Source organism: Cornus florida, unplaced genomic scaffold (assembly GCF_030987335.1).
Source record: "Cornus florida cultivar Cherokee Brave unplaced genomic scaffold, ASM3098733v1 CherokeeBrave_3.0.0_Hap2_Chr02, whole genome shotgun sequence".
NCBI classification, from domain to species: domain Eukaryota; kingdom Viridiplantae; phylum Streptophyta; class Magnoliopsida; order Cornales; family Cornaceae; genus Cornus; species Cornus florida.
The window spans coordinates 4,695,190-4,751,927 of NW_026775572.1; the positions used below are offsets into that span (position 1 = coordinate 4,695,190).

Below are 56,738 nucleotides of genomic sequence, written 5' to 3' on the forward strand. Positions count from 1 at the left end.
AAGGGAGAAGGAGACAAAGATTACGTGCTAAAAGAAGGATTTTAAAATTTTAAATATGTGTCTAAATTATATTGGACCTGTATTGTGTTATTGACCTCGTCCCAATTTAATATGAATATACAACCAGTTACACCGACCATGACCATTAATAAACATCAACTAATGACCTTAATTATGGATCGACACTGGTTGACCTGGACTAGTCAAGCTAATGATTCTAGTCTTTAGGTACTAACTAATCCCACTACTTCAGAAGACTTTTCCCTCCCCAAAGTGTGAAACTATTTCATCGACGGTAGAAAATAATGTTCCAATGTTATATGTATATATTGTATGGGATAAGTACGGAAAAATTTCGCATAATATTTTTATCTTTTATTTTAAAAAGTATGCAAAAAAATATTCATAATCCTTTCACATTATACAAAAATATCTTATCTGACATAAATCAGTATTATAATATCCATTTTACCTTTTTTACTCTTCCGAAAATAACCAAGAGGACATATATGCTATTAATCTCATATCATAAGAGTGGTGTATGCACATTACCTTTTAAAAAAAAAAATAAAAAATCTCTATATATATCTCTTAACTTTTATTTTTTTAAAAAAACTTTGAGATTTTGTAGAACAAGAATTTGAATTTTTTAATATTTCAGTTTACTCTTTTTTATTAATATATATATATATATATATATATATTGGTACTAACAATGTGAAAAAAAAAAATTCCAATATAAGTGTGCACTGGTTTTTAGAGTTTTGAGCAAATTTGTTTTCTTTAGTTTGCATTTTATTTTCATTTTTTATTTTCTATTTTATCTTTACTTTTCTTTTATACTTTTATTTTATATTTTTATCATTACTTGTCTATTGTTGCCGCTGGTGTCCTCTAATTGCGTTATTTTCTGTCATTTTATAAAATTATTTATATTTTATAAAATATTTTAGTAAAGCTAATTTAATGAACTTAGGATTTAAATTTGCTAAGGGATCTATTTGCACCATATGAAACTTTAGAAGTGTTTTTTGCACGTGAGAGGCATCCTCCAATAGTATCATTTTCGAATCATTTTACAAAATTATTTATTTTTATATATTTTTATAAAATGGTTCAGTAAGGGTAATTTTATCAACTTATGATTTAAATTTGTCAAAGGAACCTATTTGCATCAAATTAAAACTTTATAAATATTTTTTGCACCTAAAGTGATATATGCTCTATAAACATATTTTAAAAGATCTTCTACTCACCCAAAAATAAAAATAAAAAATTGTTAGAAGTCTTCAATGTTAGGTAAGTCTTTGCTCAATTTAGTTATTCATTATCTAATGTATGCATTGCATTTAAGAAATGAATGGCACGAAATGTCCATTGATAACTTACAAGACAAAACCGGGTGACTATATTTTATTTGACAATAAGAGCGTTAGCCGCCTTCAAAGTTTCCTCTGTTCTCTCTCTCTTCCCTTTGTCTCTCTTTCAGCCTGTCCTTCCCTCCCTGCTTCCTTTCATGGGAGTAGGGAGGTGATCTTGCTTACCTCCCACAGGTTAATAATCTCGATGTGTCTCAATAAATTCATCTTGTGAATAGTTTTTCACGTCGTTTTTTGTTTTTGTGTGGCTAGATCTGCTCTTATTTGGTTTGTTTCCGGCTTAACAGAGTGAATTTGTTATTTTCCCTTTGGCTAGATCTCTGATTTAGGTCGATTTTTGTTTTTCCTGATTTGATTTGATCTTATGCGGGGTTGGGTGTGTGGAGGTGCCTTGTGAATGTAGTTTTGGAACTATTGTCTTATGATGGACTAACCTTTAGTCACTCCAATTACTGCTTTTCTCTCTTGTTAGTTTTCCTTTTAGAGTGGTGACTCTTTCTCAACAAATTTGGAACCTGTTCTTCATTTTATTGTTTTACTTTATGATTTATATGTCTTTAGCTGGCTTGGCTTATGCCTATGTACTTCACTTTGACTTTGCCTTTGTGCCTTTTAAATGATAAAAATAATAATAATAATAAATTAAATTATTAGACAATACTATATCATTCGAGTCATGGAAGAAGACACGGGTAATTCCATCACTACCAATACTCCGTATTGTTTAGCCTGTCATTAATTTATTCTCTGAGAATTGGTTAATTGCCATGGCCCATGGTTCTAAACCCTTAAACAAGGGCCTGCAAGTTGTGGAAGAAGAGGTCCGGGTTGGAGCCCAATTAGATTACACACATCACCTTATATATATATAATTAAGGGTAAAGACCGTAAAGTGCAAAAATAAAATTTGAATTATTATTTTTTTTTATAAATAATTCTCCTAAATTAAATATTATCCATATGAATTATTAATTTATTATAATTAAGAATAAATTTACCACAAAAGATTATTAAATTATTTTTTCTTATTCAAAAATTAATTATACCGTTTACCATAATTTTATAATTAGTATCAATTTATCATAAAAATAGAAAATAATAAATAGATGAGTCGCTATCATTTTTTAAGATGATTAACTTATTATACTCACTTAAAAAAAATAATAGTGTAAAAAAAATATCTTCTTTTGTATGCAATAATAATAAATTATGTAAATAAAAAAATATCTTCTTTTTTATGTAATATATTCATAAAAAATTAAGAAATTACTTAAATTATTTTAAAATTTTCTACTTAAGATTTTTATTTAAATAATTAATTTTAAAGACAAAATTATGCAAATTTAATGGAGAATATTTCATCAAATTAGTATGATTTGTTTTCAGAATTTATTTCAACAAAAATAAATAAATAAAATGTAATTCAATAAAAAATGATACTATTATTATTTAATAAAAAAATAGCCAATACGACATTTAGCAACTAAATGTGATAACTGAATTATCGTAGTTAATTCAATAATTTAAATATGTTGACTTTGTTTTGCATCTCCTAGCACTTTTTATTTTTTGGTGTGGGACCTCGTCCCTATTTAATATGATATACATGCAGTACAACAACCATGGCCCATGGGTACGTCAACGTTGATTCCTCCTAATATTAATAATCAATGACTGCTCATGAGTCAATGTTTACTATCCACGCCAATTTCTCTATATACCAATCCCAACAATGTATATATATCACTACCTCTCAGTATAAATATATACATTGCTAGCTAGCTCTCAGATACACCGATAGCAATCCCCTACACACCTTTCTCTCTCTCTTCAAACCATGGCTGATGCTGAACAACCCCTCTTGACCTATCGCCACCCCCGTCAGCGCTCCATAATGGGCGATTGCTTGGTCATCCTTTGCAAATGGTTCTGTAACCTAATCGTCAGCCTCATCTTCGGCGTCATAATCTACTATCTCATAATCGGACCAACCAAGCTCAAGTTCCACGTCACGGACGCTACGCTCACCGACTTCAACTTCTCCACCACCTCCAACACCCTCTACTACGACCTGGCAGTCAACATGACCATCAGTAACCCTAGCAAGCGCGTCGGCATAAAATACAAACGCATCCAAGCTAGAGCTTACTACTTGAACCATAGGTTCGATGCGGTGACCACGAAACCATTTTATCAGGGTCACAAGAAGAACAACACGTTAGAGTCCGGTGTTTAAAGGACAGAAAATGGTAATGCTTGGAAGTTCGGAGCTTTCTCAATATAAATGGTATAAAAGTTGTGGAATATACAACATTGAAGTGACGTTCTATCTTCAGATTAAGTTCAAGATGGGTGTGATCGAGCCTTCGCACACGTTTGAGCCCCAGATTAAGTGTGGCTTGAAGGTTCCATTGCTTTCTAATGCCACAATGTCTGCTAGTAGTTTATATGCTGCCAATTTCTTCTTTCTCAACAAAGACCATAATTTAGTGGTATTTCTAAAATAGAAAATTGAGGGTTTAAGCCTCATTAGGAACATTGTGAGTGTGTATTTTTTATCAATTTAAAAAATAAAATATAATAAAATTTGGAGATATATGTATCATCTTATATATTTCCTATCATGACAGTCCTAGCTAGATTGTATGATTAATTTATACTTATTGGTTGGTATTCATTTTCCCTGTGGTCATTGTATTTAGTTGACTTTAAGATCGTCGCAGAAGCCTGAATAGATAAGAAATCATGCGTATTGTTGGGATAGCAGACTGACCCTAATCGTTTCCAGAGTTCCACCGGCATTGGTGAGGGCCCAATTTTATGGGCAATTTCTTAGGGGTTCCTAATTGGGCCTTTCATGTGGTGGTATTCCTTCTTCTTTGAAATCAAAGTAAAAAATAGAAGCTAGGTTTGAGTCTCACTCGAGAAGATAAATATATATATATATACATATATATAATATTAGTGAAACAAGCCATCTTATAATGAGTTAGTGCTAATGGTTAAATTAATTTTTCAGGTGGAATTTTAAATAAACAACTCGATCTCTCTCCCACTAATTTTGGTAAAATTGAGTACTACTTCGAATTTTTTGACGGTTTTTTTTTTTTTTTATTTTTTTTATTTTTTTTATTTTTATCTACACGTAGCTAAGTTATATATATATACAGTGCCAACTCCGCTTATATATGAAATTAAGGTGTTGATGACAGGGCGGAGCTAGGATTTTAATTCAGAGGGGACGCAGTGTTAAAAATATATATATATATATATATATATATATATATATATATATATAATTTATATAAGAAGAACGAATAAATAAATAAAATTACATACTGTATACATTATTCTTAAATGCAAAAAGAAGAATGTTAAGAAGCAGGGGGCCAAAAAAAAATTAAGAAGAAGAAGAAAAATGAGAAATTTGAAAGGAAAAAAAAAATAGGAGTTGAGTAAAGAAGGAAAATTGAACTTTTTTTTTAAGGAAATCAAAAGAATATTAAGAGCAAAAGAAAAATGAAAGAAAATTTTAGAAATTTAAAATTTTAGGGGAGGGCATTATATAGAAACTTTCTTATAAATGTACAAATTAAAATAAAAATTACTATATTTTATAGTGGGTGGGGTCAGGCCATGAGGGGCACACACTGGCTCCGCCCTGTCTTGATGATATATAAAGAGACTAGAGAGAAAGCAATGTGACATCTACCCTAGAAAAAAAATGCATACTTTCCAACATTTCCTCTAAATTAGTATTTGAAATAGGATGCTTTATGATGGTGTTTGCCCTTGGTGCCAACCTACAATAAAGATCTTGATGTTGAGTCTAAATTACGCACAAACTCCTTTTCTCAGCAGCTATTTACTTCATATGGCAAGAGAGGAACTCGAGGGCATTCAAGAACAAAGCCTCTTCAGCTCACCACATTATCCACCTCATTAAGAACTGTATCCGAGCTACGTTTACTTCTCTCAAACTAAAGAATGGGGCAGACTTAAGGTTGGTGAGATCTGTGCAGGATATGAACCAGCTTTTTATGCAAGGTTGTTCACTTGCAAATGGACAATCCTCTTATTTGATTTAATGGAATATCCTTTGCTTGAAGCAATCTTATTGAGCAAGTATGGCTGATTCTCCTTGGTTGAAGTATGCATAGTGTGCCTTGATACAACAAGTCTGGTCTACAGTGGCGGATCCAAGGAGGGCCTTGGGTGGACTCAAGCCCGCCCACCCCACCCCCCAACCAAAAAAAAAAAAAAAAAAATTTTTTGTATAGTTATATTTAGCCCAATGTTTTGAAAAATAAAAAATTAGTAGTAGTATTAGCCCCCCAATTTTAACCCATCTAAACAAACCTAATATCTAAGTTACAATTTTAAAACAAAGGCCCAACCAAATAGGCCCAAGCCAAACAAGTTCTAAACAATCACTAAGCCAAAGCACAGACAACTCCTAAATTTCTAATTTTGAACAAATTAGAGAGCTCACTTATTCTCTCCCTCTAAAGTCTAACCATATTTCCTCTAAAAAAATTCAACTCTTTAATCTTTCGATCCCCAATTCCCCCTTGTTTAATATTAGCCCCCCATTTACAATTCATGGATTCGCCCTCGCTGGTCTACCTTCTATCATGGTAATAGTTCTTTGTTGTTTTACCTCGCTGCCTCAGCAATATGCTTTGTAGTACTCAGTTGTTTAGTGTTACTCAATGCCTTTGGAGAATGTTCCTTTGGCAATGTGCAACAATTCTAAATCAGATCAGATTTTAGAGAGTTTAAAAAACGTTGCATCAAAGAAGAGTGATGATGAAAAGATGAAGAGAATTTTAGAGATGCCGGTGAAATTTTCATCACTATTAAAATTTGAACATGTCTACCTCTTCTTCCTTATTATTATTATTATTATTTGAATAAAAAATTAAAGTTTTGCGTGTGATTCAATCTTTCATCAAAACTACCATATATCTTTTGTGACTTTTCTGACCTCGTCCCTATTTAATAAGAATATACGACCAGTACACCAACCATTGCCATGGCCCGTGGGGTTGATGTTGATTCCTCCTAATATTAATAAACTACTCATGACCTTAATTATAGTCTTTAGGTAACTAATCCCAGTACCTAGATCTGCATTGACAATAAGCATTGACAATATGCACCGAGGAATCCTTTTAATTTATAAATTATAGTATATACTTTTACTTTAGATCTGCATTACATAAATCACAGTATATAAAAATTAAATTGTTGCACATTGCACATTTCCAATTCTACACCAATTTCACTACTCCCATCCCATCCCAACAATATATATATATATATATATATATATATATCACTAATCCTCTCTCTCTCTATATATAAATATTACTAGCTTGCTCTCATATACACCTATAGCATTCCACACACAAACCTCTATATATCTCTCTCTCTCTCCAAACCATGGCTAAATCCATATGCGGCAACTTCTTGTGTCATCCTTTGCAAATGGTTCTGTACTCTAATCGATCGTCACCCTCGCCTTCACCTTCATAATCTACTTTGCCATTGTCCGACCAACCAAGGTCAAGTTTGATGTCACCGACGCTAAGCTCACCAATTTCAACCTCTCCACCACCACCAACACCCTCAACTACAACCTCGCACTGAATATAACCATCAACAACCCTAACAAGCACGTCTGCAAAAACTACAAGCGCATCGAAGCTAGGGCTTACTACGAGGACAAGAGGTTTGACGTCGTGACCATGACACCATTTTATCAGGGTCACAAGAAGAACAGCACGTTGAGTCCGGTGTTTAAAGGACATAATATGATATTGCTTGGAAGTTCGAAGCTTGCTGAATACAATTCGGATAAAAGTTCTGGAATATATACCATATTGGTGTGAAACTCTATCTTCAGATTAAGTACAAGATGGCGATCGATATTCCAATGATGAAACCCGTGATTAAGTGTCACTTGAAGGTTCCATTGCTTTTCTAATGGCACAATATTGTCTGCTACTTTTGAGACTACAAAGTGCACTCGTTTGTTGTGTGTTTTTGTTAATGACAAAGAAAAATTATTCCCTCTTTTTTGGATCAATACTCTTGCATGGTTGATCTCTATATATGGATTATGTTTTTTATTTTATTTTTTTGCTCAACGGCATTGATGTTGGAGATATTTATGTGTATTATGTTATATTTAGTGCTCTCTCAAGTTCTCAACGTATGTAATGTAATGTCCTGCTTCCAGCTCCCCCAAAAATTATGTGCAGCTCTCACAAAGAAATTGATATTGGAAATATAACCATGACAGTCCTGGATTTTATGGTTCGTTCATTTTATTTTATTTGCGCTATAGTGTTGTATATAAGTAGTGTAATTTTTCCTTTTTGTGATTTGTTAAGTCATAATTCATTGATTAATTGTATCATTAACTATTTATTTATTTATTTTCCTTATTTTTATTTATTTATTTATTTTTTTTTTTCATGCGAGTAACTTCTTATTTGGGCTTTGCTTCTATTGCAACCGCAGTTGGTAGAGCAAATATATATAAATTGTAAACATGTATACACAAAATGGCCCAAAAATAAATTGGGCCCAAAACACTCCCTGCTTGCAAGGCAGCCACCACTAACAAAAACAAAAGCCCAACCCAAATTAGAACGTAACGTTTGCTCTATGTCAGAGACCAAGGGATGGATCATCTGCAATGGAGGACACTGAAGCTGCGTTTATATGGAAAAGAAAAGAAAGAAAAATATTAGTTATGTAGGAAAAGAAAGGAAAGAAAAATAAAGGATAGTTTTAACCTCTGATAGTGTTTGATTAATTAATAAAAACTAACAAAAAGGAAAAATAAAGATAATTTTTACCTCAGAAAGTGTTTGATTAATTAATAAAATATATATATATATATAATAATCATATTTGAAGAAAAAAAGAAAATGAAATTATTTTAATAAATTTATTACTGTACTCTTTTTCATTCTAAGAGACAAATTTATAAGTTAAAGTATGCAATTTTTTTAGCATGACACTAACTGGCAGCTAATCATGCTATATTTGGATAATTGTTCCATGTCTAAGCCAATTGAAGACATCAACATAAAATATTTATTTTTTCATAGCATTTATTAAATATTTCCCAGATTTTGATATCGAAAAGTAGTATTGTAAACTTGCACAGTACACACAGTCACACACCTCTTAATTTTAACACGAAACTTAATAAAACAAAAAACAATCAGAATTTCAGAAACTATAAACTTATAAGATTGGCACATATATATAAAATAAAAAAATAAAATAAAAACCATGTTCAAGAGTGTATTATGCAAGATAACAACATTCTCAAGTCCAATGTTTTCTCTTAAAACATTATAATTTCCCCTTGCTTGTGGCAAGAATTAAAATTTTCATTACTAGGATTGTCTTTGGTCCTCATAAGAATAAATCATTTTTTTAAGCTCCTAATTAATTGGAAAGTAAAGAGTTCGGACCTTGTGATTTTTTTATTACAAAATAAAAGACAGCTGTCAAAATGAATTTTAAAATATATGAATTTCTCATCATATATATACAAGAATGCTTATCCAAATATTTATTTGTGCCAAAGTATTAGAAAAAAAAAAAAATACATATCTACAACAAAAATAGCAACTTTCAAGCATGTAATTGACAAAAAAAAAAAAAAAAGGTTAATTACAGGAGACCATGGAAAAACATAATGGGCACATTCAGTTAGACATATAGCTTTATATATTTTACATTATCAATGAAAGATGTAAATATTATATATATATTTCAACATGCATTGAAGAACCCCCACATACATAGAAAATAAAAAGGAGTACTGTAACTCATGGAGACGTACGCCGAAAAACTTATCTAACAAACCACTAAAAACAGAGAGCACCCCCACTATAGAAGCAATATAGTTTGATTTACAAGAATGATAAGGTCAACCATGGGCAAGAGAAACCAGCGTCATTAGTTTCTTGCCTTCTTCAAAGTGAAGATTCGAATGGGTTGAATTGAAGAAAAAGAATAATCTCATCCATTTGTTTCACGCCTTTAAACCTGTTTGATTTGTAACTTTCGAAACAATTTTTTGTGATAAAAAACAAAAAACAAAAAACTGTATAATAACTCTGCATTATTCAGTTGTCAAAACTGTTTTTAAAAACTCAGTTATAAAAATACATATTTTTATATAACTATAAAAAATTGTTCTTTGAGAACAGTTTTCTGTTAGAACCAATCAGGCCTTTTGCTTCCTGCCATCTTGAAATTGCTGATTGTATGGGTAAAGATGCTGAAGACACATTTGCAATTTTAAGGTTGTGTTCTGTAAATACATGGGCAATATTGAGAGGAACATGTCGCCTTTCCCCTCCGTGTCCTCCCAATTTTGAGAGGATAACAAAATCTGATGTTGCTACCTCATTAATTCATCCGTTTTTCTCTGTTTCTTTCTTTTCTTTTCGTATTTTACACTAAACACAAAATCCTATCTCCCTCCGTTACCTTTCTTTTCTTTTCTTTTCCTTCGAATTCTTTCCAACCAAACTGACCTGAGTGGTGCTACTTCTAACTTCTAAGTTAGTCCTTGATAAGGTCCCAATTTTATTGACATTTCTTCGGGTTCCTAATTGGGTAAAGGTTATATTTTTTCTATGAGCAGTGATAGAAAAAAACCGAAGGTTTCTATGGAAATAAACACCGAATCTTACATGGCTTTGTCCACGTCAAATAATTTTATTACCTAACTCCTTATCAATTTTTTCTCTCCCAATTTTTCATTTTTCTCTCTCCTCCTCTCTGTGTCTGGCTTTCACCAATTCTTCTTATACATCCCCTCTCTTGATATGCACATATCCAAAGTATTGTAGAGACAAGATCCAAAATTCTTTATTCTCGTTCCTTTTTCAACATCACTTACTTTTCACTATTCATAAATCTTCCAAGAATAAATCTTTCCAATCCCAGATGAAAAATATGCAAAAGATTTTTTTTTTTTTGTAAGCAAATATCCACACAAGAGTTGCCATTACAAAACACATTAATCTCTTGCGGAATAAATAAATAAATAAATAAATAAATAAAATAAAAACTAACCCAGAGAAGAGAAATAATGAATCTTCTCAAAGTTTTTGTTTGATTTTTATGATGCAAAATCTGAAGGAAAGAAACAAAAGTTGTAGCCTTTATTTTATTTTATTTTATTTTTTTACTTTTTTGTTCTGTTTTGATTTTGTGCTTCTGTATTTACAAAACATGAAGAAATTTAATTTTTTTTATTTTATCTTCAATTTTGCGAAATCAAAAAGTAAAACAAAACCAAAATCAAAGATAAAATTGAATACAAAAGAAAAATCGAAAATTAGAGGAAGAGAGGAAAGAGAAGGGAAGAGATAGGAGTTTTGTTTTTCAAAAATAATCTGACATGGCTGAGCCACGTTAAGTTTAACTTTTTATTCGATTGTTTAGTTCGATTCTTTTATCATTTTTCTTTTTCTATTTTATTATTTCTTTCGGCTTGCTACCCAAATCCACACTTCATAACCTATATTGAATCACACACTTAATTAAATGTAGGTCACGAATATAGAGACAATGTGATAAGATATTTTTAGTTTAGAAGGGTGTTTCATTTTAATGGAAGTTTTTTACACCAATTTAAAAATAAAAGAGGATTATGTGATTTTATCCATATATCATATTAGTGAAGCAAATAATCTTATAATGAGTTAGTGTCATTGGTTAAATTTATTTTTTTCAAAAAAAAAAAATCTTATTATCCACTCTGTTACGTGGGATGGTAGCAGGTGAAAATAGTAAACAAACTACTCTTTGCACTAATTTTGGTTAAATTTAGTACTTTTATACTCAAACCCTGGTACATGTACTTCGATTTGTTTTTTTTATTTGGGGACACTTTTTTTTGTTCTATAAGTTATATATATATATATATATATATATATAGGGCCAACACCATTTATATACGAAGATTATATATAAAGACCAGAGAGAGCAATGCCATCTGCCATTTGTGAAAGCGTCTAAATCATTTGGCACAGTTTTGTGATACTCAAGAGAGGAACTAGTAATGGGCTAATCTGGGCTATAGCCCAGATCCAATTGAAAAAAAAAATTAGTACTATTGTTCCTATAAGCCCATGTACTATTTTTCCTCTTCCTATCAGCCCAACCCAATCCATAGTATTTCTATAACTGAAAAGAGTTATAAAATTTACAAAGGTCAAATCTTAAATATGATCAAGCCCACAAACCATAGCCATGCCCAATCACAAAATAAATCATAATAAAATATAATAGGACCCAGCCCAGAAAATCAAATACATTGTTAGTCTATCGAAGAAAACCTAAACTCTCCATGTGTAAGGCACTAAGGCATAGATGGATGGATATTATGGATTACTATTGTTAATCCAGTGAAATATTAAATTTTATTTTTGTAAAAAAAATAATAATAATAATAAAAAATGGACTTTGTTGATGACTTGATAATTTCTTATTAAATTGGGTAATTTACTATATAATGGATTAATAACTAGTCAGGGGCGGAGCACACAGGTCTTACTTTCTAATGTGAATTTATTGATAAGGAACATATATATCTTTTATTTTTGTAGTTATTTATTTTAATACTTGTATGAAACAAACTTCAATGGATTTTTTTACTGTGAAAATGTGTAAATGTGTTAGAAGGTTGTAAATTATTAGGTTTAATTAAATAACTGATGCATGATAATTATATATTTAAAATATGGATGACACATTAAACAATCATAGATTTAATTATTTTTAGTCTTCCATACTTTGCAATCCTGACCCTGTCCCTGGTGATACTTAATTTGCAATTGGATGGATAATGATGATTACTGATTAGGCGTGACTCATTATTACTCATGAACAACCTCTCTTTAGGGAGTAAATTAATCAACATTCTTTTCTTTTAGGGGTTATATAATTAATTATAAGGTCCACTCATATGCTTTGAAATTATAAGGGGTTTGAAAATCTGAAAACTTCTCTTTATGTGGCCATTGCCATAATTGTACCAAAAACAGTAAATGTGATCGTACACTATACGTTAGTAATGCCCAACCACTAAGAGCCACTGACATATGGGAAATTAAACGTCAAATCCAACCACATACAACCGTACACCAAGTTTCACCGTCCGGCGGACAATATTTCCGGCCACCACTATAAAACGATGGTGAAAAAGTTAAAAAACGACAGAGTCAGATTTCCGGCGCGGCTTTCAACCTCGCGAGAATGAGAAGCTGCCGGAGTGTAATACAAGGGGGAAGCACAAGGCGTCGAAAACGGCGTCGTGTCTTCACCAACGTCGTCAATCTTCATCACCACCTCCGGCAACTCTTCGCCGACCTCCGCCCGTAAACACTCGTCAAACAGAATACTCTTAGCCTTAATCTTCGCCGTCAAAATCTACCATCTCATAATTGGACCAACAAAGTGCACTGGTTGGTAGTTTAGTGGTAATTTTTAAATAAAAAATTGAGGATTTAAGCCCCTTTAAGTAAAGATTAAAATAAAATAAATAAAGTATAAACTAAATAAAACAAATCTACTACTAACACTACAAATCAGTGCACAATATCAGAATTTTTTTTTTTTCTATATTTGGATTACATACCTATAAAATTTTAATACTACCCCACTGAACTTACAAAAAAATTCCATTATTGCTCCCATTCTATAGTTTGAATTTTTTTTTAGTCTTAATATTATTAAAGATCGTCCCCTCGCACATAATTTTCTGGATCTATCTATATATATATATATATATATATATATATATAACCACACACATCAACAGATATATATGTCTGTGTATGTAATTGAATTGAAAAAATAAAGCTTCGATTCCTAGTATATATCTGTTGATGTGTGTGGTTATATATATATATATATATAACCGTACATACCAACACTGCTCGTAATAGTATATATTGACACACATATGGGAGGAGCAAAGCCGAGCATAGGGCGAAGAAAAGGTACTGTCTCACTCCTCAGCCTAGACGTCAGGATCATCGCCGTCGATTTGATTATCGCCGACGATCAATGGTGGCGGTCGTCGTCAGTGAAATTTGGAGAGGCTTTGTCATGATCCAAGGGTTGGGTGGAGAGAATCTGTTTGGATTCCGCATTTGACAGGGATGTATCACTTAAAATAATAAGCTAACTCTTAAAATGATTGTCAACAGGACAAACCAAAGAAATGTCATTGTAAATTACCCTGATATTAACAAGCAACATTACAAAATAGCATGCCCAACATCCACAACCTATAGAGGCAATGGAGCGTAGCTGAAGACTGAAGTGATAGGAATCATGTAGCAGACTGGGTCTAAGCGCTTACAGATTCCCAATGGCATTGGAACTTTCAACTTTAGTCGTCCCAATTTTGTGGGCAATTTCTCCGGGTTCCTAATTGGGTACAGCCCAATAATGGTTATAAATTTTCTATTTTATTTACTGTATTCTTCGGCCTTGTTGCCCAAATCTACAATAGAAAATTAATTTATAAATGAGTTAGTGCTAACTATTAAATTCTTTTTCTCTACAAAATAAATACATAAATAAATAATTAAAAAATCTTAAACGGGATGTTTGTTTTGCACTAATTTTGGTTAAATTGAGTACTTACTTACGTACTTACTTACATGTACTTTTATTTTGTCTATACATAGCTAAGTTATATGTATAGTGCCAACTCCATTTATATATGAAATTAAGGTGGTGATGATGTACATAAAAACTATAGACAGAAAGCAACGTGACATCTACCACTAGCGAAAGCAACTAAATCATTTGGCACAATTTTGTGAATCATAATGATGATTAGGCGTGACTCCATTAAGCACTAAATTAATCAACATTCTTTACTTAATTTCAGGGTTATATAATTATAAGATCCCACTCATATGCTTTGGAAATAGAAGTAGGGGTTCAAGCGGTCCGATTTGGTCCGGTTTTAAGGATTTTTGGAATCAAACTGTCCCAACAATTCCAAAGAATCTGAAATTGGACCAGACCATTTGAATTATGGAACTGAACCAGCCCAAACTGTGAAAAAATAGTTTCATTCGGTTTGGTTCTAGTTGAATTCTTTTTCCATATCTTTTTGCCCTTAAATTGTATATTCAACAAAAATAAAAAGCATTCATATTTCTGAATCCAAGACTAAAATAGAAAGGGAAAAGTGGATGAAATAGATCTAAAAGTTAAATCTTAAAAATTAAAATATGGTTGAATGTTGCTAAAACTGAAATGATGACAAATTCGTAGTTAAAAACTAAGAAATTTGATTTGTTATCGTTGTTTGTTGTGATTGAAGCGCAATCACGTTATGAGACTCAAAAATTGTAAACTGAAAGTGAGAGAGAAGGGGAGAGAGTGGAAGAAAGGATGTCACCGATGGTAACGATAAAAGATCGTTGACGATGACCGAACTTTGAAAGTTTCGTGAAAGAGATAAATCAATAACTGGATCTCGCGACAATAAGAATTAATAAATGAATGAGACAATGTGAGAAAGAAAAAAAATGAGATAGTAGACAAAAAGCAAATAAATAAAAAAATTAAATAGTGATGAATATTGACTCACCTTTGATCGTTGTGCTAAAATTTCTTGTAAGTGATAGCCCTATTGTTTTCTGTGTCTTTGTACGCGTCTAAATGTAATATACAAGTATAGTTATATATAACATATATATATATATACACACATATGCATATTATAACAGCTCAGTCTGGACTGGTTCAATCCTGTAAGACTCTAATTCGAATTTGAACAAAAAATTCACGGTTTGAAAATATATACGGACTAAAAAATTTCCTGCAACCATCTCTTTATGTGGCCATAATTGTAGCAGTAACACTAAATGTGATCGTACACAGTTACACACTATGCGTTAGTAAATGACCAACCACAAAAAGGCACACTGATAAATGGGAGGGGGTTAAACGTCAAATCCAACACTAATGTCACCCAAAATTAACACATCCCAATATATATAACGTACACCAAGTTCCACCGGCCGACAGTATTTCCGGCCACCATTGTAAAATGATGGTGAAACTTTAAGCTAGCAAACTACAGCGTCCTTTTAGCTTCTATTTCAATTCCCCGGCGAGTGTGTCAGATTTCCGGCGCCGCTTTCAACCTCGCGAGAAGGAGAAGCCGCCGGAGTGTAATACAAGGGCGAAGCACAAGGTGTCGAAAACGGCGTCATCTCTTCACCAACGTCGTCAATCCTCACGGCCACCTCCGGCGATTCTCCGCCGGCGGACCGTAAACACTCCTCAAACAGAATACTCTTAGTCTTATTGTGACCCTTCTCAGTAGAAGACAGAGACTTCTCGGACTCTACATCTTCTCTCTCTTCCTCCTTGATAGTAAACAAAACCCTCGACGGCCCGTACAACCCCTGCAGCTTCAGTATATCAACTATCTCCGCCGGATCATCCGGCGAATACCCATCTGAGCCGCCGCGGGTGGGAGCTCCATCTGGTTCGACCCGAGACTGGCTTTTCCAGCAGAAGAAGTAGAGGAGCTCCTTGGAATTAGAGGGATTAGTTGAGAATGAATCGCTGCCGTGGTCGCCGCCGTGGACGGGAAAGTTGTTGCGGCGGAAGACACGGCGACGCCAGAGGACGTAGAAGAGCTCGGCGACGAGGGCCACGAGCGAGAACGCGAAGACTATGGACAGAGCTATCCCGAGCTTGCTTAGACCACTCATGTCTCAACAATAACAGCAAATACGGTGGTTACCACTATCGGATGATGGTAAACAACAATAATACTATCCTAGAAATTGGACTTGGTCTGAGTGGGGAAGGTTAACCGGTGGTTTGCTGGAAAGTTGGGGAGTGGACGAGAGACTTTGATGCTGATAGGTATGTGGTCTACCCGGTTGCCGGTTGTAAACTAACGGATATATTAATGAGGAAAATTTTCTGGGAAATGTGGGAGGAGGTAAAGTGTGACGTGGACATCAAGGTGTACTGACGTGGAGTGCTTTTTCTTTTTACTCTTTTTTTTTTTTAAATTTGAAATGATTAGCCGGAAAGGAGGGGAGTTTATGATGTATTTATGACAATTTATTTTTTAAAAAAATATAAATGAAATTTAACATAATATTAAAGTCCACGAATTATTTTGATAAATAGAATAAATGCAAGTATGATAGCTGGTGTTAGGAGACCAAATACGACATTGGCTCGATATGATTAATTATCATATATGTGAAAGTAAAATATTTTATGGATGCATATAGATTTCTAAAAACTTCATATATTATACATTTGTTATTTTTATTTTCTTATCTCATTCATTAATATATTATAAACTCCAATGGGACCAAGACCTTGACATATCAATTTTACTGATGCAGTAGTGTATTTATATTTCGTCTTATAGGTTGCTCTTTCTCTTAGGATATCATTTGAATATAGTGATGGATTTCCAATTAGACTGACTTTTTATTAAAATAATAAATTGATAATTACACATTTACACGCATGACACATCATATGATAGTGTAGCATGATTATAAAGTTTTAAATCATGTGATTTAACGGACAAAAAAGAGTTTTAAATCATGTGACGACCTTGACCTACCAAACCGATAAGCAATAGACCTAGAAATAGTTTAACGTCATAATCTTAGAAGATGTCGTTGTGGTGACGTGGATCGATTGGCGATAAGGATGATCAGGCCTGTACATGGGCCTCTATTATCCATCACTTTCTTATTTTAGCACTCAACCATAAGGCCAATTTCCGTGGGTATGGGTCATGCAATTTCAGGCCTAAGAAAGCTACACGAACACCGACGGCCTCAAGAGAGGGCCAGTTCAATCGAGAATATGGGCTTAAGAGGTGAAAGGGCTTGCACAGACGAGCACTTTATGGTGGACTTTAGGGATGTCAATTTCCTTCGACCTGGCAAGTTTTCGCCCCACCCCTAAAACCATCTCCAATGCTAAAAGTCATTTTCACATGTCAAATTTATATTTTGACAGGTGCTATAATGTCAAAATACTATATTTTAACAATTCTACTCCAATAGTGCATTTCATTCAAATGCTATTTTTTGACACAACTATCATTATTTTTCAACTGCTATTCCTACCATTCATATTTGCATCAGTAATATTAATATTAGGCACATTTCAGGTCAAGTTGTAGACATTAGAAGGAAACTAAAATTTAACCTAATTAAAAAGAAGCAAAAATTTAAAATATCTGGTCAAAAAAGGACCGAAAAAAAAAAAAAAAAAAAAAAAAAAAAACAAACTAAATTTTATTATTTTTTTACCACTATTTGTGAATTAATTTTTTTATTTAATATATTTTTTTCTTTTTCAGAAATTTATATATATATATAAATATATTATATATATTTGATTACATTATTATTAAAAATATTTTTAGGGCAAATCATTTCAGCTTCCCCAATCGCCTCCATCTCTATTCTGGTTCTCAACTCTGAGAACTTGCCTTCTTTCTCTCTCTCTGCAACTGCAAACTACAAAATCTACAAGAATCAGAAGTTCAAAACCCATATATTTCAGTTTATCTATCTGTCTGCAAGAATCCAAAGTTTAAAACCTATTACCTATATCAAAACCCATATCGGCATATCATTTCACATTGCTCAAAAAATCAAAACCCATATCTTTCAGTTTCCATCGCCAGTTGTTCCAGATCGGGTTCGCCGTTCGCAAGCTTCAGCCGCTGTCTCAACTCTCAAGCTCCCCCCCCCCTGCAACTGCTAACTTGTATGTATGGATTTCATTTTAATTTTTTTTCTAAATCAACTAATCGAGGTCTGTAATTCTTGATTTTGTGCATATATATATATATATATATATATATATATATATATATATATATATATATATATCAAAGTCTGTAATTCTTGTTTTGTAATTAAAAGTTCAAAACCTATATATTTCTATTAGATTTGGCACAAAATATAGAAATAGCCTATTTGTGTTGCTAAATTTAGCACAAAAAATGGCAAAGGCAAATTTTAACCGCCAATATAGCAGCCCATTGGAGAGCTCAATTTTAACCCACCTGCTATATTTTGAATTGGAAGCTCATATGACAACCCCATTGGAGATGCTCTAATGGGGCGGATTTGGTAACCCCTAAATGAGTTTGGGACGGATATGATAAAATAATTAAAAACCCAAAGCGAATTTGGGGCGGAGGCGAATTTAGTGATAAAACCGCCTTGCCCCGATTATATATGTTCCTTTAAAATTTAGATATATATATATATATATATATATATATATATAATATTTTTAAAACTCTTGTTACTTTGCTGCAAGTATATTAATATTTTTTTTAGTTGGTACTCACACACTCGTGTCTCTACTGAGGCTTGAACCCCTAACCTTCCTTTAAGAAGTAAGAGTTTGGTATCGCTGGGTCATTAGTAAGTATATTAATGTTCACTACTCAGTAGTTTAAAAGCCGAGCCAGCATATTTATCAGCCAAATTTGAGCACATTGGGCTAGGTTTTTTTATTTTTTTTATTTTTTTATTTTTTAAAATAATAAAAGTAGCATAACTCGCCCCACCCCGCAATTAAACGGACTACACAAGGCAAGATCGATACTTTGTCTATTGGAGCAGAGGCGGAGATAATATACCAATTAGAAACTCGTTTCAAAGTAGGAGAGGAATTAGTATGACGAATTCTCTAAGGAGGCAAAATAGGGTTTAGCTAAATCTATTCGTTGCCATCACAACAGGACTTCAGTTCAAGAAAAAAAAAAAAACAAAAAACAACAACATATTAAGCTTGCTATCTAAATTTCACTTATTATTTAAAATAATAAAATAAATTTGTGCTTCACTAGTCGTTGTTCTTAAATGCACAAAATAGACACCTCCTTCCTCACAGTCTTGTCTCACTTTTCATAGAATTCACCTTTAATGCAAGTTACAATGCACTCTAACCGCTGATAAAGATTATACAACTTTAGAAGAAACATCTAGAAAGAAATATGTACTTAGATGTGACAAGAGTGTGGATTGTGGAATGGTCTAGAATATTATATTGATTTAAATATTTAGGATATATTAGGGGAGAATTACATAGAGTTTATCTTACTAGTAACTTGCATCCTAAAAACACCTATAAATAGATGAGGTTTTCAGATGGTCCACTAATGCCCAAGTTAATGGTGCAAGCACTCTCACTTGGGAGTGTTACTTTGTGTGAGAGTGGAAGTGTTAGCTTTGTAAATAATTAAATTTTGTTTAGTAGTATAAATATGAAAAAAATAAAAATCACTTTTAAGGAATGAGTGTTGAGCAGAAAATTATTGATTATCTGAATCCTTATTCGAACTTTTAAACTTGTAATAAACGCATTATTGAATCTAAAATCATTTGCTTACATTTATGATAATATAGGAATATAAAATAAACTAAAAAGATGGAGTTAATTTGGATAAAATATTAACGTAAAATAAAAAAGACATTGATTGTTTGAATTTTTTTATTTTCTTTCCTTAAGCTCAAAATATATATATAATGAAGGACTTTTTAAAAAAAAGTGATTCCATAGCCTGGATAATAATTGGCCCAATTCAGTGAGGGAAACAAGAACCTGTGATTGCTTTGGGCCCAAAAACAGGATAGTATGAGCTGGGCCACAGCGAAACATTTCTTGCAGAAGTATCAAAATGAAATCATAGTATCTTATATAACCTAAGAAGCATGGACGTGCCATGTCCGTGTTTGACTCCGACATTTTGTGTGAGACACGCCTAGACGCTTGTTCGATATTTTATGATCGTGTTCACTTTTTATAAATAAATTTTATTATTTTGAATACTTGGCTGACACAAATTAGACGTTTGGTCAACATATCTCTACACTTGATCAACAAATATTGGACACTTAATCAACACATCCTACACTCTTTATCTTATATAAACAAAAATATGACCATGCCGAAAACAACAATATGAACATCCATTCAAGTGTCGAACCTCTAATGATAAAAAAATATATACAAGTATAATAACAAGATTGGATAGTAAATTAGTAATACCATATATAATATAACATGTTCTATTTAATATTCAAACAATTTTATCTTCTAATTTATGTAACTTTAGTATAATTTATAAATTAATTAAAATTCTATAATTGTCTCGTTTAATATATATATATATATATAAATTAGTATTTATATTAGCTATGCCTACTTTTTTTAAAAATTTAACTTGTCAACATGGATATGCTGTATTGTGTGGATGCATCGCGTGTTCTCCATAGAATCCAACAATTGCCCATGTTCACTGCAAATGAAACTTGGGACTTCAGAAATGCCTTGAGGCACTTGAGTTTGTGTCGATACTTCTACGAACTATTCCAACTTATCAACTATGAAAACCATAACTGTAGTGTCGTTTTTCAAATGAACCGATTAAAAGAAATAATTATATATATATATATATATATATATATATTAACAAATAAAATAATAACGACAGATTGAATGTGAATAACTTTAATTTATATATATACAATTGCTTACTTACCCATAAAAAATGAAGAGTGTGAATACAATTTTTTGCTTTCCACTACAAGTTTTGTGCACCAACTCATTGTAAAACAAGATAAGCCTTAAAAACCTGTGTTTTATTTATTTATGTTTCCACAGCAATTGAAGGCACATAAAATAATTGGTGAAGAGATTCATGTGTGAGAACAGATAATATTTTGCACTTGGGAACCCATTATATCTATATATATATATATATATAATTATTTACGCTAGCTAGCATGATCCATGTGAGATGTGCTGAAAACCTAAAACCTAACTAGAAAATCTTATTGATGAAACCTAAAACCTAACTAGAAAATCTAATTGATTTGGGGATCGATTTCTTAAATTCCAAATTTTGTATCAATAGATAAAAGCTAATACATGTAGTAGTAAAATGTTGATTCTATTGATCAACTAACCCATAGCCCAGTGTTGTTGAATGCCATACTTGTTGAATTACTCTATAAATGTAGCAAATTAAACAATGAATATAATAATAATGTTCACATTTAAAACGATTTGATTTGGTACTACTCACTATATATTACAATATGAAGGAAGGTGAGCATATCCTTAGTGGATTGACTGGGTGGAGAATGGAAATCATCCATAACAACTCCATGAGCCGCTTAAATTTTGACTATGTCCAACAATCTCAATAAATTCTAAAAATGGATTAAATAGTATACATATTGGATGATCTTGGTTAAGGTCTACTTAACTGATTCCATTGTTTTGGCAGTGTTTAGGTGCAGAGTATCTCTATCCAATTAAAATTTTAGTAATAATTCAAGATATATATATATATATATATATATATATATTAGTTTAGAAAGATTTTTATTCCCCAAATATTGTGTGGGATCCAGTTTGATGGGAGTTCTATCCAATCCTCAACATCCACCATTGCTCTGTAGCAGAACCCCACTAAGTCCGTCAAACAAAGGTCGCAATTAAAGTGCCAACTTGGACAAACAGCAACAGCTCACTGCACCTAGCAAACCACATGTCACCATTTGTGTGCACTTTTCCCAATTTTATGCCAAACATCTTCAAAATTACATTTCAGCGGGTCATTTTTTTAAAAAATAAAATGACTAGTAAATAATATAAATAAAATTGACACATTTTTTTACATATTAAATAATGATTATCTGAAATTACTTTCTTGATCATAAAAGAATTTTTTCTTTAATAAAGTCCCCATTTGTGGGACAAATTCCGATGGGTACATTGGGTGGTGTTTTTTTATAAAAAAAATAAAATAAAATAAAATGGTTATATCAAAATAGTGACATCTGTGGTTAAGACGAAGTGTAGAGGAGAGTGGGAATATGATCCGAATGAGTCTGTTTGGTCTCCTACTTTTAGCCACCAACCTGGTTCAGATCATGTACTGTATCTTCTTTTTTCCATATACGGTCATGTCTACATTACTTTCCGCCGTTTATCATAAATGCACCAAATCATATCGACGGACATGATTGATCCACCACATCAATTCCGAGAAAGGTGGCTGGCTACGAGAAGAAACGCAGTGTCGGCAACGCCAAGTCGCAGTCTAACTCTGTCCAATCCAATCGTGCACATGACTTTAAACAAACTGTCCACCCATTTTTTGAACCACTCCAAATTTCCCTATATTCTTTATTTATTTATTTTTATTATTATTTTTTTTTTCTCGTTGATATACGGAGTAGTATATACTAATTAACAACACTGAGTGGACACGGGACTCCCCGCTTTGCACAGTTACAATTACCCGCGTGAATAACGTAGACCATTCAATACAAGACAAAATCCATCCACATGGATAACACATATACAAATGATAAAAATGTCCACCCATTTTTTTTTTTTTTTTTTTTTTTTTAATTAGTCCATACCAATGATAACAACACTGAGTGGACACGGGACTCACCGGTTCACGTTTGTTGTAAAAAAAGCCAAAAAAATAATATTAAATTAGTATTTTTGCATAAACACTAACATAAAGAAACAAATTAATTAGTTACCTTGTATTTTATTTTTCAATCTCACAATACATTTTATTTAGCTTGTTTTACATATTTAAATCACTGTTTTAGAATAAAATAGTGCTCACATTTGAGACGGAGAGAATACTTGTTTGATTCCTTATTCTGAAAAGAATTTTAATGAATTTAGATAATAGAAAATTATTTTTAAATAATTATAAAAAAATGTTTATATGGAAGAAGATATTTTTATAGATGAATTTTTAAAACACAGTTCTCAACAAACTGAGCCAAACATAATTATTTTTGTATAATTTTTTATTTTTAATTTTTGAATAATAAAAAATTATTTTTATAATTACAAATCAAGGAAGGCTTAAAGTTATCACAATTTTTTATTTTTGTTTAAAATAATTAAATAATTAATTTCAACTTAGTGAATCAAGACATTAAAAAAATCATAAACAAAAATTGAAAAAAAGAGAAAGCGAAACAAGAAAACAGAGGTTTTCCTATTGATCCTAGTAGGAGTGACGTTCCAATAATAAACTGACGGTAGGTGACGGTAACAGTTCATTAGTGATGAAGTAAAAATTGATGGGTTTGGTTTCTCAAAAATTTAGCACATCAATCAATCCATCTCAAAGCATGAATCAAGCAAAAGGGGCAATAATTACAATGTCAGTAAAAACATGTAATCATTCCCTTGACAACGTATTTTCATTTTCCAAGGCATAACAAAGCCAGTGCCCACTCTCATTGTCGGAGGAGTTATTGTCTACCCTAACCACTCCTACTCCTCCATCTTCTTGCGGTGTTCAAAGCCATCACGTGGACTAACTTCTTTTTTGTGTATACTCATGAATTACTCTCTTTTTATTAACTTTGTTGATGTATGGTTATTTTTTTTTTTTTTTTTTTTTACTTTGTTGATTTATGGATAATATATATATATATATATATATATTTGTCAAATAACACATTCACCCACTAATTTAATACTCCATTTGTTTCACAAAAAATTAGTTCTTTTTAAAAATTTAAAATTTAAAAAAAAAAGTTTTGATAATTTTTATTATATTAATAATGAATGAATTATCAAATTTATTATTATTTACTTTTTATAAGTTCAATGTATGAAAATTAAATTAGTAATTCTACAAAAAAATTATATGATTTGACTTTTTAATTGGAACATTTATTTTGGAATGGTTAGAAAAAAAAAATTGTTGGAAATTTTTTCGTAGAAGAAGGGAGTAAAATTTTAAATTCTCAATCTTTTGCTTAAAAATGCGAAGACTTGATAGTTTTACCTTCTAATTTTGAGAAAAAATTAAAAAAGGTAACATTACATATCGAACTACCCCGGTGCACTGTACACTTATAAAAACAAGATTACATCTCATGTTTTTGATAAAAATTTGTATTTATTGCAATAGGCAACTGTGAAAGTCCTATGTAACAATCAATGCTCTTTTTTTTATAAAACTAAGTTCCATGTCATTTGAGCCGCGATCTTATAAGTGTTTTTTGATTTGGTTTGCTCAGGTTAGGCATGCAATTGGATTTGAGTTCCTAATGTTTGAATGAGAAGATAATTATTATTACTAAGAATATTTTTAGCGGTCTGTTAAATTTTTTTTTTTTTTGGTAAAATATACACTGCAACATATGATTTATTAATTTATAATTTTTTTTTATCTCATCTTTTAAGATACATTGTTACATTACTAATGTGTAAAAGAGTTGTGTATTTTACACAGTTTTTTTACATAACCACGTAAGCATATTTTCTCTCTTCTCCCCCTTTCCCACTCTCGGTTCTCTTTCTTCTCTTTCATTCGTTTACCCCTCTTTGTCTCTCACTTTTAAAGCAACATAAAGAATAATCTGCAACTGGCGGCAACTAAGAACTGTTCAACCATCTTTTATTTATTTTTCTTTTTAAATAAAAATAGTTTGATTTATCACTTTCGTTTCATTTTATCTTCTGTAATCATCGTCGTAGATTCTGGGTTTTTTTTTTATATTTTTATATTTTTTTACATTCTATTCTAATGAGATAAATATGTACTAACCAAAGATTAGATATATATATTAATCACGATTTTATATAATTGTTGTTTGATACAATTATACAAATTATTTTATTTTTTTTTCTTTTTTGGTGATTAGTCGATTCAATCGCAATTGTTGTAACATATTTTTTGTTTATTTAGGAAATGATATATAGGGGGAAATTATTATTGGGACTTGAGGTTTAATCGCCAAAAAGTAAATGAATCAAGTAAGTTTATAAAAATTATGTAGGGCCTTGGGTATGACACGTGCTTGGTTGTTATTGGGGATATTTTTTTACACAAAAGGTATAAAATGACCGTAGGAGTTAAAAATAGGTAGTATAAATTTTTCATTTAAATCTATTATGACACATCATATTTACACAAAATATGGAGATGCTCTAATATTAATATAGTTTGGATTTGGATTGTCATTGCCGGACTCAAATTTTATCTTAGTAAGAAGAAAAATTGTCCAAACTTATCTTAAAATCAAATTGGGATTAATTAATCCACTCAATTTGCACTCCAAATCTCCGATTAATTAATAAAGGAAAAAAACTTATTAAAGTAACTCTTCTTATGAATTTTAAATACTCCTAAAAGTAATTTATTATATTGTGAAATATATTATTGGAGAATATATTTGGTGTGTTTGATAAATAATGCAAAATCACATCATCACATATAATTTTGATGTGTCTAATTGTAATGGGTGGACACTTACCGATTTACCCAAAAGCTCAAACTATTAGGTAGTGCTGCATACCCACCCATTTATACCCAATCATTTTCTCATCCGATTCCGATGTGGGACAAATGATCCTTGTTACATTCTCCCCCACCCAAACTCGCAACGCTCCCGTTGCAGTTCGGGCCACTCTGCCTACCCGGAATGCTAGCCCGGACGCCTTCCGGGCCGGGTGCTTAGTGTGACACCGGATCAAAGATTGGGTCTGGATTTGATACCAACTATAACGGGTGGGTGCTTGCCCATTTACCCAAAAGCTCGAACTATTAGGTAGTGTTACATACCTGCCCATTTACCCAAAAGCTCGAACTATTAGGTAGTGTTACATACCTACCCATTTATACCCAATCACTTTCCCATCCGATTCTGATGTGGGACAAATAATCCTTGTTACACTAATCCACCGCGCACTGTGCAACAATTTTATTGTGCAGGTACTATGTGGTATTTTTGGAATCCATACAATAATATAACTCCTAAATAAACGTAACGTTTGTAACATTAATGGCTGAAATCCCAGATATAAAAAGGCAAGGCATGAGTGAGATTGGAGGGTTGAACGTTGAACGTGGATTGTTTTTATATTTAAAAAAGAAAGGAGGGAGAGGGAGAGTTTATTTGTAGAGAGTCCTTGCTTTGCTTCCACATGTGATGGTGATGTGATGTGGGTAGGAGGAAAGGCGTGGATGCAGCCAAAAGAAGGGGCCACATAGCATTTTCCTTTAAACAAATTACTCACTTTGTTTTCATTGTCAAACCTCCCTTCCATTCTTCACCTCAAGATCGAAAACCCTTATTTATAGAGAGAGAAAAATAAAGACAACCAGGCAGACACAAAGAAAGAGAGAGAGAACAATGGCAGAGGAGACGAAGTCAAGGTTTAATAGAATCTGTGTTTTCTGCGGAAGTAGCCCAGGAAAGAAAGCTAGTTACCAAGACGCCGCTGTTGAGTTAGGGAAAGAACTGGTAACAACAATGAACCTCTCTCTCTTTCTCTCTATCTCTCTCTCTCTCTCTCACACTCACACACACGCGGAGATTTAGGATTACTTAGTTGTTGTATGTTGTTATATAAACTAATGTGACCAAAACCCATTTTATATTTCACACCCTCGTTTGTTTTATGTTTCATTTGGGCTTTCATTCATCAAATACGCATTCAAGCCTGTCCCCGGCAAACCCAATAAAAGATACCATGTTTGGCTTCTGGATTTCAATAGAACTTTCCCTTCATGGTGCATTTTCCCGGGTAAATGAACATTTTTTGCATCTTCTTCCTTGTTAATCATTGTGTGGGTATTCACCTCAGTTAATGAAAAGATTGTTTTTTTTGGTTTATTAATTTCCTTTTTTTCTTTTTTCTTTTATGTCTTTGGTGTATGTAATGGATATTTAAATAAAGTTGGAGGAGAAGATATTGTTGGGCATTTTGTTTGCTCAAGTGGGTATTGTAAGCTTTGAACGTGGGAGGGAATATGATTGTTTGTTGAAATAGGAGGGGGAAGGTTTAGGGTTTATTTTTGGCATGAGTATGAGATTGCTAGCTGTAACCTGCCTGTCAGTTGAGCAGCCTTCTTGCATGATCTTTCTTATATTTTTTTTGGGGGTTTAAATAAATTAATTAATTTTCTAAGGAACCAAACGTGCCACCTTGGTATGATGACTCCTCCTTTAAGCGTGTTCTATTCTTTGGCACTTCCACCACCCTCCATCACCAACCATCCATCATTTTTGTTTATGGGGCTTCTCTATATAGTATCAATTATATACACACACACACACACACACACACACACACAAACACACGCACTGATCACATTACTCAATACTAGCCTCATAGGGGGTTTTAATTTGTAAATTCAATTGAGACCTATTGCTATTATTATGATTATAAAGTTTAGTTTATTGAATAAAGTAATTTTTAGCTATCATGGGTTTGTGACACGTGTTAATGGGGTTTGATTTCCGATGTGTTTTGAAGGTGGAGAGAAGGATTGATTTGGTCTATGGTGGTGGCAGCGTGGGTCTCATGGGTCTTGTTTCTCAGGCAGTTCATGATGGTGGGCGCCATGTTCTAGGGTATGTAATGTCCCTCTCTCACACACACACGCATTATGTTTAAGTCTCAAGTAGTAAATGTCAAGTAAAAGATAGGAAGCTTCAAAAAACAAACATCATTAAACCTAAGAGGGTTTTGATTTGTGCATTTATTTATTTATTTTTGTTCGTTAAACATGCAAAAGGATTTCATTTATGACTAACACAAGTGTTTTTGGAGATGGTGAACATGGTTTTAATACGTAAAAAGCATGTTATCTGATAAACAGTAAAAATCTAAAAGTGTGTTACTTTATTTAGCGGTAGTGTTACGAAGAATTGCAAAAAGCATGGAGCTTTGGGCAGCTTTTATGATGAGTAAAGTAAAGAAAAAATCCAATTTGGTCTGTGAAATGTCAGTCCACACTGGAACTTCTAGTTACAAAGAATTGCAAAAAGGGCTTCCTAAAAAGTATGTCACCTTTTTATGCAGTCATTCTTGATTTTTCATAAAACTGATCCACTTTTACACAACAGTGAGCAATGAGGAATTTCATTGAGGGTGACCAAATTATAGTGCATGGGTTTCAACACTCAACTTTTCCTCTTTGATCTTTAAACCTTGAATCTTAAGCTAAGACCATTCGGAAATTCATGACATTGCCTAGAGATCATTGAAAATATCATTATGTTATTAGACTGTTGATTTTATTATTATTATTTTATTTTTTAATTGGGTAGTAAACTAATTTATGTTCTTGTGGATGTTTTGCAGAGTAATTCCGAGGACTCTCATGCCCAGGGAGGTAGGACCAGAAACTCCAAATCAAATACTTTTCTTTTTTGTTTTGGATTGTTGTGTGGAATGTTACAATGTAATAAATGCATGCACTCTAGTACAATAGAGCTTACTGGCCGTTCTTTTCTCTCTTTTTTTTTTCTTATTTAATTTTCCCTTTTTTAATTTGGTGGTGGGACATCTTCTCAATATCTGCATTTACTATCTGTCTTCTTCGTTTTTCGGAAATTCAATTTCTCGTCTTTGAGTGATGATAGTGGATGTGTTTATATCATTCATTTCTTTCAATTTCTCTGAGAAAATCCATATATTTGCATTAATGATTTCTAGTTTATATATATGTTGAAACATTTTATACTTAATAATATATTGACATGGTGTGTTACAACAGATAACTGGTGATACTATTGGAGAAGTGAGGGCTGTGTCCGATATGCACCAAAGAAAAGCTGAGATGGCCCGTCAAGCCGATGCCTTCATTGCCCTACCTGGTATCTCTATGGATTCAAATTTTTATATAGTGTAAAAAAGAATTTCCTTTATACTTCTAAATTCGAAATTCTTCTATGCAACTAATTTGAACATTAATTTCTAAATGATATCAGGTGGTTATGGCACCCTTGAAGAGTTGCTGGAAGTCATTACCTGGGCTCAGCTTGGAATCCACCGAAAACCTGTAAGAAAAAACCATGCATTAGTTTTCTATTTGGTTATAAAAAGTTGTCACTCATATTTTCTCTAATATCATGGTAATAAAAACATAATAATAATAAATAAAGAGCCAAATTTGATTTCAATTATAAAAACTCTAGGATGTCATATGTGCTTCTCATCAACAAACAAAAATATTTTTAAAAATATCAAATATAAAGTTGGCAAATGAAGATATTAAGGAAAGTATTACTCGTATTAATGTGGTAATGAACCCTTTCGGGGAAAATGTGTCATATAGGAATTCCTTCCATTCCTTATATCCAATAGATCTTTCCCTAGTTGGAATTATAGATCTTCTGATTAGAATTGTTGCAGCATCCATAGCTTGTTAGGAGTTGTAATGTACATGCAGACATATATAAATAGTTTTCCTTGACCATATTTTTTAGTAAATGATTCCACTGGAAATAAAAGGCACGTTTTGTTGGAACAATGAGGCTTGCTACTAGTTTTTTTTTTCTTTTCTTTTTTTATTAATTTGCCCAACTATTGTCGTTAGTCATTCAACTGTCGAATATGGCATTCCATATAATGAAGTCTACAATTTTACGTTTTGACATGGTATGTTGGCATGTTTCTTGACACGTCGTCGTCTTTAAATTGATATTACTCGAAAATCATATTTGCGAGGATTTTGAGCTATAACATCGAGTGTGATAGATTCAAAGGTAGTGGCTTGTTAAGCTAGAATCAATGCATGTGGTACTTCTTGTGTTTCACATGTAAAGATACTTGACCATATTTTTTAGTAAATGATTCCACTGGAAATAAAAGGCACGTTTTGTTGGAACAATGAGGCTTGCTACTAGTTTTTCTTTTCTTTTCTTTTTTTATTAATTTGCCCAACTATTGTCATTAGTCATTCAACTGTCGAATATGGCATTCCATAAGATGAAGTCTACAATTTTACGTTTTGACATGGTATGTTGGCATGTTTCTTGACACGTCGTCGTCTTGAAATTGATATTACTCGAAAATCATATTTGCGAGGATTTTGAGCTATAACATCGAGTGTGATAGATTCAAAGGTAGTGGCTTGTTAAGCTAGAATCAATGCATGTGGTACTTCTTGTGTTTCACATGTAAAGATAGTATAAGATTTAGCATTTGGAGTTTGGATTGGAGAAATCTCCATTTGTTTTATGTTTTATTCACACAATAGTGTTTCAATATTATAATTGAATCATATATTTCTATGCAGGTGGGCCTGTTGAATGTAGAAGGATACTATAATTCCTTGTTGTCTTTCATTGATAAGGCCGTCGATGAAGGCTTTATCTCACCCACTGCACGTCGCATAATCGTGTCTGCTCCAACTGCCAAACAGTTGGTCCGAGAACTTGAGGTATATAGATTCATCCCATATATAATTATATCATAATTTAATTAAACTATAGAAGATCTTTGACCAATCTCTGAAGTACGAATTCTGAATCAGTTAAAGCTGAGAAGAATGGTTTCTTGTATTTTATGACTAATCAAGTATTTTGCAGTACATACACTAAACATATTTTGTGTTAATGTGTTTTTCATGAAGTAGAAATGATTCTAATTTCATATTCATGGGTGTAACAGGAATATGTTCCGGAATGTGATGAAATTACATCCAAGTTAATATGGGAAGAGGAGGTGGAGAGGCTGAACTACGTTGTCGAATCGGGTGTTCCCTCGTGCCACGGAGTATAAATTATGCATGGATGTCTTTTTTGGGTTTATCATACAGTATATATAGTTCTATATACGGTTTTAACCCCCACATCTCCAGCACAGATTTTTTTGTTTTTTGGAACTGTGTCCTCAAACGTTCATATACCTGTCTGGAACAGAAACATGTTAGTACCTTGTTTACGCTGAAATGTGAAGGATCTATTTTGTTCAACTTCTCCAATTGCCTATCGATCTCTATATTCTACGTTTATAGAGGATCCAAATAAGGAACAATTTAATTCTTATACTAAGAGAAAAGTTGATGATAATCAAACGGGCTTGTGACCTAGTGGTATCAGATTTTTACTTTTCAAAAGGAAATTAAGGGTTCAAGTCTTCACACGGAGGCAATTAAGGATTTAAGCTTCATGAAAGCATGTGTGTGATACCAACAAAGGAATGGATGATGATCCAGAAACAATTTAAACAAAAGAAAAGGGAAAAAGAAAGTGTGTTTTAAGTGGGCTTAGCAGCATGTACGGAGTATCATTATCATAATTACTGACAATTTGCTTCATTGTAAAATATTTTTCAGAAATTATTTTTAGGTGTGTGGGAAACTCAAAGGTTAGGAAATTATTTTCTATGTAAATCATTTTACGGCAAAAGACTGAAAGTGATTTATCAAAAAAGTTTTTTTTTTTTGGGTCATCTAATCATTCTTATTCTTATTAAATTTTGACGTCCCTCTATTAATTTTTTTTTTTTTTCGGTTCTCTCAATCTAAAAAATTAATATTTAGTCTTCTCTTTATGTATGTATACATAAAGTGAGATGAGAGAGGAAGAAAGGAGAAAGAAAAAGGGACACAAATTTGGATAGGTGGAGGAACAGATTTAGGTTGAGAACATGCTTTGATATATATAGAGCGAAGAGAGAATGCAGCGAGAAGGAGAGGGGGGATGATTTAAGGGGTACTTTTTCCCGTTGCTGAGGAACATTGAAGAAATAAATAAATTGTGCACAAAAACCATTGTAGAAAATAAATAAATTGTGCACAAAAACCGTTGTAGAAAATATTTTACAATCGTTGCCAAAATGTGAAAATAAAAAATAAAAAAATATTTTACATGAAAATATTTTATTTAAAAATTATTTTATAAGAAAAACATTTTACGTCCAAACAAACGGAGACAAAATGCAAAAAGAAACTCAATTATGAAAATATATTTATAGCATGCATCACAAATAACTTTTAGAAGCTCTAGTAGCTCCATTGAGCTCTATGTCATCAAATCGGCCATCTAGGTTATAATGGATAAGAAATTTTAAAATTTTCACATGTTCCAATAGCATATTATTCCATGTAGGGATGGCAACGTGGACAGGTTTGGACGGGTGTACCTTCCCCGCCCTCATCCTTGCCCAAAACTACAAAAAGGGGAAAACTTTTCACCCCATCCCTGTAACCGTTTAACATTTTTACCCTGCGGGTACCCACCCCGCCCCGTTTAAGACCATAATTTATTTATTGTTGAAATAAATTTGTTCTTCTTTTTTTCCCCTCATCTTCAATTCTTCACCATTATAACTTTCTTTTTAATCAAATTCATTTGTTACTTTAATATTATTATATAGGGTACTTAATATATAATGGTAAATGTATATATTATTGAAATAAAGGTATTTAAGTAATTTATCTATCTAAACGATGTGGGACGGCGCGGGGCGGGGTAGGGTGGGGCGATCTCCCCCCGCCTCTGCACCAAACCCGTGCGAATTTTTATTATATGAAACCATTCCCGCCCATATAAGCAAAACGGCTTTCCAAAATTGCCAAAAACGGAGCAGGGCGACTAACTGCGGGAATGGGTCAAATTGTCATCCCTAGTTTCATGGAGCTAAAGTCCAAAATATGAAAGAAATAAGTGTTTCCATGACTTTACCACCCAGTCAATTATGTTATGCTTAATCCCTCTTGGCCACATATCTTTTTGATTAAGAATGAGAAATCTCTCTCCTCTTACATGAATCCAATTTTCATTTCGTCAGGGAAAAGTCATCTTTTTCTCAACAATGTCTTTGTCATTTAATAAATATTGATAACTCTCCAATTCTTTTTTTTTTTTCTCACTATTAATGATGATGGTATCGGACCATTTAAAACACCGATAATTCAAACTCCCAAGAAATAAGGTGAGAGCCGTATTTTTTTGAATGGAGAAATTGAAAAAAATAAATGAACGAAAAAGAGAGTGATATCATGTCATGTTTGTTTAATAGGACCTTTTGAATATAATCAATTAATTAAATAATAAGTTGAATATAAGGCTCATTCAATATAAGAATTTACTTACAGAAAAACACTTAAATGTAAGGGGATGCATGCATTTTATGCAATGGTGGGCCCAGCTTGTGGATGTGGGAAAGGGACGGATATAATGGGAGACGACAATGTAAAACATGGTGGGACAAATGTGTTGGCCACTGTCCATCAAAAACAAATTCCTGTTTTTGACTTCTCATCTACGGAGTAAATGAAGCAAAAAGATTTGTCCGCTTCTGTTGCATAAATATTAAACCTCCATTATCTTTCAAAAAAATATATATATATTAAACCTCCATTCCTTCAAAAATCTTATTGTATTTAGTTATTTTAAGATTGGACAAATTGCATAACCTCTCGACTATTGAAAACAAACCAACTACTAAATTTTTTGAAAAAATGAAAGACGATTATTATTATTTTGGTTCAAATACTAATTCACGAGGATTATTTGTATAAATAAAATAATTGAAGCAATTTTTGTTTTTTTTTTTTTTCTTTTGTAATTTGCCCTTTAAAAATTGTTAATATGTAATAACCACAATGTAACAACCATATATATATATATATTTTAATTTTTGAATTCATGTTTATCCATATAATATATATATCTATGTGGTGGTTATCGTATAACGAAATTTGAAAGATATCAGACTATCAGTTTAGTTGATTTTTTTTTGTTTTTTTTTAAGAGTCCACATAGAACTCAACTACTAGATATATATCTAGACATGGTGTATCTGTTGGGAAACGTACAAGTTTTAAAAACTTTTCGAGAGATTTTGATTCATAAATCTTGATTCATCACATAGAGACAAGTTTTATGCAAAAATAAAAATATGATGTATCATTCAATTAATGGATTGAATACTTACATCAAAGGTCTGAGTAAACCTTTAAAACTTTCCTCTAAAGTGAATGTTCTCACTTATTGTAGATCCCTTAGCAAGATGCCTTCTCCTTGGATCTCCATCTTCTTGGTAATTATTTTGCATTTAGGAATCACTCATAAGCCTCCATGAATTACCTTGGAAAACTAGGCTTGTGGGAGCCTCTATTAGATGAGACCATAAACCCTAATTTTCTAGAGAGAGAAAATTTATCCATTTTTCCTTCTCATAAAAATTACCCCCTAAAATATACATAGACCATGTATATTTATAGGCAACATAAAAATAAAGAAAAGGAAACAACAAATCCTTCTCCATCTCTAATTCATATGTCTCAAATCTAATATGATTCCAATATCAAGTTGGGCTATGAGTGAGAATCCATTGGGCCTATTATTTTATTGGCTACAATGAATTAATAATTGGCCCGGTCCATGGACCCAATTCAATTAATTCATAAATTAATTTCTACTCCACTAAAAGAAATTAATTGAACTCCAATTAAATAATAAATAACCTCTAAGTCAATATTGCACTTTGACCCCTCTATGCATAATTAGTTATCGGATAAATATAGCCATCAATCCGACTACTTAATTAATATATTTATTTTGGTACCTTTGATTATTTCTGGCTCGATCACAATAAAACATTTGTTTGACAAAAATAATAATTTAAATAAATAAATATATAATAAATCATTTTGTCTAAAAACACACGAAGGCCTTCGAATTTACTTTGTGATCAACCATAATCAATACAAAATAAATACAAGTAGCAATGATGCAAATATTGAAAATATAACCCTCTAACTATTAATTACATAACTACCCAAAGTGTCGGTCTAAGGATCCCGAAGAATCCGCCTGTGATACCCCCGGATTTCCGGATGCGGGTTGGCCAGGCCCACGCCCGATTACCCGAGGATATCAAAACAATTAGCAATTTAATGAACACAGAATACAATATAGAAAACAAGAATGAATAAAATTTTGCTGAAAAGAACCTAGAATGATAATCCAATAATTGAAAACCTCAGAATAAATAATTTCATTGATAATTAAAACTATTTTGATACAACTGATCCACCAAGAATGGAAATTGTTCTCCAATTTATACAACTCGGGAATCCATCTAGTGGACCCCTAAAAACCAATGGTACTCAAAAGACTGGAACAAAACCCAAGTCTTAACATGAAATAAAATCCTACGCCATCAGTAGAGTGAATAACTGTATCTGCTCAGCACGATCAAGCTCTACAGCCCAGAACTGACGAACACCTGAAAAAAAATAATAAAAGGGTGGGTCAGGCCCACTAGCAAGTTCTAATCTAACTGCAATCCATACAGTGACCCGATACGCAGATACACCATAGATACCTCACAATATCTATCTAGTCCATACATATATATATCCACACTATGGGACATTCACTGAACTACAGTAGGGATCTCAACCTGAATAGAAGGCAACATGCGAATACGCACCCAAAGGTGGGCATGAGTACCTAGACCTAACAGGGTACACCCAACCTACTATAACCAACTACGCATCCACTGCATATACGCACCCTAACCAACAAGTTTGAGACTCAAGCTCAACTCGTGGTACCATAAACATATATATCTAAACTCCGTTCCTAACCATTCACAAGAAATCCAATAAGTCATTCGGCGTATTCAACCGTACCGACTTATATATATATAAGGAGGATTTATTTAACAACCCGTTCCCTTATTCCAAAATAGGTAGGACTGAGTATTTTAAATCAGTCTGTCCCTAGTATGCCACCGTCCCATACCGGTGCATACAATCCACAAAGTCCATATAATTGATAGAACCAGTCATACTGTTCACCAATTAAAATCCATAAGGTAGGAATTAGCATTTTGAGCTAAACCATACCTAGTATGCCACCGTCCCATACCGGTGCATACCATCCTCCATATCCATGTAAATTACAACATTCAAATGATAAGCAAGTAATTTACAAGGCAAAACCAAAACCCAGATAATTGACAGAATTTTAATGTGAGAATTCAGCACTTAAAATCCAATACATAATTCCAAATAATTGGTCAAATTTAATATAAGAATTCCGCAATTATAATCCAAGATATGATTCCAAATAATTGACCGAATTAAGTATAAGAATTCAGCAATTATGTTCCAATACATAAGTCCAGGTAAATTACAAGGCATAAATAATAAGCATGTAATTTATAGTCCAAAACCAACCATCCACATCGTTGTAGAATAGTATTTAGTATTTCAACAACTTAAAACCAAAACCATGTAAATTACAGACTACGAATGATAGTACAGCAATTTAAAATCCAAAACCAATATCCAATTAATTACAGAAGTTTTTAAATGTTTCAGCAATTTAAATCCAAACAATTAACCATACAGTTGCAGGGGATGATTTAATAAATCAACAACTAACATCCAGAGCCTGCATAGATTACATCTAACACATCAATGACCCCATAATATATTTAAGACCATTTAATAAATATATTACATCCCACTGGAATGCCTAAAAATAAGCTTAAGCATTTAAAACTTTATTCATCCACCAACTGTATACAATTGTACATAAGTGTTATACAGTTTGATCCGTTAATTTAGAATTAACCTTAAATTAATTTAGGGTCTTAATAACACCCAAAAATTAACTATTTAATCCCCCGTGAAGTCTTATTAAATTTCTAAAATTTAATCAAGCCATTTAGTTCCTTTCTCTGTTAGTAGCATACACCGTGGTATATTTTTACACTGCTTCATCCTTTGTCTTAAAGACTTAAACCATGCAACATTAAGTTTAATAACACTTAAAATTAACTACTTAGATCCTCTGTTAAGTCCCTACAGTTCATTAGAATCACTCAGAAGCCCAAACAGTGCTCAAAACACCAAACAGAGCCCTAAAACCACTTTCTGGACGTAAAAACAAATTGGAGCCGGCTCTTGGAATGGAAGAGCCGGCTCTCTCCCTTTTGAGAGCCTCCAGTTCATCCCTGCTCCGTTTCCGTCAATCTGCTCCTTCTCTGGTCAGTCCCTACCCTTCTGTTTATTTCTTAAACTGATCTTAAGGGTTTATTATCACTCTATTAACATCTCCAAGTTTTGATTACAGTAATTTAAAACAATTACAAAGCTTAAGGTTGCTATTGAACTTACCAAGCTTCCAGTATCAAAACTGAAACTATATGCAGAAACAGAAACGGAACAGATTGCACACGTATTTAAAACAGAATAATAACATCCCTATGAGTTCTGTATAACCCTAGTAGAGTTCCTATATTGTGTCTACAAGAGTTGCAGTCAAATACAGAAACTAAGGCTACGATGGAAACCATATGCTTAAAGTACAGAAAACTGAAACACCACTTGTATACACTGTAACAGATATTGAATACATACAGACCAACAATATAACACGTAATAAACATATTAATTCCAGTTTTCGCTTGATTAAACCCTAGAGATTATCTAGGTGCACAGAACACGGCCCAAAGGGAAAGAGGAAGATAGAACTTGCCTTTGTAATAGTTGGTCTGCTTTCCTCTGTTCTGGCCACACCGAAATACTGCTTAGCCTCCTATTACTTCTGTGTAAATACTGCTTAGCCTCCTATTACTTCTGTGTTTCCCTTCTCCTAGGTTTGGCTTTGAAACCTCAGTCGAGAACTCACAATTTGCTTTGTTATCTCAACCCTTACTCTGTATCTCTCTGTGTTTTGCAGAACCCTCTACGTGTATATGCTATGTGATATATCGTAAAACCCTAGCTTAACGCATAATGGAGTATTTATAAACTAAATACTAAAACCCTAATCCTTGTCACATTGAGATAAAGCCCTAAACTTAATCCGAGTTTAGTTAGATATCAGATGCTTATGAGACGGCTCCAAAAACCCTAACTAAAACGTATCTAAAACCCTAGTTAATGGAAATTACATAATTACCCTGTTCAAAAATTAAATACTTAATAAATAATTAATTTAAACCCATTAATTAAATCAAATAAGGAAGCAACGAATCACTTAAAACACATAAAATAAATAAAACAAGTAATTAAAATAAACCAACAAATAAAGAATTACACCCTTAATTAAAATAAACAATAATAAATCAATTAAATCAAATTATCCAATTAAGTCAATTAATGCAAATAATGTTAAATAATTCAACTAAGACAATTAAACAAAAATAATAAACGCAAATAAATAATTAACAAATAAATCAATTAATACACACAAATAAACATTTATTCATAAAATTAATAAATAAAATAAAAATGCACATAAAATAACATTTAAATTCCAATTTTATCCCTTTTTAAAGTAGGGGTATTACACCGCCGAACAAATCAAAGTAATTATTAATTAATAAAAGAGTCTATACTTTTCTCATGCTTAAGAGTCAAATGCCATGACGGTGATATGGAGTAATTGCATACGACGGCTCTCGCAATATATCTCAACCTAACGCGGATCCAGTTCAAGTCTTAATTAATTATGAGTCCATCCATAATTACCGACTATGAGTAATTTATAATTACTATTTATATATCATGCATTGATTGTCATCACATACATATATATAAATATTTCTTGTAATTAAATGGACACTATCAATTTCATAGTGAATCGAAACATAATACATTGAATTCACCAATTATATAAATCATAAATATTTCAGATATGTCAGGAACATATGTCAATACAATCCAGATAGGAATTTGCTATGCCAGGGCATATAAATCCCAACAGTATCGACATTATTTTTTTTACGGGCAATACTATTATGTGAGTAACGAAGAGGCGCAATACTATTCTGTGAGTAACGAAGAGGCTTAAGCAGATTTCATTGTCAGACAAGTTAATTCCTGCTTCTAATTCTGTATTTATTCATGTATTAATGGTTAGCTTATTAGATATGATTTAATTGTAGGACTCATGATATTTATTTTTTTAGTGATATGGGGATTATACAACGAATTATTGATTGAATAGAAATTATATCTATTTCATTATTTCTTTTGTTTATTTGGAGGTGCATATTAGCATAGATTTATACTGATTGATTGTTGGGTTATAAAAGAAATTTAGTAATTAGGGTTAATGATAGTTTTATTTTTTAGTGCTAATTTAGTAAAGGAAATATGAAAGAAAAGGCAAGGAATCCGTAGAAGCCTGGAATGTGGAATGAAGAGAAAACTGAATTTGGCTTGTGCGGGTGCCACTTAAATGAATGTCTAAAGAGGTTGATTTGGTTTTTGATAATATATATATATATATATATATATATATATATATATATATATATATATATATATTGGTGCACATGCATGCTAGCAGCCGAAATTGTGGTGGGGAGAAGAAATGGAAATGTGCTCTTGTGGGGTCCACCACTTGGGTGTTATTTATGTAGTAAATGTGGTGGAGTTTGACACTATTCACGTTCTGATATGCTGGGTAAGAATATATCCTTTGTGTGTGGAAATAACATAATAAGATAATGAACTTAGTGATGATAAGTTGTGCAGTCACTTAAAGTTAATTATTGGGTTTGCATTATTGCCCCAAGGTATGCACTTATATATATACACGTGTGCTATATATATTAAGTTTGATTGAGATCGAAGCTTAAAGGGAAGTAGGGACTTCTTTGGGAATACAAAAATGATCCAAAACAATGGAATCGATTAGTAACTGTAAGGTAGTACGACAATAAGAAATAGATTGTTACACTTGTCGTTATGTTTGAGTGGAGTTCATGGATTTGGTTTTGTTTATTATAGAGTATTATATACAATTAATGGCAGAACAATTGGAGTGATATTGAGGTTGAAATTTAGAATATAAGTTTACAATTTTTTATAATTAGGACTATTAAGTTGGTACTGGTATGTTAATACTAATTAATTAATTAATTATTAATTAAGGTGGTTGATAAACTCATGATATTATGAGTAGAAATTATTTAAACATATTTAGTGTTTAATTGATGTGATTAAGCTAGTTGGAGTAGTAGTCTGAGACTTATACAATGATGAGTTTGTTGAGCGTAGTCAGTGACTGTCTACAGGAGTTAAATTACTCTTTTGATATGGCCATGGGGCTAAAGGTGCCTTAGTATGTGGACGTGGTCAGGGGCCATCTGGGTGAGTAGACGTACAACCCAGCCACATGTGTGTATTTGGTAGTCTGGGACTATGCAATGCACACCATTTATTCGGAGTGGAGTCAGGGGCTCATGTGAGGTAATGGCATTAAAACACCAACTGATTGAGGGGAGCCAGGGGCTCATGTGAGGTAAGTGGGAATTTTAGTAATTTAAATTCTAGACGGGTTACAAGTTCACAGGTTGAGTTAATATTATAGAATGACGATGATTAGTAGATATTTCGCGGTCACTTATATATGTATATATATACGGATTTTAAGTAGAGATTAGCTTGCTGAACGATGATTGTGTTTAGCAATTTCTTGCTGAGCTTGTGAGCTCACCCCTTTATTACTTTCAGGTGCATATGGATTAGCTTGCAAAGGAGGCTCAGTGAGAGAAGGAGATTTCCGGATTTCTACATTATGATTTTATTATTGTTTCTTAGTGAACACTTTGTAATAAGATTCACTTAGTTGGTGAAATTTTGAATTAGTTGGGGATGTAATAAATTTCATTTGGATTATTAGATTTTTTAATAAAAAATGTTTTCTTATTGATTTAATCATGGACTATGGTGGATGAATGATGTGAGTCACGTACCAAGTTTTAGTATAAGACAAGGGTTCTTGTGTTAGAATTTGCGGGGCGTGACAGTTTGGTATCAGAGCATAAGGTTTAAGAATCCTAGGGTGAAGGGAATGTTGTAAGAATGGAATTTAAGATATGAAATGTGTTATGAAATGCGTAGATTATCTGCTTCCGTAGCATGCTCCATCTTAGGTTTGATTGACCGTTAAGACTAATGATTATATCATTTTTCATTAAATAGGATGTCGGGAGCTGGTAGAGGCCGAGGACGACCTGCTAGAGGCAAAGGTCAAGGAGGCGCCGATCAGGGTGGTGCAGGCCGTGGCATGGGTCAGATGGATGAGGCACTTCAAATGCCGAATCCTAATACGGAACAAGTTCCCATGACCACATACATAAGGGACATACGCAAATTAGGAGCTATTGAGTTCGTTAGAGCTGTCGATCCACTTGATGCTGAAAAATGGATCGATGACATGGAAAAGTATTTTGAGATGATGGACTGCACTGAAGTGCAGAAAAGGATGATAGCTGCATTTTTCTTGTCGGGTGAGGCGCGCCAGTGGTGGCAAACCGTGACTAGGACTACTGTGGACATAGCCGCTATGACTTGGGAAGAATTTAAGACACGGTTCTATGAAAAACATTTTCCGCGGTCTGTGAGAGAAACGAATGGAATTGAATTCATGGAATTAGAATAGAGCAACACAATGACGGTTAGTGACTATGAGACAAAGTTCACGGAACTCTCTCGGTTTGCTCCTCACATAGTGGCTAATGAGGAACATAGGATTCGAAAGTTTGAGTGGGGTTTGATCTCCCATGTTAAAAGATTGGTAGTCGGGCATAGGTGTGACACTTATGCAAAGGTTGTGGAATGTGCCATGGCAGTTGAAGAAAATAACAACAATATTTTTCAAAAGAAAAAGGAGCAACAGTCAGAAAAGAAAGGAAAAGGAAAGGATACTTTCCAAGAAGCTCAAGGAAGTAAGAATGATCAGTTCCAACGTGGCCAATGGGGTTCAAGAGACGAACAAAATGAGCAGAAATGGAAACGACAAAGAATTGAAGGTGCTGGACAAATCAAGTCAGTAGGGCCAACAAAAATGGGACAGGAACCATATAAATTCTGGGGAAATTGTTATAATTGTTTGGAGAGTGGACATATGGCAAGGTTTTGTCCAAAGCCATGTAAGAGTTCTGAGACGGGTGAAAAGGAACCGCAGCCGCAGAAGTAGGAGGAAGAGATTATGAATGAAGAAGTGGGAACTTATTATTATGATTATTTGTTTTTCTCTCTTTAGCTTTTGGCATAGGAATAAAGTATAGGTTTGTGGTTACCTATTAATGGTTACTAAGCATTTTTTTTTTATCTTTGAACATTTGGTTTGTTCTTTACATTTGGACATGAAAAAAATTTGGATTTATAAGTCTTGTAAATTCATTGATTATTATTGGATGGTTGCCATTGGTTTTTTTTTTAGGAGTGGAAAAGTTAAACGGACTTTTATTTATTTATTTATTTTTTTTTTTTTATCTGATTGCACTTTAGAATCAGGATGATTGGAAAGAAAATTAATGAGAACAAACAGGAGCAAAAGATCAATTTATCGGCTTGTATGCGAGGGAGAACTCAAAAGATAAGAATGGTTATCAAAAGTTCTATTCCAATAGGTGTTATTCCAAAGTACAAACCGAGAAAGGTATCTAGTGTACGAGATTGGCCTCCATTTTACGGACCCAATGCAAACCCAGTTCTTCTCAAAGAAATGAAAAGTGAAGAGGATGATCCTGAAGAGGATCCTAAGGCGGAGTCGTTGGACCATAAATGAAGGTACGTAAATTTCGAGGACGATATTTCAATTAAGGAGGGTAGAATGTAACAACCAGATATATATTGTGTGGGTGTGTGTGTGTATATATATATATATTTAATTTTTGAATTCATGTTTATCCATATAATATATATATCTATGTGGTATTATGAGGGTTATCGTATAACGGAATTTGAGAGATATCAGGCTATCAGTTTAGTTGATTTTTTTTGTTTTTTTTAAGAGTCCATATAGAACTCAACTACTAGATATATATCTAGACTTGGTGTATCGACATTATTTTTTTTACGGGCAGTACTATTCTGTGAGTAACGAAGAGGCACAATACTATTCTGTGAGTAACGAAGAGGCTTAAGCAGATTCCATTGTCAGGCAAGTTAATTCCTGCTTCTAATTCTGTATTTATTCATGTATTAATGGTTAGATTATTAGATATGATTTAATTGTAGGACTCATGATATTTATTTTTTTAGTGATATGGGGATTATACAACGAATTATTGATTGAATAGAAATTATATCTATTTCATTATTTCTTTTGTTTATTTGGAGGTGCATATTAGCATAGATTTATACTGATTGATTGTTGGGTTATAAAAGAAATTTAGTAATTAGGGTTAATGATAGTTTTGTTTTTTAGTGCTAATTTAGTAAAGGAAATATGAAAGAAAAGACAAGGAATCCGTAGAAGCCTGGAATGTGGAATGAAGAGAAAACTGAATTTGGCTTGTGCGGGTGCCACTTAAATGAATGTCTAAAGAGGTTGATTTGGTTTTTGATAATATATATATATATATATATATATATATATATATTGGTGCACATGCATGCTAGCAGCCGAAATTGTGGTGGGGAGAAGAAATGGAAATGTGCTCTTGTGGGGTCCACCACTTGGGTGTTATTTATGTAGTAAATTTGGTGGAGTTTGACACTATTCACGTTCTGATATGCTGGGTAAGAATATATCCTTTGTGTATGGAAATAACATAATAAGAGAATGAACTTAGTGATGATAAGTTGTGCACTCACTTAAAGTTAATTATTGGGTTTGCATTATTGTCCCAAGGTATGCACTTATATATATACACGTGTGCTATATATATTAAGTTTGATTGAGATTGAAGCTTAAAGGGAAGTAGGGACTTCTTTGGGAATACAAATATGATCCAAAACAATGGAATCGATTAGTAACTGTAAGGTAGTACGACAATAAGAAATAGATTGTTACACTTGTCGTTATGTTTGAGTGGAATTCATGGATTTGGTTCTGTTTATTATGGAGTATTATATACAATTAATGGCAGAACAATTGGAGTGATATTGAGGTTGAAATTTAGAATATAAGTTTACAATTTTTTATAATTAGGACTATTAAGTTGGAACTGGTATGTTAATACTAATTAATTAATTAATTATTAATTAAGGTGGTTGATAAACTCATGATATTATGAGTAGAAATTATTTAAACATATTTAGTGTTTAATTGATGTGATTAAGCTAGTTGGAGTAGTAGTCTGAGACATATACAATGATGAGTTTGTTGAGAGCAGTCAGTGACTGTCTACAGGAGTTAAATTACTCTTTTGATATGGCCATGGGGCTAAAGGTGCCTTAGTATATGGACGTGGTCAGGGGCCATCTGGGTGAGTAGACATACAACCCAGCCACATGTGTGTATTTGGTAGTCAGGGACTATGCAATGCACACCATTTATTCGGAGTGGAGCCAGGGGCTCATGTGAGGTAATGGCATTAAAACGCCAACTGATTGAGGGGAGCCAGGGGCTCATGTGAGGTAAGTGGGAATTTTAGTAATTTAAATTCTAGACGGGTTACAAGTTCACAAGTTGAGTTAATATTATAGAATGACGATGATTAGTAGATATTTCGCGGTCACTTATATATGTATATATATACGGATTTTAAGTAAGGATTAGCTTACTGAACGATGATAGTGTTTAGCAATTTCTTGCTGAGCTTGTGAGCTCACCCCTTTATTACTTTCAGGTGCATATGGATTAGCTTGCAAAGGAGGCTCAGTGAGAGAAGGAATTTCCGGATTTCTACATTATGATTTTATTATTGTTTCTTAGCGAATACTTTGTAATAAGATTCACTTAGTTGGTGAAATTTTGAATTAGTTGGAGATGTAATAAATTTCATTTGGATTATTAGATTTTTGAGTAAAAAATATTTTCTTATTGATTTAATCATGGACTATGGTGGATGAATGATGTGAGTCACGTACCAAGTTTTAGTATAAGACAATGGTTCTTGTGTTAGAATTTGCGGGGCGTGACACACAATCTCTTTCTTTTTGTCACTGAATTTGGAGAGTCTATCACGGTTCTTTTTTTATGTTTTTTTTTTGGTTTAAATATGTCATAAACACATATATAAAGCAAACTCTATTTTATATTAAAGAAAAATTTCAAATTTAAAAAAGAAGTAAATATAGAAAAACAATTTTTTATATTTATGAATATATAACAAGGAGCTGTTTTCTTGTTTTATGTATTATGGGAAAAAGAAAACTATTCTAAAAAAAAAAAAAATTAAAAAATTTTCTCATTTATTTATTTTACTATTTTTGTATGCCTATATTTAAATATGATTTCTATAACTTATTTGTCAAAATTTAAAGTATTAAACAAAGATTAAAACTCAGTAAACTTTTATTTTAATTTTTTTTTTTTTAAAAAGTAAAAAATAACTTACAGAAAATTAATAAATAAATTATTTTCATTAAGTTTTAATAATTTTTTTCTTTCGTAAATATTATACGATAATCAAATACCATAAAATAAAAAATATTTTTTTAAAAATATTTTACACAGGAGCTTAGATGTTCACGTTATACCTTCCAAATTGGGTTAGAGTGATTAGGGTCTTGAAAGAGAAAGCAAATAACAGTCATAATAGTCATTCCAACCCTGAAGATATCTTTTCAGCGATTAGATGATAATAAGAATAATAATATATGGGAATTCCAATTTATACAAACTCTATAGTATATGCTTCATTTTTACACTTCTGCCTAAGCAATGTTTTAAAATTCTATTATAAGATTCGAATAAAATTATCAAATAACCGAGCCTCGATAATTAAAAGTCATTATAACTTATAAGCCATTAAAGAATAAAGTAAAATGATAGATTAATTCACATCTATGGAAAGAGAAGCTACATACATGACTAGTTCTGCTAATAAATTATAGTACAAATTGTATTTTTAAAGAAGAGATTGATGATTGTAGAATTATTGATTAGTCTGCTTAATGACATAATTTAAATATGGAATTGTAATAAAATACTAACTGAAACTAAATAATAATAATAATAGTAGTAGTAAAAAAGAAGTTTGTTATTAATAAATTAATTCAGTGCCTAAAGCATATGGAGGAGATCATACGTGAGGTACATGGATCAAAATTCTTAGATTTCACGAATCGCAAAAGATTTTCACAAGTCAACGAAAATATAATATATATGTATATATATATTACTTGAAAATGAAAGATCTTTTTCTAAAACATTATTTTATGTCAACAAATGGAGCGTAAATCAAATAATTTCTTCACTAAAGAAAAACAACATCTTCAAGTTGAGTTTGAACTATAATGCTGCTACGTCCTATATATGAAAACTTGTACAAACAATAAAAAAATCCAATATAGTGAAAATTTGGGCAATTAAAGATTAGTTACTATAGGAAAATAATTAAACTTTTCGAATGTGAGAAATATATAGATTTTTTTTAATTTGCTATGGTGCATGCCTTGAGATGGAGATCATCATTTGGCTAAATTAATTACAGTATTTTTTGTATAATAAAAAATTTGTTACTATTGTACCATTTATAATTTAAAAGTTCTTTCGACGATCCTTCCCTTGTGTGTGTGTATATATGTAATATGTAAATTTTCCGCACAAATTTCATAGGTTCTAAATTTCTTTAGTATGTTGAAATAAGAGCTTATCAAACATTTTGGACATGTGCAATTATTCTCAATGCATGCAATTATTTTGCTTAATAATAATTCTATCAAATTAAAGAATTAACTTTTAAAATAGACCATTTAAGTTTTTAAGTTTTCCCTTTCTTTTTCATGCAACTTATATTTGTAATAGATAATGATTTGTTTATAAAAGCAAGAGTGTATCACAAACCCTTCTCAAACCTCTTTCTATATGTTTCTCTTTTTTATTTCAACCTTGTTTTCAACATTTAGACTCCGTTTATTTGAACATAAAATATTTTTTAAAGAATATTTTTTTTATTTTCTGATGTTTAGTTGTTGTAAAATATTTACAAAGAAAAAAAATATTAAAATTTAATAAAAATAACTTATTCATTAATTTTCGACAAGTTATTTTACATACCTACCCGATGAACTCAATCTCAACACCGAAAAGATAAAAATAAAATAATATTTTACCTAAAAAAGAAAAATATTTTTTTAAAAAAAAAATTTTTCTTCCAAACAAACGGAGCCTTAGGATTTATCAAAATGAAAGTTGTAACTCAGTTTTGAAGAAGTTGAATATACGATCCAAGGCTTGAGGGAAGAACACAGAAACTTGAGTTTGCTACATCAATGAATTCTAAGAGACGGGGCATATCTGGTTCAACTCGTTCATTCCCAGAAACAACTGCTCCAAAGTGAGCAAAATGACTTGGAAAAACAACATGTAGATGAAAACAAAACTCTGTAGAAACTCTCTATATAACCAACAGAGGTGCTACCAGGATTTCAGTACTATTCATCTCATATTGCCGAAAAATATTCCTTGCTGAGCTTAGGATCCGGCTTCATGGACTTCTCACCGGGCTTCCATCCAGCCGGACATACCTCATCTGGGTTCTCTTGCACATATTGCAATGCCTGCACAACCAATGCACGTCAAAAATGCATAGCAAACTAACTAATCTGTGACAAGGACAATGAAATAGGTAAAATATGAAAACAAAATCCAAAACTCTCTTTTTTTTCTTTTTTTTTCGATATATGGTCAATTACCTGGAGCGTTCTCATTGTCTCATCAACACTTCGGCCAATTGCAAGATTGTTAATAGTGGAGTGTTGAATAATTCCTTCCTTGTCAATAATGAAAAGACCTCTCAATGCAATTCCCTGCAAGATAGAACATCAAAAAAATAGAGAAAATGTAGCTGATTATAGACTTATAGTGGCATGGAGTGTGAAGATAATGAAGGAAAATGTAATGCAAAAAGAGAGAAGCATGTCTAAACCTTATTACTGCAATACTGATTTATGTAGCAATCATTTGGAGTTACTAAAAACGTGTTCAGCGAGACAAAACCACCGAATTTCCATTTACCAAAGGGACAAGCCAGCTCAGAGCCATATGTTTCTCTTAATATGTAAATTTATCTAGAGTATGTATATGGTTTTAATTTTTGTTTTATTACACATATGTATATGATTTTGTTTAATATGTCTCAACACATTATTTGACCACGCACATATTACCCACCCCACGGAGTCAAATAATATGTAAAATATAAAACAGTCTAAAAGAACCAAAAGATGCACAAAGATGTTCATATTGGTCAGACAATAGTTTTAAGCTGCCAGCTACCTATCGCAACTCTCATTTTTTCACGCTTGGGACCGGTTGTGTAAAGATGCACAAGCAATCAGTATTAGACTATCTTGTTTCTTTATTACAAGTGATGAGGGAAAAACTGACGTCATAAATAGGAGCAGGATTATCTCAACATTATAGCTGAAAAGCATTATACGAAAGTGAATTCATTGGATGACTGAATTATAAAGTTACATTTCTTGATAAGTGTATGTATGGGGAAAATCATGCAACACTTTCGCCCAATATATGACTTACATGAAAAACCCATTCTAGGATGAAATTATGCTCATAATGACATAAAGCTTACCTGATCTGGGATCAGCACACCATATGACTTTGAAATTGATTTGGTCACATCAGAAACCAATGGATACTTGAGATCACCAAGCCCCCCAGACTTTCTATCAGTCTGGACCCATGCAAGGTGGGAGAACTACATGAACAATTACATAAGATCATTATGATGCACAAAGATATCGAGTTTCAGCACAAGAGTAACCAAAGGTAGAATATAACAATTAATAAATGGTAGAGGAAGTGGGACCCCATGCCTATACCATCCAGAAACTCTGATAAAAAAAAAAGGCAGTTCATAGTTTCAGAAAAGTAAATAAAAGATAAATTGATAACAGTACTTTCTGTAATACTTTTTTTGTTTTTACAATCGTGGGTGCCCAGGCCAGCTTGCGCGCACCTCGAAGTACTTTCTGTAATACTTATCAAAAAATATATATATAATAGTACTTTCTATAATAACACAAATCTTAAGGGCAATGCCGTTCTATTATGCTATTAATAGAGGTTAGCAGCATATCCCTAATTGTCTCTTAACATATTATGTCCTCATCTCATTTGAAATGAAGACAATTGGTAATTTCACAGAAATTTCTGGAGTTCAAGCACCTATGTTTTCTATATCAGAATCAAAGCTGAAGGACATTTAAAGAATAGCCAGACATTGCATTCCTTTCAACCACATGTAAGGCCCTCAAATATAGCACCCTCATATTAAGCAAAATTTGGTTACAAAGGAAATAGATCATGTAGGGCATCTATTCAGAGTATAAACATATATGGCATAAAAATAATAGCTAGGGATACAAAAAGAGTAGATAAAGATGATGAAAAGAAAGGGAGGAGTAGAGTTATGAGTTGATTTTCAACATTGGAAAAAAAACACAAAGAGAAGTGGAAGAACAAGAACGTAGATGATTTTCAACATTGCAAAAATAAGAACACAAAAAACAAAAAAGAAGAGGAAGAACAAGAAGACAAGTGGGTAGTAACAAAGGGGACGCTTGGCCGTATGGTATTTATTATAGTGGCAATCAAGGTACAAGCTGAACAAAAGATGTGGGTAATGTGGCAAGCTGAACAAAAATTGTATCCAATATTAACCCTTTTATTAGCTGTTAGATGATGAGGGGCTCTTCTTTTTCTTTTCTTTTTTCTAATCAGTGTGGGAGAGACGAAACCAGAAACCAGACAGCCTCTCACTCAATATAACATTATAGGATGATTTAGCAAGGCATAAAATATAAATATATATATATATATATATATATATATATATATATATATATATATATTATCTCTTTAGCTGAAGAGGCAGAATATCGTTTAACATTTTCAGGTAATCATGAAGATAAATCTGAGTCAAAATATAAAAGGAACACAGTGGATGCTTTAAAATGAAACATGCAACTCTATAAAGACCAAACATTACTAAAGAGTGGAAAATTTTGTACACCCAATAGGAAGTATCGATTAAGCATCAAAGATTGGGCTTCTTTTCTTTAATAGGCATGCAAGTTAAGGAGGTTCTCATGTGAAAACAATTGAATATATGACTCAGGTTCATCCAATAACAGACTTTCCCATCTGAACTTGTAATCACCTTCCTTATGATATTAAAAGTGAACCCAGATGTATTCAATTTACAGTTTAAATCAATGCATCAGAAGAGGCATAACATAGGAAAAAAGACTAAAGAATTAGGACATCAAAAAAAGAAAAAGAAATAAAGAAAGAAAGAACTTACCACACTGTCTACAGAAACCCCCAGTACTTCCGTGTTTACCTTCTCAAAATCCGCATAACGGTCACTGAAAGCAGTGATCTCTATACAAGAAGGAAGGAAGAAATAGTATGACATTTCAGCATCCACAACTACCAGGCCTCAATTTACAATTGATTCTGTAAAATAATACACACTATAAAATTATTATATCTGCTCAGTATCACACTCACCGGTGGGACAAACAAATGTGAAGTCCAGAGGGTAGAAAAAAAGAATCACATATTTCTTCCCAATATACTCAGAGAGTTTGACCTGCAAGAACAAGCCCTCAATTATCAACAAAACTAAATATATTAGGTACAAATTAAGTGGTGCTTAGGAGAAACCTCTGGACTAAACAAACTCAATTTTTACTAGGAACAGAACTATTTTTAAAATTTCAAAAAGTTAAATGCAGTTAAAAGTTAGATATTACATATGAGTTTTCATTTCTTTCCTTGCTTGCTTTTTACAATATCATGCAATTGACAGATAATTACGTTAAGTACAAAGCAAGATTTCCCAATGCAATTCAGCCCATTACCAAAGTTGAATTGGAAAACAAACATGATCAGGGACGGAGCCAAGATGTAAGGTGGGTGTTGAATTGGAAAACAAACATGATCAGGGACGGAGCCAAGATGTAAGGTGGGTGTTGGGGGGGTGGGGTGAAAAATGAATTTTGAGGGGCAATAGTGCATTTTTTTGTAGTTTTAGGGGGGGCAAATGTAATATTTTATGGGTATATTATTGAAAATGAACAAATTATAAGGGTAGAATACTAAAAAAAACAAAAAAAAAAAATCACTGGGGACAATTGCCCCCATTGCCTTCAATGTGGATCCATCCCTTACGTGATGTTAAGAAGACTGGGCATGGCATTGTTTGTCCTTTTTTTTCCCCTTAAATTTTCTAGGCAAACTTGATATCATTTAATCAGTTGGAACTTGTACATCACTCAAATGGTAACAATCGATGGATTTTGACCAGTACACGGATGAAAATAAATATCTTTACTGCTACTGAGCTACATGCGAGTAAATGTCGATTTTTGTACCTAACTCCTCTCCAGGGTACAACCAAATCAATTAATTACCATGCAAGTGATACTGTTTAACTAGAGTGAGTATGTTTTTGCTGATTCTACTCTTTCAGGTACACATACTGATAAAAGTCAATCATAATAGTAACTCCTCACAGTATAGCAAGTATTAAAATAATATATATAATATTAAGAACGAAACAATATTCGCAAAACACAAGACAAAGAATGCAACTTGCCATTCACAATACTGTGATTTTATAGACTACCTTGATGAACTCCTGATCAAAAACAGCCTCTGCCTCAAAATCTGGGGCTGAATTTCCAACCAGTGGAAGTTCACTCTGCACAGAGGAACATGAGAAGAGACATGACAGAGAATGCATCAGAAGTTGAACTAAGAAAGGGAAACAGATAAACTTGATAGGCAGAATTTATACAAAGTTATAAGACAATAGAAGATTTTAAATCTTTAGTTATTTAAAACATGCAATGTTTTTTTATCAAAAAAAATAAAATAATTTATTGATTTCTCCTATTTCTAAACAATTTGATGACAGAATATGCTATATTAAACCTTTCTTGTCTATTGATTATGGGATACCATCAGAGCAAATGGGCGACAACGGATCTACTTCAGGGACATAGGATCTGGTAAAAAACAATTAATATGTTTAAAATTGATAATGATGTTAGACTTAGAATGACTGGATCCTGGCATCAGCCAAATCCTTTTGAACACGATGAAAAAAAAGGCAGGCAGGTGGTACAGCTCGAAAATCCCCATCTCTTTGAGACATTATCAGTCAGCTAGGTAATATATGTTATGCAAGCTCCAGGCCAGATCCCACACCATTTTCAGTCTACACACGCATTGCTTCAGATTTAGAATGCCAAGACTCTTCAAATTGTAGTTAACCATCTAAGCTTTTACCTTTCCTTTAATTTTTGGCCATTCTAATGAATCTCTCCCAGTCTTCTCATTTACTTTGATGCTATGTTCAGTTGCATGGAATTGGAATTTGAGAAAATTTAATTCAAAGTTTAAACTGAATTTTTTCCAAATCCAATTCCAAGGCACCAATTCCATACAACCGAACATAGCACAAATGATTTCCCTTGAATTTTATAATCATCTTAACAATTTAGTGGAGATTTTTGAGTAAATGAGCATCCTTTAGCATTGGTCTGTCAATTCCAAGGCACCAATTACATAACACGAAATATATAAATTTATAGAGAAAATAACATCATCATTCAAGAAAAGCATGCATTTTACATAGGAAAAACTCTATTTAGCCTGACAAAAACTTGCAAGTTCTATCCCAAACTTCATAACCTTTCTCGTATCTTTTTGTAAACCATGATTGGACCAAATAGAAGGAAAAAGATGTGCCATGAGCAAAAAAAAACCTAATAAATCACAATATATACGTTAAAAAACGAGTGAAAGGGATTAATTAGATTTTTACTTATCAAAAAAAAATAAAAATAAAAAACACGAGTGAAAGGGAATTAGTAATGGAATGCTATATTCAAATCCAAGAGTAAAAAGAAAAGCACAACAGAACATTATTTCTCCCCGTATTCAACACAATAAACATTAGTTCCGCATTAATTGCGCTCTAAAGTCCAATGTAGCATAACACAAGATCGCTTTAGGACCCAAAAATAAAATCCCTGGAAAGGATAAATTCCACCCAGAAAATTTAAGCCGAAGACAATTACTTCAATAAAACAAAATAAAAATCTGAGTGAATACGCGTTCCACGTGATAGAGAGAGAGCAAAATAGGCAACGGTCAACATTAGAAATGCCCAAATATGAAACTAATATGTGTGTGTGAGAGACAGAGAGGGTGGAAAACTAATATGAAACTTACAGCTCTGACAACGAAGCTCCGTCTAGAGTGAGATGTGGGGGAGGCGATAGAACGAGAGACTAGAGATTGGAAGGGTTTTCGGAAACCATTGAAAGAATTGGGGGTGGATGGGGATTGAGAGAAGGGCTTGGAAAGGGAAGATTTGGGGGAAATGTAAGCCCTAGGGTTTGAAGAAGAAAGAAGAGTGGTTGAAGCAGCTGTGCAAGCCATTGGAGATGCCGAAATCCCCCTCTCTCTCACTCTACAATTGTTCTCTGATTCGCTCGCTAGCAGTCTAAGGTGGAGATATGGTTGTTGAGCGGATAAGTAGTATAGAAAGTGGGTGGGAGTTTTGGTGGTGTCTCTGGGTTGAATATCGGGTAAAGCGGCTCCACTCTTTTGGGACAAACCGGCAATCTAGGTAAACATTTTTAGGTAAATACATATAGACTTGGTCCAAGTAAATATATTTCTAGGATGCTACGTACTCGTATCATATTCGTGTATTCGACACTTTTTTAATGTATTTATAATTTTAAAATATATTTTCAATATATATTTTATATTTCTTAGATATTTTGGCTGTGTAATCGAGCGTTTTGACCTGCGATGACCCAAATATGATATAAAATGGGCTAAATATCATCACTCACTTATTATTCTAGAGACTTAAAGATGTATTTCAACAATATTTTATTGTTTTGACACTTACAATGTCATATTTGCATGCCTAGCAGATATTCATGCAGTTTTAACCAAGTATTTTGACCCGAAAGACCATATCGGATTCAAAATTGACTAAATATCATCACTCACTTATTATTTTGGTGGCTTAAAATGTATTTAAACAAAATTCAATTGTTTGAACTCCTAAAATGCCAAATTTGAGTGCCAACAAAAAATTTGTGCAGTTTTCAGGGGAGCATTTTGACCTGTGGATACTTCTCAAAAACTTTTTAAACAAGTTTTAAACATTAAAATATGACTTTTTCAACAATATTAAACACATTGTTATGGTGGTTAAGAAAATTCCAAATTGTATTAAGTGATGATTAGAAATGCTTATTTATTTGTTTTAAAATGAATTCTTACATTATATAAATGATTTTATTTAGATTTATAATATTACAAAAAGTTATATTTGTTTATATGTAAAATGTATTTATTATTATTTTGTCGTATCCAGCTGTACTTGTATCCAATGGCGAATTCAGGAATCGTTTATGGGGTTGTAAACACTAAATTTTTAATGGACTTTTGTTTTGACAAATTGACCTATCAAATATGGGTCTAATATTTAATTAAGTTATTTAATTGACCCAAATTTGGTCCACTTAAATTATTTAATTAGTTCAGCCAAAATAATTAAATGGAAAGATAATTAATCCTAATAAAATATATTTGGAATAATTATTTTTAAGGATAATTATCATAATATAACCGGCCGGGTCCAGGTATGATTTTTTTTTCCTTATCAGGAGAGGACACGTGTCATCATCCTATTAATTCAATAAGCCTATAAATAGAGACCTGGAGGAAGGAAGAAGGGGACACAAATTCATAATTCAGAAATCCAGAATTCCAAAGAGAAATGCAGAACTCTGCCCCAATAACCAAACCCAAAGACGAAGAACACCAAGCACATCAAATCGTGCCGTTCTTCATCCAAATTTCACGGTGATTCAAGATCAAACTTGTGCAGCCCTCGGATCCAACCAACCAAAAAAGGAGATCGAATCAGAGGACGTTATTCTTTTTAAAGAATATTACAGAGGATTGTACTCCAATTTTTTCATATTTTTGCTCAATATTTTGTTTTTATTTGCAGACTATAAAATTTGTGTGTACAAATTTTTGGCACGCCCGGTGGGACTTCCTCTGCCTCTCATTTCTTTCTCCTACATCAAATCCTCAACAAATTCATCGTCAAATTCTATGACTTCCAACAAGATTCAGACGAAGAGTAAGAATACCACTAAGGACATCACAGTCGTGACGGACAACATCATTACCACCTTAAAAGGTGGCAAGAAGGTTGTAATTTTGTTAAGTGGTACAAACACCTCTCAAAGTTTGGTAATGTGAAGCATGATCAAATCATCCATTCCTGCCAAAAGACAGCACGATGTGATAAGAGTTTACTCTGCCAAACCTGTTAAAGTAAAAACTCAAACTCATATCGCCTTTACCTCGCTGGGGGCAAGGAGGAAGGTTTCTGCAACATCAAAGGTTACTCCAGTCACAAGTTCAAGTTCAATGCTGGTCTAACCAAGGACAAAGATTTCTTCTGACTCCATCACTGTGCCAGTTATGATGACAAGTACTACCTCGTACGAAGAGTAATTGACGACTATGGCTCGTGTAATTGAAAGATTGCAACACTCTCTCAAAGAGCAAGATCTAAAAATTGCCTCGCTGACAGAAAAGTTAAAATTGCGTGACGACAATGTTGAGTCAAGCAAAGGCCGAATTCCTCATTCTAATTCCATGCCAGAGAACACTCCAATTGATTATCAAAATGATGTGTCCGCCAATCCAACAATTGATGCTGTCTCTGTCACTTCACTTTATGTCCAACAACTTCAAGACATGATAGTGAATTGCATAAGAGAACAATACAGTGGCGTTCCTCAAAGTACTCGCATGTACTTAAAGCCTTACACAGAAAAAATTGACATCTTAAAAATGCCGGTTGGGTATCAACCTACAAAACTTTAACAATTTGATAGAAAAGGCAATCCCAAGCAACATATTGCACACTTTGTAGAAACTTGTAGCAATGCTGGTACAAACGGAGATCTTGTCAAGTAATTCGTTCGTTCCCTCAAAGGGAATGCATTTGATTGGTACACAGACCTCAAAGTTAGAGGTATTGACAGTTGGGAGCAGATGGAACGAGAATTTCTCAACCGTTTCTACAGCACTCGTCGTATTGTAAGTATGCTGGAGCTTACAAACACAAAACAGATGAAAGGTGAACCTGTGGTTAACTACATCAACCGTTGGCGAGCTCTAAGTCTTGACTGCAAGGATCATTTGTCTAAAATTTATGTAGTTGAAGCATGTATGCAAGGCATGCGCTAAGAGCTTCTTTACATCCTACAAGGGATTAAGCCTCGCACATTTAAAGAGCCTGTTACTCGAGCCCATGACATGGAGTTTAGCATGGAAAATCAAGGTACTAGGGAAGATGTTCCTGATATACCCGACAACCTTCAAGAAGATGAGGGAAGTGAGTCCGAAGAAGAAAATAATATACTTCCTAACTCAGATGACGAAGTAGCTTCATCTTTCATTATAAGCATCAATTCGAGAGACTTGTATCAAGAAACGCACCATGCTACAACAA

General features: G+C 32.7%; 3 protein-coding genes and 1 pseudogene across 3 annotated transcripts; 2 read left to right on the forward strand and 2 right to left on the reverse strand.

Annotated features, from left to right (window-relative positions):
* Positions 1 to 3,625: 3,625 nt before the first annotated feature.
* Positions 3,626 to 8,296, forward strand: LOC132289535 (NDR1/HIN1-like protein 10; annotated as a pseudogene).
* A 6,937-nt stretch (positions 8,297 to 15,233) lies between these two features.
* LOC132293231 (uncharacterized) lies at positions 15,234 to 16,311 on the reverse strand. The gene has a single exon (XM_059790609.1). It carries the CDS (start codon positions 16,172 to 16,174, stop codon positions 15,554 to 15,556), a length of 621 nt encoding a protein of 206 aa, XP_059646592.1. The 5' UTR covers positions 16,175 to 16,311; the 3' UTR covers positions 15,234 to 15,553.
* A 10,269-nt stretch (positions 16,312 to 26,580) lies between these two features.
* Positions 26,581 to 31,227, forward strand: LOC132293232 (cytokinin riboside 5'-monophosphate phosphoribohydrolase LOG7). Its single transcript, XM_059790610.1, has 7 exons — positions 26,581 to 26,770; positions 27,786 to 27,883; positions 28,617 to 28,647; positions 29,032 to 29,131; positions 29,246 to 29,316; positions 30,556 to 30,699; positions 30,930 to 31,227. Exons 1-7 carry the CDS (start codon positions 26,660 to 26,662, stop codon positions 31,038 to 31,040), a joined length of 666 nt encoding a protein of 221 aa, XP_059646593.1. The 5' UTR covers positions 26,581 to 26,659; the 3' UTR covers positions 31,041 to 31,227.
* A 16,089-nt stretch (positions 31,228 to 47,316) lies between these two features.
* Positions 47,317 to 53,746, reverse strand: LOC132293233 (2-Cys peroxiredoxin BAS1, chloroplastic). The gene is made up of 7 exons (XM_059790611.1): positions 53,411 to 53,746; positions 51,798 to 51,872; positions 50,678 to 50,759; positions 50,469 to 50,548; positions 48,735 to 48,860; positions 47,836 to 47,949; positions 47,317 to 47,700 (listed from the first exon to the last, which is right to left on the reverse strand). The coding sequence occupies exons 1-7, from the start codon at positions 53,618 to 53,620 to the stop codon at positions 47,584 to 47,586; spliced, it is 804 nt and encodes a 267-aa protein (XP_059646594.1). The 5' UTR covers positions 53,621 to 53,746; the 3' UTR covers positions 47,317 to 47,583.
* Positions 53,747 to 56,738: the final 2,992 nt, after the last annotated feature.

Coding starts and splice junctions, on each gene's coding strand:
- LOC132293231 (XM_059790609.1), bottom strand. CDS start 16,174: ATGAGTGGTCTAAGCAAGCTCGGGATAGCTCTGTCCATAGTCTTCGCG.
- LOC132293232 (XM_059790610.1), top strand. CDS start 26,660: ATGGCAGAGGAGACGAAGTCAAGGTTTAATAGAATCTGTGTTTTCTGC. Junction 29,132..29,245: donor TGCCTTCATTGCCCTACCTG/GTATCTCTATGG, acceptor AAATGATATCAG/GTGGTTATGGCACCCTTGAA. Junction 30,700..30,929: donor AGTTGGTCCGAGAACTTGAG/GTATATAGATTC, acceptor TGGGTGTAACAG/GAATATGTTCCGGAATGTGA.
- LOC132293233 (XM_059790611.1), bottom strand. CDS start 53,620: ATGGCTTGCACAGCTGCTTCAACCACTCTTCTTTCTTCTTCAAACCCT. Junction 48,861..50,468: donor GGGTTTCTGTAGACAGTGTG/GTAAGTTCTTTC, acceptor TTGTTCATGTAG/TTCTCCCACCTTGCATGGGT. Junction 47,950..48,734: donor GTGTGCTGATCCCAGATCAG/GTAAGCTTTATG, acceptor TCTATCTTGCAG/GGAATTGCATTGAGAGGTCT.